General features: G+C 41.4%; 2 protein-coding genes, 1 long non-coding RNA gene and 1 other non-coding gene across 4 annotated transcripts in view; 2 read left to right on the plus strand and 2 right to left on the minus strand.

The window, feature by feature from the left end:
• LOC139663323 (uncharacterized) overlaps positions 1-413 on the plus strand; it is a 1624-nt gene extending 1211 nt beyond the window's left edge. The window contains exon 6 of the long non-coding RNA XR_011696707.1: positions 1-413. This exon is cut by the window's left edge and continues 43 nt beyond it. This is a non-coding gene — a long non-coding RNA (uncharacterized lncRNA).
• Positions 414-8116: 7703 nt separating this feature from the next.
• Positions 8117-8189, plus strand: trnat-ugu (transfer RNA threonine (anticodon UGU)). Its single transcript has one exon. It is a non-coding gene; the product is annotated as a tRNA-Thr (tRNA).
• Positions 8190-9024: 835 nt separating this feature from the next.
• cyp24a1 (cytochrome P450, family 24, subfamily A, polypeptide 1) lies at positions 9025-15401 on the minus strand. The gene is made up of 12 exons (XM_071541958.1): positions 15147-15401; positions 14790-14980; positions 14549-14642; positions 14364-14457; positions 13914-14005; positions 13389-13500; positions 12063-12208; positions 11332-11498; positions 10582-10660; positions 10006-10203; positions 9628-9739; positions 9025-9404 (listed from the first exon to the last, which is right to left on the minus strand). Exons 1-11 carry the CDS (start codon positions 15399-15401, stop codon positions 9629-9631), a joined length of 1539 nt encoding a protein of 512 aa, XP_071398059.1. The 3' UTR covers positions 9025-9404; position 9628.
• Positions 15402-41306: 25905 nt separating this feature from the next.
• Positions 41307-54086, minus strand: nat8l2 (N-acetyltransferase 8-like 2). Its single transcript, XM_071541960.1, has 3 exons — positions 53957-54086; positions 42321-42736; positions 41307-41777 (listed from the first exon to the last, which is right to left on the minus strand). Exons 2-3 carry the CDS (start codon positions 42722-42724, stop codon positions 41504-41506), a joined length of 678 nt encoding a protein of 225 aa, XP_071398061.1. The 5' UTR covers positions 42725-42736; positions 53957-54086; the 3' UTR covers positions 41307-41503.
• Positions 54087-72089: the final 18003 nt, after the last annotated feature.

Consider the following 72089-nt stretch of genomic DNA (forward strand, 5'->3'; position numbering starts at 1 on the left):
TCAGCTCAATTCATTATATCCATTTTATTATATCAATTATCATATTAATCAATCATATCGTATCATATCGGTCATTATATCAGTAATTCATTAATTCATTATTTCAAGTAATCAATAAAGTCATTTCTGCAACAGCAGTGGAGCCTCACATTTTTATCAATTTTTAGCTCATGGTAAAGCACAATGATTGGTCTTTTCTAATCACTGGATTGGTCTTCTTCAAATGTGAGACTGTCTTGTAATGCTTAATACCCCTGAGAATGTTTCACCCCTTGAAAACGGAACATGTAGAATGAAACGTATTTTGAAAGAAATGTTTACTTTACCCTACATACAGTATAACAATTTGTCTTGGATCATCTCTTAAATAAGTCTTATCTGTCATCATATTGTAGTTCATTGCCCTCAGTTACTTCTCCCTCTTACCTTGGTTATTGCATTTTATCTTCATTAATTACATGTTTTTCCAGTCACAAATATCAATATTGTGTTTTTAATTCTACAAGTCAGTCTTACAGAATATACATGATACATTTTTCAATGTCTCTTCCTTGTGAGTACTTTCTGACAACATTGACTAAAGTCCAAGTTAACCAACATGCTGTTGCCTCAGTGTAGAGATGGTATTGCTTGTAGCCATTATTTATCTGCTGCAGTACTGATTTACGACATGGGATTGAACTACACTGGATCAAAGGTGAGTCTCCTCACAACATTTGGCCATGACATAAATATTAGAGCTCTCTGATCAATTTAAATGCAAGTTTTGCTTGTGAAAAAAAATCAGTTAATCTATTATCATAAATAATATTCTGGGTTTGTTTGGTGTCACAGCAACACCAAGGTTTACTTGAGTTTGCAAGTAGTTATTAGTATCTAGACTCTTGTCATAGCAAATTTTCTATATGCTTGATCTCCCTATACAGTGCCCAGAAACACACCTGGTTGGAAATAGACTCAATGCCATTTACATAGATAATACACATTATCAGTATGTAACTCAAGCAGGTTAACTCAAGTTGGACATCTAAAGATACATTTACAGACAGTAAAATAAATTAGAACCACCAAAGCCCAAATATATTCATAACTATAATAGGATAAATAAAAGTACATAGGAATAGTCTGTAAACTGAGAATTTCAAGACAAATATAAAATAGTAAGTAGGTGCATAGAACTGCATATCTACATGTAGCTGGTTAACTACAGCAATGTTATAGTGGAGCATAGTCATCATCCCATGCATTTTTCTACTTGTGGGCAATCCTTTATCAACAAGGACAGAGAGGAGAGAGGAAAAGCAGTATAAAGTGTTTGTGCTGCCAGCACAAAGGGCCTTAAGCTGACCTTTCATCCTCATAAACTGTACAAGTTGTTCTAGTAGTATTTGATTCATATAAAAATAACAGAGGTGGCCGTATAATCAATCAAAGCTTCCCACAGTAATCCAATATCACTTTCAACTCAAACCCTAACTTCTGACATAAAATGCATCCTCTCCCAAACTCTATATTGTTCCACAATATAACTGAACTTTGCCTCAGGATGAAGTTGTGAGGCAAACTCAAACGGTTTCAAGCAAAAATGACACTGTTCTGTGATTTTATTGAAAAGGTAAAAGAATATACAACCCCATGATAGTCAAAACATGGACCTGAGTGTGGCAGATGTGGATGAAATCAGACCTGGGACAGTCAGAACGATATCTTGACCATCATGCAAAGGCAAAATGATATTGCGCTGATGATATTGCACTTTCTTGAACAATCCACCAGGGGGCAGCCAAGAGACATAGTGCGCAGCTGCCAGCATCTTCCTCAATTCTCCCTGCCTATCATTCTGCAGTCTCCTTCTCTATTAGGGAGACACCTACTGGTAAGGGAGCATAGCGACAGTGACAGTGCACAGCATCAACATCCACATTCCCTGTTACCCAAGGAAATTCTTCTTACTCAGTCAAAACTAACTTAGCACAAGCAGTAGTAAACATGTCCTTATGCTAACATAACATTACCAGGTAACTTGTGTCTCAAAGCTCAAGAACTTAATCTTCACAGTATGTTGGCACCTTCTTACAACAGTACTAACAGTATTAATGTAACTGGAACCATATTACCCTTTAAGGAACCACACTTAGAAAGTAACAAATACTGTACTTCAGAATAAGGCACATAGTGCTTTTACCAGGTACTCTCTTATGCAGGATAATAACAATAAGCAGTACCATGGCAAAATATAAAGTGTCTATTCCTGAGATTTCTAACTTAAATTACCCAACCTATTTAACGTTGGTCTTAGCAGATAAGTGCATCAATAGGTGTAACGAAAGTTTCTCTTACCAAACACAAAACACTACAGTATTTCCTACAATGTTTGTAACTGAAATTCACATTGTTTCTTTTTTTTTTCTAGGGCAGCGATCCGCCTACACCCTTTACATGTCTTCTTATCTTGTACTCAGACCTACTTCATCACATAGTCTTTAGTCTAAGCTGGTGGTTGTCTCTCTCTTTGACGCACAGCTCCTGTTGAAGTCTCTGTCGGGCTGAGGTTTTCCTCTGCTGTGTCAGCCCGTGGTGCTTCCTTAGATCTCTCTGGGCAGAGAGAGAGACGTGCTGCATTCCACCTTTTTCCATCACTGAGGATGAAGGAGCTCAGCCCAGTCTGTTGTTGCACAGACAAGGGGTCACTGTACTGTGTCTCTCCCTTTCCCACATGGAAAGGCTTGCGCACTCTGATTGTAGCACCAACAGTGACTTTGGGGGGTCTGGCACCTCTCTTGGTGCCAGTGTATTGTTTACTCTTGGCCTGCTGTAAGACAACTCTGGCTCTGACATGTTTATACTTCCCTGTGCCCTTGGGAGGCGGCAGGACATTCAGCTTTGTCCGCATCTGTCTCCCTCTCAGAAGCTGGAACGGAGATTCACCGGTTGTGGCATGGGCCATTGCACGGTAGCTGTGAAGCATCTCAGTGACCGCAGGCTTCCAGGGTTGTTGGGTTGCTTGTGCTGCTTAAATACTGCCTTTTAGCACTCTGTTGAAGCGTTCAACAGACCCGTTAGCCTGAGGGTGGTACACGCTCGTTCTGACATGCTTGATGCCTCTTTCTCTCAGAAAATCAGCAAAGGCAGAAGACTTGAACTGTGGCCCATTATCCGTTGTAATGGTACAGGGATTGCCTTCCCGTGCAAAGACAGAAGCTAGAAACGTCATGACCGAGGTAGTAGTTGCAGTGGGAGTGAAGGCTACTTCTGGCCATTTACTGAAGTAATCATTGAGGGTGATGGCAAACCTGCAGTCGTAGGCTCCACATTCAAACGGACCCACAATGTCGACAGCCACTTGTTGGAACGGGCCCCCAGGAAACTCAACAGGTTGCAATGGGGCAGGAGGTGTTTTGGCTGTCTTGTCACATGCCTGACAGGTTGTGCATGACGATAGAACTGTGTGGACAAGATCATCCATGCGTGGCCACCAGTACAGCTCTCTGAGGCGCTGCTTTGTACGAACCATGCCCTGGTGTCCTTCATGAGCCAGGTGTACTGTCCTCTCTCGTAGGGACTTTGGAACCACCAAGCATGTTCCATGGAAGATCACTGGTGACTCTGCAGCAAGCTCATGTCGCACCAGGAAGTAAGGCTGTACCTCAGTTGGAAGAGACTTTTTCACCTTAGGCCACCCTGAATGAATGACCTCTCGTAGTTGTGCAAGTTCAGGACAGTCCTCACATTCAGCTCTGAAATCTGCAAGTGGCAGTGCAGTCAGGAGTGGAGAGATCTCAGCTATCTCTGTGACCAAGTCCTGCTCAGGATCAGCGGCAGTACTGGAGTCGCTGAGGGGAACACGTGAGAGGCAGTCTGCCATGACGTTCTGACCTGGATGGTACTGCATGTCGTACTGGAAGCACATTAGCCTAGCTGACCAACGTGCAATTCTCATGCCAGCTCTGTTCATCCCTTTGGTGCTGAGTAGAGTGGTGAGAGCTTGGTCATCAGTTCTGAATGTGAATCTGTGTCCCCACACATAAGTCCTCCATCTTTCCACTGCCCTTACACAGGCAAGGGCCTCCTTTTCTATTGTGGAGTACTTCCCCTCAGGGTGCGGGAAGCGAAGGCAACAATACGTTCAGCATTGTCTGTATGCAGCTGTGTCAGGACAGCAACCTGTAGTCAGAGGCGTCTGTAGTGATGAATGTTGGCAGTTTGGGGTCATAGATGGCGAGTGCTGGGCTTTTCAGCAGCATGGTCTTGAGCTTAGCGAAGCTTTTATCTGCTGCATCAGTCCACTGTTTTCAGCCTGTGTGTTTGTTCGAAGCAGCTATCGCAGTGGCTCCACCACTAGTTTGACAGGAACTTGCTGAACCAGGAGGTTAAGCCCAGGAAGGAGCGTAGTGCTGCCATGCCTTTCGGTGCAGGAGCTTCGGCGATGGCAGGTGATCTGGGCTAGGGTGCAGGCCCTCCTTAGAGATGACATGCCCCAGGAATGGGATGCTTGTTTGACCAAACGAGCTTTTGTCGAAGTTGATCTGGAGGCCGGCTTCCTTAAGACGCTGAAGGACGGCTTGCAGGTGCTTATCATGCATTTCCTTGGAGTCTCCGTAGACTATGATGTCATCCAAGTAGTTCTGTACTCCGGGCAAATCCTTCAGGATTGTCTGCATCATTTTCTGGAAAGCAGATGGCCAGGCCAAAAGGAACTCGTGTGAATCGAAAGAGTCCCTCATGCGTTATGAAGGCGGTCAGACTGCGACTCTCAGGATGTAGAGGCAGTTGATGGTACGCTGAGCTCAAGTCAATCTGTGTGTAGCACCAGCTAGTTCTGTGAACAAGTCCTCCATATGAGGGAGAGGATGACAGTCCATGATCACACTCTTATTGGGTTCACAGAGGTCAACACAAAGCCTAAGGCCTCTTCTGCGTTTTCGTGCCACCACCAGGGGACTCACCCATTCAGATGCATCCACTCGTTCTATGATGCCTGCTTGGGGTAAGCGGTCGAGCTTCGCTGACACCTCCTTGCGTACACTCAGTGGTAGACATCTCAGCTTTTGGCGTACAGGTTGCACTGTGGTGTTAACTTGCACCTTGTGAATGAACCCTTTCACACATCCAAGGCAATGAGCTGGAGCAGAACCAATGTTGAACACCTTGGATTTTTGGGTGAAGGCAGCCAGTGCGTTTGCATTATCCTCCTTGGTGTAGCTCACTTTGCCATCGATGATACTGATCTTGAGCGCTTTATTCATATCCAGGCCCAGTAGAGGTGATCCATCTTTGACTTTGACTCGTAGGCAGCCAACGACAGGCAAGTCACCTTGCATAAGTGACTAGTTTCACTTTAGGTTCTGTGAGAGGGCAATCTGCAAAATGCTGCCTGTAAATTGTCTCTGGTAGGATAGATACAGAAGCTCCAGTATCTACAATTAGCTCAAGGACCTGAGAATTTCCTTGTGGCGCTTCAACGTTGACATTACAGGTTATCTTATCAAAAGCTGCAGCCACAAGCTTGACATCATCAACACAGAGCACAGCTAACTCTGGGACTACAACTTCTCTCACTTCACTCGCTGCTGATTTGCATACCTTGGCGAAATGTCCCGTTTTTCCGCAGTTATTGCATTTCACTCTTGCATCTGGCCATGCGTCCCCTAGCATGTATCGGTAACTGCGGCTCACCAACACGAGGTAGGAAGGGCGGTGGACTCGGTACATCCTCGTCGCCAATTTGTTATGTTGGTGAGTGAGCACAGGAGACGGCGAACTCTTGAGTATTTTATTTACGTAGCAACCGCAACACCGATGGTGAATATAACTTCATCTGCGCTCGCTCTACTCTCTGTTACACTCTTCTTCCCTGCCTATCATTCTGCAGTCTCCTTCTCTATTAGGGGGACACCTACTGGTAAGGGAGCGTATAGCGACAATGACAGTGCACAGCATCAACATCCACATTAAGTGTCCATGTGTTTGTAAACACAACAAATGTCCCTCACAATTTAGTGGGATGTTTTAATTTATAAGGGACACTGATAACATGCTTTATGCTTCCTGTGAATATAATCCAATTAATCTAATTTCCATAGGCCTATATGTTTTTTTGTATATACCCTGTGTTATCACCTTATTTTGAAAACCGGACGTAGTCACATGTGTATCCTTGCGCCAAGTGCGACGCAATTTGATAAATTGTATTGTATTTGGTGTGCTCGGGTAGAATAAAGATGTCTCTCTTCAGGTAAGAGTTTCATACTGCAACACTTGTCTTTGGAAAGTGAGAAATGACAGAATAAAGTCGCTAACTGTCCCTGTCAGCTCGCTCTGGTCCGTTTCAATGCATTTACCATAAAGATGAGAATACGGGTGCACTCCAAATTTAGGGGCGACTGGTTTGACCGCAGTTGTCAATCTGGTGACAGCAGCAACTCAAGCTCCAGTATTGCTGCACAAATATCACACCACAACTAGACTATAATCCCTTTAGGAATATTATAATGATACCAGGTCACTATAAATTTACTGTTAGACACGCTGCTTTAGGAATATTAAAGGAATATTAGCCTACGAAGATTTTTCATTAGTGTATCATGATAACGGATACCAAATGTGTAGTAGACTATTTATTAAATTGTGTTCTGTTGAAAAGCCTCGTTTGCACTCGCCTGCTGACTTACTTGCCTAAGCATCTTACGGTGTCTTTTTATGATGGAAGTTACAAAACAATCAGGAAAATCGAAGTTTCTGAGTAAGCACGTTTTGGCCACTAAGTGGCAGTATTGTCCAACCTCTATTTCCACACTTTGGTTCCTGATGATTTAATTAAAGACAAGACACATTCTTATGTAAGGACCATATTTACACAACCTTTATATTGTATAAACTATGTATAACATAAAGCAGAAATTTTGAGAATCAATCGATTGACATTTCCAATCCCCAATGAATATTTCCAATTAGTGTGGTGTTCTGTATTTTAGTCAGTTTATCAGAAGAGAATTCCACTCAATTTTAGAAATCAGATATCATATTCCCACTGCCTCTAACCAGTATTGGTGAACATTCGTGACTCTTCTTAAGGCTAAAGAACTATTTTATTTTAGTATTACTATCAGTTCTGAATCCAAAAATGTTTCCATTATTCCCGTAAAATAATCTGCTGGCTCCTGTCACCTTTCCAGTTTTTTTTTTTAGTTTTTTTTTTTAAATACTAATTCATTCTCCGTGGAGCTGTTTGGGGATGGGACAAACACGTTCCTCTCATTTATTCAAGTTCAATACAAATCAGAATGTGTAAGGGTATAGAAAAGAGATATTTGAGTGCTGAAATTCAGTGTTTTTCTGTTTTCATAACTCCCAACACACCACCTGATTCGGTACCTCGGTTTTTTCTTTTCATTCTACTTTTCATTCCAGTATAGACCTAGACACGCACCACATATAACATATAATAACTATGGATTATCTTTCCTTAACGCCAGCAACCCAATTATCCTCAATATGTGCAAACAGTAAAAACAATGTTGTGTAACATGATTTTGAGATTGTTGGATTACTACGGTATATTTACACACATAAGTACACTGACCCTTATTGGTTTCGGCTATGGATGACAGATTAGAAAAGGATTAACCCCAAATGTTTAATGTGACAGAGATTCTTTATTTAGGCTATCTGGGGCTCATGGGTTTTGGCTCGGAATAGTTCACGCATTTCAGCAAAACGTGTATAGGCCTAGGCTATTTCTCCTTATTTGCAATTTCCACTCATTGTAGAAATATGCAACTCTCGCGTGAGTAAACTACAGAATTCATAACATAACTGTGGGGATTAGGTTCTGTTTTGATCATAGCTTATATTTCCATTAGCTAAGTAGCCTATCTAAGTAGAGCCCCTTGATATTTTGGTGGGTCAAGGATCTTCTATAACGCTGCATAGTGCATTTTTAAAGTAGATTTTCCCTAGCATAGTATGGGCTCACTATTGTGAATGAAACTCACAGTGTTCTGTCATTAATGTGCGTTGAATAGAGCATCAGTCTTTTGCACATTTCAATCTCCTGATGATCTTATAACGTCAGCTTGTTGCATGGTGGATATTGAGGCTCCCATAGTCCCGTACCGGCTCTGTAGCTCAGTGGTTAGAGCACTGGTCTTGTAAACCAGGGGTCGCGAGTTCGATCCTCGCTAGGGCCTGTGCAACAATTTATGGATGACTTGGTAAATGAAGCGACTCTCCTGTAACTGGTAGGTCCCAGGTTTGATCTCCACAGCAGCCACAGTTTCCATGAATAGTCTTAGTGTCCTTATGCAATGCACAAAACCCCAACTAGACCACTTTCAAATTGCTTATTAATGACAAAAAATATCTCCTTAAAATATGTATAAAAATGTAAATGTACCTATTTATCATCCCGATTTAAACACATTTTAAACTGTAATGAATGAACACCACTAGTGAGCATTGCTGGGAATGAAATGGATACCAGCGGAGATGAAAGTTAGCGTCTTGGTTTCTGCCAAGTAATGGAGTGATCACTGCACAGTATCTGCCTATTACACTGAAATATACTGTAGTGTGAAGGTACAATTCATCACATATATAGTAATATATGCTCCTCTGAACACATGCAGCCATTCAAATTATAGTGAAAGTGTTTAGTCAAAGGGTTTTTTCATTTAAAGATGATTTAGCTTTCTTATCTTGTGCTGTACACCAGTGTAACAAAATAATGTATATGATAACTGGGTTTAATTTAAACCTGTATAAAAACAACAAAGCTTTTTGTCTAAGAAAAAAAAAAAAGCTTAGCTAGGAAAGCTAAGCTTTTTTAGATTTTGTGAGATCTGTCTCTAAACTTGTAAAAAAAAACTCAAAAAACACAGGCTGTGTGGTTGAAATACATTTATTTTATTTTTTTATTTTTATGTGAATAAAATATTCTTTCTAGGAAAAACAATATACATTATTACAATACTACAATTGCACTTTATATACACAATGAAAAATAAACATATGCCTTGACCTATGTACTGTATATAACTTATTATACAAGAAACAAAATATAGCATAAAGTAATTGTTTGACATCTATGTCTGAGGTGAGAACGTTACATTAAGATTTGAAGACAGCTGCCACATTTAATTTGTACATAACTGGTATTTTGGTCAGCAACTAACTTATGAGTAATAGTTTATATATACATATATATATATACACACACACACGCACACACACATTTATATATATATAAGGTTGAGGTATTTCTGGCATGATTACATGCATATTCATTTCTATATCTTTTTTTCTATGTACAGAGCAGCAATATAGGGAGTCACTGGACCATCGGGGCCATGGCAACAGAGGTATCATCTTTCTGTCACTATGTCCAGAAGAGTTGAATATGGAGCCTGGGCAGGGAGGGGAAAGAAGAAATAATTAAGTGCGAATGCCACATTTTCGATAACATGTGAGTGAATGAGACATAGTCAGCGATGCAAGAGCCTATTGGAAGACACTTGGTAAGTATAAACTCACATCTTTCAAGAAAGGAATATCTCAGTGACTTAGCCCAAAAAAGATCAAATCAATAGGACACATAGGAGTCTGTTCAGATCCAAGTTTTCCTCTTACCTCATCTCCTGATGAAGGCGACAGGCAGTTCCCTGTTGGGAACCAAAAGCCCGGAATGGATCACGTCGAGTGGCTCGTTATCTGTCGCCACAATCTCATAGTCTCTGACCAGCTGTCAGAAAGACAGGCAGAAAGTGAAATCTGTTAGATTAGCCACTTATAGTGTCACTTGATAGGGCAAAAATCAAAAAAGAGTAGACAGTTGGGAGCTAGAATTGTCGCTGATTTTATGAGTCTTATAGAGTCGTTATAGATCCATAATTGATAGTTAACAATCCCAATTTTAACTAATCACTTTTACACATTGGTTTGATGTTATTGGTAGTCTCATATTCTATAAATTAAAAAGAAATGATGACTTCAGGGAGTTAGTCTTACCCAGCACATGGCCAACTGTAGCTGTAGCTCTGCCAGCCGCCGGCCGATGCACATCCTCTTTCCGATGCCAAAGGGAACGTAGGCAAAGGGGTTGATGGTGCTATTCTCCCGTAGCCAGCGCTCAGGTTTGAACTGCTTCACATCGTCAAAGTACTCCTCATTGGAGCCCAGTGCATGGCTGTTAATCATTAAGACTGTCTGTAAATAGGGGGAAATAAAAATTAAACCATTAGTTTTTCTTTCACACAGTACAGCAGAGTTTTATCAACAGTATTCACGTTTCACAAGCATGCTGAGAAGAATCCCCCTACTTGCTAAAGAGAAATTAAATCAGATTATAGTACAGTAGCCTATAAGATTAAAGTCCAATACGGACCTAGTTACTGTAAATCTGATCCTTTTCATGCAGTTAGCTGCATTGTAGATGCTATTAGAGTTGCTCCATTCAGACTTTGTACAGTACTTGAGTGGGTTTTTCAAAATGCTTCATTCAGACATCAGTCAAATGTAAATTGATATGAGAATGTAATCTGCTCATGTCAGGTGTGTGGTGCGAACGAGAACTAAGCCACTTACTCCTTTGGGAATGGCATAATCTCCCAACACAGTGTCTTTGTCCAGGGTTCGACTCGTGAATGGAACTGATGGTGATAACCTGCAAGAATTTGAAAAAAAAAAACGCTTGGGAATATGGTCTCATAGAAGCAAAAGTAAAACACACATGTCTAAGCTGTTTAGCGTCAGCTAAACATACTCCAATCTTTTTCACAAAGGCAAGTGGAGGTGAGATATAATCTCCTGTCAGAGGTTATAAACATTCCCTGGGTGAGTTATGGCATTAGCCTTAGATAACATGTTAAAGCACTTGTGACTGCACGAGAAGAAAAAGGGGGACAGTGGATTATATAAGGGAGGGGAAGTGATTTGAACGTGACCATACTGCAGATTTTAAGCTGGGACCACTGGCGTTGTTGAAGCTTGTTTTTGAGTCAGTCATGTGTGTGAATTTTGCTTCTTAATCACCGTGGTACTGGGTAACTTCATGATGCAGTCCATGCCCCTGACTTCAGACTGCTGACTTTTTGGACAAATCAAACTGTTATGTAGATGGCGTGATTTCTTGGATATAGCTACACTGTAATTTTCAGTATGACTAGAGCTGTATTTAGTCCTACATCTACAGTGCGGTGTCTCAGCTATGTGTGACAGCCCTCGTTTTATTGCCTACTAATAATTTTCCGGTGTTACTGTAGTAACCAGCCAAGAGGTTCCTGCGGCTGTTGTTCACCCTATGTGGACAGAGCGGTCGGCCCTACTGTACCGTACCTCATGGATTCCTTGAGGCAGGCCTTGAGGTAGGGCATGCTCTTGATGTGCTCTCCGCACGGGTCCTGACCGGGAGGCACCACCGCTCTAATCTCCTCCAGCAGCTTCCTCTGGGCGCCAGGGTTACGTGACAAGTTGAAAATAGCCCACAGCATACTGTTGGCAGTCTAGAAAACGTAAACATAGCGAGAGAGGTGGAAAAGATGGGAAGAAGAGAGGAAGGACAGAGAGTGAGAGAGAGAGAGAGAGAGAGAGAGAGAGAGATAGAGAGAGAGAGAGAGAGAAAGAAAGGAGAGGGAAGAAGGGGGAGAGGGAGGGCAGTAGAGGGAGATGTCATTTAGCGAGGCAATTTCTCTAACTGCATTCCAGTGTGGGGTCCTAAAAGGAGCTGAGGAATGTTCTGGGGTTCCTCAAAGGCTCCTCAGTTACATCCACACCACATTCATTTTCCGCTTTTGAAGCACTGTAACTGCGGCACCTGTTTGTTTTCCTTCCTAGAGTTTAGAGAGGTTTTTTTTTTCCCCTTCTCGAAGGAATATAGGTGAAAGGTTAAACGTTTAAAGGTTAAATTATCTTAAAATAACTATATATAACTAGTGGTGTGGCGCAGCTACATACAGATAATCTGGTACTTCTTTGAGAGTGTAAGGAGTGAATAAACAAAGAGCTGGAGTAAGCAGAAGTAGGTCTAAATGAAATAGGTATCTATAGTGTAAAATGTCATTGCTCACCGTCTCTACGCCGCCTATCTGTAGCTCTGTGATGGCTGCGTACAGCTCCTTCTTAGAAAGGCAACTGTGGTGGTAGATGTCGCCGATTAAGTCATCAGGAGCTCCAGTGGCGTTCCTCTTCAACTTCTTGTCTATGTAGACTTTGGCTGAGGGAACACAAAGCAGACTGTAAGCTGTTGTATGCCGTGTAAATATACAACTTATGTGAAAAGTCCAAAACAGTGTGGGTTTTCATCACATACATTGATTTCCTTTAAAAACGCTCTAAAATGGGGCTCATATTCAGTGAGTTCGGTGAGTTTTAAGTGTGGCTAGTTAGCATGTGGACTTTTGATGTTCCTTGTTTTATTTTGAGACAAAAGATTTTATCAGGTGTACTAGTTTAAATGTTTTGTCCTTGTTTGATCCCAATCCCAAGTTGGTGCTATCACTGTAACTCGCCTCTGTGCACATGTGATTTATTGCCACTTGTTTGACTCCTGATCGTTGATGTGAGTCACAAGCTTAAGCATCATTTAAGACGCACTAAACTAACTAACTCACTGACTATTTGTCTGCTGGTACTCAAAGTACTCTCAGTAAACAAATTATAAAATGACCTCATTCACACACACTGCCTATTGGTACTTGTTAAAGCCCTCAACCTCTTTTATCTTGTGTACTTGGCCACTAGAACACCATGTGCACCTTGTGTTTATATGGGGGGGAAAGTGTGTGTTTGTGTGTGTGCTTGTGTGTGTGCTTTTGTGAGTGTGTGTATGTGTGTGTTAGGGAGAGAGGGAGAAAGAGAGAGAGAGTTTTGGGGGGTAGGGGGTAGTGGGTGATAAAAGCCACTGCCAAGTAAACAGCACAACAAACCCTTGGTAGCGAAGCCCTCAGCTGACACTCGTATTATTCCTCCCCCCATCGTTCGCTCCCTCCTCCCGCTACTACAAATATTTGGCAGCGTTCTCCCCCTTAGGTCATGCAGTTTACTACAACTCTGGCTGCCATTTGCCCAGAGTGCCAAGCACATGAAAAGCTGAGGCACCCAGTTCAAATCTCTCTTTCTCTCTCTCTCTCTCTCTCTCTCTCTCTCTCTCTCTCTCTCTCTCTCTCTCTCTCTCTCTCACCCCCTCGCTCTCTATCATCTGACTGGAAATGAGCTCAAAGTGGTTTGTGGGTCACACGTCACAGAGGAGTGGCGCACGCACTTGCTTAAGGGAAGTGGGGAGGAGGCGTAGTATAGGGCAAGTGTTTTTTTTGGGGTGTTTGTTGTGTGTGGGAGTAATGGAGGGGAGGATGGATTACCGTCAGTGAGGGAAATGGGGGGGGTTGTATTTGTACCTGTGCTGAAAATGCGGTCCCATGCTGCGGTGTGATCCTGCCAAGTTTTGGTGTTGAGGCTCTTGTGGAGCTCCACCGGTGTGACCATCATCATGCCAAATGTGCTCATCATCTAGAGAGAGAGAGAGAGAGAGACAGAGAGAGAGAGAGATAAATCTAATCATCATTACTCTCGCTGAAAATCTCTGATCCGCTGCTATCCAAGGTCTTACACTGCGAGGCCTTTGTGAGCAGATACACCTCTATTATCTCCTGACTGTGGATGATATTGGTTTGTCCCAGTAAATTTCCCCGTACTGAGAGAGCGCCCGATACAAGGATTGCTACATCACTGACTGTAGTTCAGCTGACCTCTGCTGAGGTGAACCTGTTGAACTACGCTGTTTCTATAGGCTTAGAGAGAGTGTCGGCCTGCAATCTGCCTCAGTGTCAGGGAGATCATCTCAAGTCAGACGGCTCCCCTCTGCCGCTCACTCTGCGGTGATAGTGGGGTTATTTGCGGTGCGGAGTAACAGGCATACTCACTGTTTTTACAGCTGTGATAAAGTTCATTGCTTCCTCGTTGACATTCTCTTGCAGCAGTCCAAATCTCTTGTCATAGAGAACTAAGCAAATGGCTGAAGGAAGATAAGGAAGAGCAAAGACAAGATTCAGTGCCTGAGCTACTTGTCCACACAGTTTTAGCTTGACAATGTTTCTTTATAAATAAGACATTTCGTTTGAAGTATGTATGGAGTATGGAGTGATAGCCTACATTTTCAATTCAGTATTTCATTTGAATAGAGTATGCAGTGATTCATTTTCGACTCAGTATGTAATATTAGTATCCATACATAACCTAATAAAAGTGAGACAATTAATACGATGGAATAAGATGTATATAAAATAGATAGATAGATAATTATATAAAACCCATGTCAAACGAACTGTTGCAGACAATAAAACGATCAATAAAATATCAGTTGGTAAACTTACTCTCAAACGACCATTTATTCAGTTCGAAGTACAAGTCTTCAATCTTCCCACCGACGTTCATTTTTCCAATTCTGGCAACGAAATCTGTCAACACCTATTTTTGGAAACAAAAAATGTTAAGTCTTTGACCAAAACGGCATGGTAGTACACTAACTCAGATTATCTTTCAGGTATCAGATACCTACCTCATTTATTTTGCCGTCAAGTTTCACCACCTCTGTCGGTTTCATGAGCTTCTGCTGAAACGCGCTCCTCACCCTCTGCCAGTCTTTCCCTTCCCTGCCAATCACAAAAATTGGTTGTTTTCTTCCCCTTCAGTCCGCGTTAATATTGTAAAAAATATTCAGCTCATCCACTTGCAGGCTGGATAATGCTATGAACGTTTTCGATAACAGTATCCTAGCAACATGAGAAACTAGTACTTACAGAATGAGAAGTCCGTACGCCTCGTCCCTCAGGTCTCTGTATGCTTTCCAGGGTTTGATCTCCAGTCTCTGCGGGTAACTTCCCTCCTTTCTGTACAGCGCCTCCAGCAAGCAAGGTGCGCCAATGTGGACCGATTCAAAAGAGCCAAGTTTCATTCGGAAGATTTTGCCGAATTTCTTATGATAATCAACCTGAAAGAGTATAAAAATATTAAGTAGGTTATTCAGAGGAAAATAGATTACATTAAAACGTCTAAACCATGCGCAAATACTTTTTTTGTTTGTGATTACTGCCAGATGAAATAATATTCCCCAAGAAAACTTTTTAGTGTATCTAATCTTTTATTTTTTACTGTACCAGTGCCTCGTGTTGTCTCGTCAGACCTCCTTTCCGGAGCAGTTCAATCAGACTGCCGACCAGAGGCCAGTTGGTGGGTCCAGGGATGGCGTCCAGGCTGTGCGCTCTGGCAGCGTGGGGGCACGGCGCAGCCTCCACAGCATCCTTCTCCTCCAGGACGCACACTGAGGATGTTGGCTTGAAGTGCTGCAAGCCTACGGACTTCTTTTTCAGCAGCTCCACTATCTGAGGAACTTTTTGGATCTGCGCCCTCATTCTCAAATCTGTGGAAAAAGCACTGCGGATAATCGTTGACAGCAGCTGCTCAGCACTGTTTGTTTTGTTGCGAGCGTCTATTATTATCTTTTTCAGAGGTTTCTTGTTTCTTGGAAGTGTCACACCTTGCCACAATATATATACCCTGAGAGTGTTTATTCCTGCCGTGCATCGAACCAATCAGGGATCGGTCCTGCATGGTGTGGCCGTCGAGCCCACCATTCACTTATGGATCCACGTTGAGAGGATCGCATGACCCCAGATAGACCGAGGAAGTGCCCTTGCCCCCCCCTGCTTTATAAATAAACACACAGGCCTCAGTGAAGGTGATGCGGTTCGCTTGAACCATGTTTCAGAGCGACCCGCGATTGGAGGAACCGAAACTTTGGCAAAGCAAATACTACTGCCACACTTCTGCACCGTGGGCAAATATTTGAGAGATTGCAAGTTGTGTGTGTGTGTGTGTGTGTGTGTGTGTGCTTTGTTTGTGTTTTGGTGTGTGTGTGTGTGTGTGTGTACGGGGAGGAGGGGGTGACTGGGGTGAATTTTTTTTCAGTGCAATTCTCTAATTAATTAATTTTATAATTTTATAATAAATGTGATTTTTGGCAGGCTGTGGCCTCAACCACCACATCTCTCCTGTTTTTTTTTTACTTCCCAAACGTTCTAAAAGTAGATCTAAACAGGAATATTCATGCTCAGAAAACATGTAGCTCAATTAAAAGGCTTTTGATGCCTGAAAGGAGAGCGATGATTTTTTTGATTTTCCCAAACAAGTCCACTTTGGGAGTGGACGAACCTCAATAGTGTTATTTACAAGAGCATGAAAAGCAGGCGGTGTAAAATTGGACTTGATGTCTTGATGTGTATGCTGTATTTTCACTGGAAGCTGTGAAATTTGTTACCATGACAAATCACTGTGGCATACTTTATCAATCAGCTTTGATTTTTTATCAAATGGATGGAGAGATTTACCAACGGTGATAACTATCACTATAGCCCCCCCACCCTTTTCTGTCTCCCTTCCTTCTCTTACACACACACACACACACATACACCCCCCCCCCCCCCACCTCACCCTAGTCAGAGTTGGCATGACTTAAATAACATGCGGAGGCAGCGGGGGCCCCATGTTGTCCTGTAAAAGCGCTTACTCACAGGGTCTCAGGTGGCATCAGAACAACCTTGAACTCTGACTGATGTCTTCCAGCATTCATTTTAGGGAGCAAGAGTTCTGGATTTCCCCCCTCTCCTGGTATAACACACACACACACACACACACACACACACACACAAAGCACAGACTCACACTGAGCTACACACTCACACACACTGAAATGCCTCCCCCCAACACACATACACACACTAACACACACATATTTCAGGTATAGTGGTTGCCATCATTACATGATCTCAACATAAGATGCATTTTCTGTATCACATTTTGCAATTTCTGTTCATTTATCGTTATTATTTACAGCCTGTTTCAAAAGTAGGTCTACATTTTGCTATACATTACTGATACTTACTGTATTATTAAATAGGTATACTTTAGGTCATGGCTGGAAATGTGACAATTGAGCATAAGGAAATTACTAAAATGACTTAAAATTATACAGCTTTGTGTTATTATTATCATTATTATTATTATGACTAAGAATTGTCTACCTACTTTTTATACTTAGACCTATATATTTGAAGAGTTTCATTACAAAATTCACCAGCTGAAAATAGTGTGGCACCTACAATACTTAAGAAGTACACACATGAAAAACATAGTACTGAATATTACTAAAGTTATTAGTTATCGTAACGGCTGAGTAGCGTTTTGGAATGGAAACCTCCACTGACTCAGTGTTGTCCCCGTTATTCCCCAGATGACAAAAACAAGACCAGCAGGCTGTTGAGCAAGGCTTTACCCAGGACTTCAACCTTGCAATGTCCTGGTCTGTACTGGCATATTGAACACAAGTTAATACTGGCAGATAGCTGGCACCGCAGAGGGTGCAATACTCATAGAGAAAACACTTTTTTTCATGATGTTCTTTGAGGGCAAATAGAACTACGCAACCTTAATCTTTGCCTAGCAAAGAATAAGCCACTGGAAAGGTTTTATCATATTGTGTTAGGGACAACATGTTTTTTTTTTTTTTGGGGGGGGGGGGGCATTTCTTATCAAAGGTGCTGTCGCTGCCATGCAATCCCCATTAGTCACCCTAGACTGCTCTTGGTATTAAGAAATACGTCTTTATAGATTGTGACAGTGGGATTTTCAGGAAATTTCAGTAATATTGCAGAAATGTACTTCACGGGGAGAAAGAAACTTCTACACAGTTAATTCAACTCAAATGTAATAAATTGCTTACATTCATATCTCTAGTGTTTTACAATATGTCAGAATATACTGTATTGGCCATCCAGATTTGTTGATTGATTTGTTTGAAATAAAAATTAAGCTTTCTGAATTGACTGTATGCAACTGCTAAATATCACAATCCTGATTCTTGACCCACTGAACATTTAGGCTGCATCTCGTCATCTCGACTTTCAGATAGTTTTCAAATGTGTCAACAGTCGAGCCCCAGAGCCTCTTTCCAGATATATCCAAAGACAAGACAGTAACAGAGTAACTAGGAGCATGGTGAATGGCAACTGTAAAATACCACATTGTAGATCTAAATTTGGACAATCAGCTTTCTCCATAAAGGGCTGTCAACTCTGGAACACATTACCAACTGAAATCAAATTAATTCCAGATATAAAATCTTTTACAACAAAGGTTAAGTGCTGGCTAAAAGCAAACCAGAGCTGTACTCATTTTTAGCTAAGTGTACTCTAAATTACTATTGGTGTATGGTGTATGTGTATTGATGTATTGTGGTATGTGTATTTTATTGTATTTCCATATCTGTAGTGTATTGTGGTTTTATGATACTGAAAGCTGTATATTTTAATTACACTGTACATGTAAAAGCCCAACTAGGGACAAGAGTTGAAAATTAGCAATAGCTATAAACTCTCTGTGCAGCACATCAGTTTCATGCTCTGTATTGGAACTATGTTAAATTGCATCGTCCCTATCAAATAAAATTCAAATAAAAAAAATAAATAGCACCTTGATTACTGCGCGACTCGTTTTCTTACAGTGGGGGTCCACTCCAATCAGTAGGGGCTTTGTTGTCGGGATATCAGCAGGCAGAAAGATAAGTGATGAACTGAGATAGGGGGCAGCTGACCTTCTCAGACAGCAGTGGAGTCATCAGCACACAGGGCAGGCAAACCTGATGACTCAAACTATAGCCGATGTCCAAATTGACTGACAGGTCAGTGGGTTTGAGGTGGAGGTTACACTGTACGTGCACGTGCACACACACACACCCACACACACACACGCGCGCACACAGTCACAGTCAGACAGACACACAGACACGTTTGCAGAAACACACTCACACAAAGATGCACATTCATATACTGTATGCAAGCACACCCTTGCTCACACACATTCATGTACAGTGAGAGACCACCATGCTCCTGGAAAACGGTGGAACGGGAGTCAAAGAGGAACGGTGGAAGAGGAGGGAACTGGTTTGGTTCTGAGAATGGGATCCGCAGCATGGATGTAAAAGCCTTCATACAGTCACACGGGCCTAAGTGGTCACATAACAACACTGACCTAGAATGTGAACTGCCAACCCACCCCCCACCCCCACCCTCACCTCCCCAAAGCCCCCCACCCCGCCCACTAAGAATGAAAATATTTACAACAGAGTTAGGGTGAAGTAAAGCAAGGAGCACCCCACCACCTCCATCACCACCACCCACCGACAGCATGTTTTGCCCCTTGCACTCCACTTTTCTCAATCCTTCCCACGCACAAGTTCAGCCAGAGAGAGAAACAGTTGAGTGTGACGTCCCGGAGGAGTGTGAACAGTGCAGCCAAAACTATTATATACTATATATTAACTATATTATTCTCAGCATTTAATGACTTTATTTGCTGTCGTTCAGCCTTTCATTACTGTATTTTTTGTGTCCCGATTCATTGCACATTCTGTGTGGCCTTGATTGAGCATTAAAATTCTTGACATCAAGCCAATGTTTATATCACGTGGTGGCACGAACGTTTGTGATGCTGAAAAACAAGAGTTTGAGTTGAGGAGTCTCACAATAGCCTATAGATTATTGACTTTGGCCTGAAACTAGGCCATTCCTGATAGTGATGTTGGGGAAGGGCTGGAGCTGGAGCTGGTATGGAAGGAGATCTCCGTGAACTTGCTGACCTCCTCCTATACACTGAGGTGGCTGTTGCCTCCTAGCTGCATTGAACTCTCGCCAGAAAGTGGGTCAGGATTCCCTGGATGGAGGGGGACCCACCTCCCTTCTCTGTGACAACCACAAGTTGACCGTATGGAAAGTGTAAGGGGAGTAGTGAGACCATAGGCATTTTCTTGGGGAGGGAGGGGGGGGGGGGGGGGTAATGTCAATGGGCAACTCTCCTAGCAGCAGGCAACAAAGTGATATACAGGGTCAAAAACCCATTAAAATGAAATGTTTCCCGGAAAAAAGGCACATCTGTGTGAGAACTCAGCATTGCTGCCCATTAGAGTTGCCCGGAAAATCTGCTCTGCTCTGTATATCACTGCCTTTAGTGCTGTATAGTTCATTTTTAAGAGATTAGTTAGCTGAGGCAGGGGTGACTGGGGTGAAGTACTCTTAGCGGGAACAGATGCAGAAGTCACAGAATTATTACGTAATTAAAATGCACTACTTAGGTCATGCCTCCCCATTTCCTCCCTTTTTTTGTATTGCTCTCCTATGCACAACTCTACTCCTGTAACATAGTAAGGTTTTATTCATTTGAGATTAATTTTTCTCTTTATACTCAGGGTCCAGCAGTATGCCCTCCATGTTGTGTCTGTGACTCAGGAACACTGCTATGTACTTTTTGCCAGTGACCCTTCAGGGGTTATCTAATTCATGCCCCTGGAATACTGGCTCCTTCATTTTAATTTCTTTTCCTTTCTTTTTATTGCACATAATGCACACTCTGTACACTTTGCAACAGCGTATAGGTATACTACCCACTATAACCACCCTGAATACTGATAGACCCCCCCCTTCTGCCTATTCTTCCACACACCCATCTGATATTCGGTCACCCTCCTGGTGCCTCACTTGTGATGGCCATTGCTATCTGTTTCTCTTACCTTGACCGATGGCTACCTATAATTTTTTAACATTAAATATACATGGACTCAACTCACCTGTGAAAAGGATTAAATGCTTGGAGCTGTTGAGGCAAAAAAATATTGATGTAGCACTTCTGCAAGAAACTCACCCAAAATCTAATGATATTGGCAGGTTTCAGAACAAACATTACAAGGTAATTTCCTCTTCTTGTGCCTCTAATAAATCCAAAGGTGTTTTAATTGCCGTCTGAAGAACTTTACCTGTTAAACTTGGAGTGTCTGGTGGCAACTATGAAGGTAGATTCTGCTTTGCTGTTGTATTTTTAAACAACTCCAAATTCTGCTTTTCTTCAATATATGCCCCAAACGTCTTCAGCCATCCCTTTTTTTATAAAGTGTAGACTGCTGGAATTTTCAGACTCTGTGTTGGTCATAGGTGGTGACTTTAATCTTTTAGTTGACCCTTCAATTGATAGTACCAACCCCAAGCTTGCTGTTAAAACATTTTCATCTTGTTATTTCAAATCCTTCCTTAAAGACATAAACCTTGCCGATGCCTGGCGTCTGAAAAATCCATCACATAAAGTCTTTACTTTTTACTCTTCTCACCACCAGTCATTCTCTCGCATAGATAATTTTTTTTACCTCTTCCAAACTTGTATCACACATGCTGCTATCCTTCCAATGCTTCTATCTGATCATGCCCCTGTTGTAATCTCTATTCAATCAATTGCTGGCTCTGTGGGCTATAAAAGATGGCGCTTCAATACTTCTCTTCTTCAGCACACTGTCTTCATATCCCAAATTACTAATGGTGTGGAAGATTTTTTGGATCATAACAAGCACTCTGATGTCACACCTCATGTTCTATGGGAATCACTGAAATTTTGTATCAGGGGAATGTGCATCTCCTTCTCTTCTCACATAAACAAGGAATGTAACGCCAAGTCCTCCTTCTTGGAAACCCAAATCTCTCAGCTAAAATCAGCTCAGAAAACTGCTTTATCATTGACAGACAAAAACAATTACTGGCCCTGAAATCTGAATATAATGAACTAACATCTTCTCAATCAGCTTTTGGCATGAAACTCAAACAATCAGAAAAAACTAGCTTCAATTGTCGCCATCAAAAATACTACTGCTATATTCTTCTGAGGCCCCCCAAGATAACAAGAATATGCTCTCTTTCTTTGACTCCTTAAAACTTCCTACACTCTCATGAACAGACCGTCATACTAGATAACCCAATCTCCCTATCAGAACTCAAAGAAGCCCTAGCCTCTATGCCAAAATCCAAATCTCCTGGGCCTGATGGTATTCCCCCTGAGCTGCTTTTACTTCTTTGGGATACAGAGACCAAAAATCAGCCATTATCTCTCTCCTTCTGAAAAAGGATAAATATCCCTTGGAATGCTCCAGTTACAGGCCATTATCAATTTTAAACTGTGATTTCAAACTGTTTGCTAAGGTGTTATCAAGGAGGTTGGACACCTGTATCACCTCACTCGTCCATGCAGATCAATCAGGGTTTATAAAGGGCTGACTTGCTTCCAATAACATCCACCGCTTACTTCACATCATCGATGCATCGAGTCAATCATGTGCTATCCTATCATTAGATGCAGAAAAGGCCTTTGACCGGGTGGAATGGAATTACTTATGGGAGGTCTTGAAATGCTTTGGCTTCGGCCAAACATTTATAAATATGATCCGCACTCTTTACTCGAGCCCTTCTGCCCACATCCAAACTGGCCATCCTGGTGCACCTGAGTTTTTGTTGCATCAATCGACCCGACAGGGGTGCCCTCTCTCCCCAGGCCTTTTTGCGCTGTTTCTTGAACCTCTAGCTCAGGCTGTCAGACATCATCCCAATATTTCACCCATAGTGATAAAACAAACATCCCACTGAATCTCTCTGTATGCTGACGACATTCTACTATATTTATCCAACCCATCTAGTTCACTCCCACATGTACTTAGACTACTTGGAGAATTTGGCTCCTTCTCTGGTTATAAAATCAACTTGACAAAGTCTACTCTTATGCCTTATACCAAGGTTGGAGATCGGCCGGTAGTTGTTGAGGTCATCCGGGTCCAGACCTGGCTTATTGAGGATAGGGGTGACTGAGGCCATTTTGAAGCTGGACGGTACCATGCCAGATTCCAAGGAGGAGTTGATAAAAAATTAGGTGGCCTGTCCTTCCCAAATTTCAAATTCTATTACTGGGTATTTCAGCTGAGGTCACTCAGTCTGGCTAGATCCGCTTTTAAATCCCCCCTGGTGCGCTATAGAATCCGTATTATCCCATCCAATTAGGATTCAAGACCTCCCTTTCGGAACACCCTTTCGGTTTGGCGACAAGTAGAGAAATATTTATCAGTTTCCTACAGGTTCCACAATCGGTCCCCTATATGGAATAATAATAATCTACTTTATGGCTCAACACCTCTCAAATTTCCTCAATGGTCCTCATGCGGTATCTTTAACTTAGGTGACATCTACAATATGGATGGACGTTGCTCCTTCCAAGATCTAAAAAATTCATATTCCATCCCTGGCTCTTCCTGGTTTTTCTACCTCAAACTCTGATCAGCCTTTAAAGCATATGGAGTACCGTGGAGTGCTTATCTCACACCCACTGGGTAAATTGATTACCTCTGGGAAAGCAGCAGGCCTTGTATCACTACTTTATGGAAAGCTCTCCATTCATAACTCCCCTACCCTACCCATCACTAGCAAATGGGAAACTGACCTTAGGGCTTTCAACATTACGTATGACTGGACTTCAGTATGGGACAACATCTTCTCTTCCTCCAAAAATCTTGCCCATCAACTGATCCACTATAGATTTGTGCACAGACTGTATCTCACTCCATCACGTAGATTTAAAGCAAAACTGTCTGTTTCTGATCGGTGCGACAGTTGCCCTGATTTTAAAATTGGTGACTTCATGCATATGTCTTGGTATTGCCAACCTGTTAATGCACTATGGCACTGTGTTGCTGTATTGCCACATTGAGTAGACTATTACAAAGGCCCATACCAAACTCTCCAGGTCTCTTGTTCTTTGGTCACACCTCAAGCATTCCCCTGTCTTTTCAAGAGAAGCGCATAATACTTGCGGCTTCGACAGCTGCAAAAAAAAAAAAAACATCCTTAAAAGTTGGTTTGACTCTGTGATTGTTATGAATAATATTTGGCTGCCACTATTTCACAATATCTGTCTCCTTGAAAGGTCAACTGCAAAAATCAACGGTGCAAAAACAACAATTGATAATTGGTCACAGGTGATCATGTCCACACAAGATCTTATTCAGAACCCTCTTTAACTCAGTAACGCTCAGTAAAATCATTCTAGAAATAGGTCAGTAATTCCGAAGGCTAGATTTAGGTTAGTCTTCGCACTCTAATTTTCTTCACATGTTTTGGTCAGTCTTCATAGACATATGTCCATATGCTTATGCTCTTGCACACATTCTATGTGTACTAAGTATGTAATACTGTGTATTTATGCATGTATGTGTACATATGTACTTGTAGGTTTGCACACATGTTGTTAGTATGTATATATGCATGTGTATGTAGGTATGTATGTATCCATATGTAAGTGTAATCGTACATATGTATACATTGCCAAATCCCTACCTCCCCCACCCCTTTTCCTCTTACTCAGGAAATACAACATTTCCTAATCCACACTGTTGCAAGATGTACTATTGTAAATACACCCAATAAAAAATTGATCACAAAAAAAAAATAATCTACGTTTGGCCAGTTATCTGCAAGAATAACAATCAAACAAGAAAATTATCAAAATTAAAATTGTTTTAGGGTGATTTTTTCCTTTAATATCTCATGTCAATTTTTTTGCAATGTATTTATTCTTATTTAATTGCTATTTTCATTGTGTGTTCTTCTTTTGGGTGTATGTTGTTTTCCATATGGGTAGTACTTTCAGAAGATAAAAGGAGCTGGATCTATTTGACATTGTTCTTAACTGTATTGTATTTGCTCAGCTGGTTAAAACGCTGAAGCACCTTGAATGAACAAAGAATATCCGACCAAAGGTAGCCTGCAAACCTGTTTGCCAGCACGATCTGATATGAAGCTGAAGTCACTCCTGATTATACAAGACAATGACTTAAGTGCTGCCCTACTTTTTACATACCTAGCTACATGGAGCCGATAGGTTAACAGGTATGACTGTCTGTAGAATTTGAAGGCCATTTACTAAAGGAGTGCAACAAGTGCAGTAGTATTTGACTAGATCAGTGTCACTGGTTATTATGAAACACTTGTTTTGTGATGTTGATTGTTGCCCGTGTTTTCCGTTAGTATGTTAGTGTCAACTGAGTTCATTACTACACATTCTCCAATAACCTATTATAAATTCAGATTATGAGGATACTGTAAAATCATGTCAATATGGGGTTTATTTAATAGCTTATTCAGAAAAGAAAACAGATTTTTGGCTGATTATAAAATATGTTTGGAATGATTTATTTTTAGAATGGCTTTCACAATGATGATAATGATATTCTGTAAGTGATCTACATAAATATCACATCATGATCATACCACCTCTATCACACCAGCTCTGTCAGCCCCAATCAGCCGGTTGATTACATCGCTGGCACACTTTGACCCCCTCCACCACTCTGAGCCTCAGAGGAAAATCTGTCAAAGTTCTTGACCCTCAGATACAGTGTACCCCCATGGCCCCATCAACTCATCGCCCTGCCTCCGTTATCTTATCATTATAAACAGAGGCTCAGGGATGTCATCATGCACCAATGTCCTGTCAGGCTGCCTGCTGTTGGGCACTCGCTGGAGTCCTTGCTTGGCACAACCTAGTATGGTTCACAGATGAGTTCACACAACCAAATTTGATGTTTATCTTAGCTTCCAGTGGACAGAAATTACGATATTTAAGCCTCAGTATACAACTCGGGTTCAAGCCTCCATGTCGGCAAACATCTGCTGTGCTTATGTGCCCTTTGGCAAGACACTGAACCCCTACCAGCTTCAGGGTTTTGTTCTGTAAATTGAATTTGTGCATTATACTGTGCTCTTGTCATTGCAGCTCCTTGTTACCAGGGCAACATGCTAGCTTAGGCACAAGCTTCAGACTGAATGAACTGTACCTCAAACAGTTTAAGTTAAACAACATTTTTCACAGGTCCTGAGTCATAAGTCATATGTAATGTTTATTTCTTGAAGAGCAGTAACACCTCACGTTACCTCATAGTACTGACAGAAACCCATGACCCCCCAGCCCCCCCCTCCCAGCGTGACCCCTGACTGAACCCTTGACCTCTAGGTATTACTGTAAGTCTCCTACGGCACGGCTCTCACCATGACCCTTTTAGGTTTGGTGTGTGTGTGAGTGTGTACACGTGACATGCTTTTGTGTATGTGTGTGTGTGTGTGTAGCTCCGGCTGCTACTGTCTCTCCTCTGTCTCATTTGTGCCTTGAAAATTATCAGTAAAATGTTAAAATCAATTCTATCAGGCAATCAGGCAACCAGTGTAGAGCTGCTAAAACGGCAGTGACATGATCCTGTTTTCTTGATTTGGTTAAGAGCCTTGCTGCTGCATTTTGCACTAGTTGCAACCAGGAGAGAGAACTCTGACTCAAGAAGTGCCCCTAAAGTCTTATACATCTTATACATTGAGCGTACATGGTAGTAGAGATCTCAGCACATGACAAAGTACTGCAGATCGACGGCTGTCCCCTGTGTCCTGGATCTCGCCTCTTTAAAGAGTTAGGGTTTGGCGATGTGCGCCACATGTTTGGTAAGCACTGCCAGTTCCTGGTGTTCTTGTTATTATCATTTGGGTCACTCTGGGCGCTGTGTGCCACTAAACAGAGCATCACGTTGCAACACAAACAAGATATAGCTGCAACTTTAAAGTTAGTGAGAAAGGGAGGGAGAGACACATGGCCATAGGATATTCTTGTGAAGGTTCCTTGAAAGCCATGTCTTATAAACTGATGGGAACTCTCCTTGCTGTACCAATTCATAACCCCCCTCCACCCCTTCCCACCCACAGAGAGTGATAGTAACCACTTCTGTCAGGCGCCCCTCTTTATTTAGAGTGGCTGTATTAAGAGATGAAAGGGTGTCAAGTATAGGACCATAACACTGCCTTGTTGGAGGACAATGTTGTTTACTACGACATGACGGACAGCTCTGGGCTCATATAACAGCTGTTACTACAATAACTGGAGCACTGGGTTACAGCGAAGCGCCTCACACACACTTCTCAGAAAAGTTGTGCTCTCATTTTTACATGACATGTGGCATGTGTTACTTCTCATTCATAAAGAGATGGAGCAAATAGTGGAGCCTCACCAGGGGGCTTTTCAGGAATGGACAAATAGATCTGAACAAAGCCTGCCACTCAACGGGTGAAAAACATTCCTGAGTGTACAGTAACAATCTCAGGTTTCATTGGGAAAAGAACTACATTGCTCAATGAGGTAGTAAACACAAGCAGAGGAACTCAGAAACCAGGATAAAAACTATCAAAACAAGCATGTTGAGACAGTACTGTAGCTCAACCACATCTCCCACTTACATCCAGAGGCACACCAAGGAAGTGTGTGTGTGTGTGTGTGGGGATGGGTGGTATTGAGAGAGGTGTTAACATGTGGGCATAGACAATTATAATTACTCTTATTACCTGAGAAGATTTGTTGAGGAAGGCTTCTTGACAACTCGTCATGTTTGCACTTTTACTTCTATTTCTTTTGCTATATCATCTGTTTCTATTTATTTTACTTCTATTCTATTTTTTAAGGTTTTTACTCCTACTTTTACTTCAGCAAATTCCATTTTAAGCCATATGTCTAGAGAGTACAATGAGATCTGCCACAGTCATTTTGGACTTTACAGAGCAAATTTTCTTGCATCAATGACTGTTGATTTTTCTGCGACAGCTATGTGGAGTTCACAAGTGTGGATTGGAGAGTTGTTTATCCCTTCATGGAGCTGATGTGGCTCTGGGGCGGCTGTTCAAAACTATCAAAAGTGTTAAACTAACTCTGATGGGTGTGGACTCTGATTTTTACACTCTCAGAGTTAAATTAACACTGCGGATTTTGCACTTGCCATAATTGATCCTAGCTTCATGAAGGAAACATCCTCAAACCTTGAACTGATAATGGCAATCAATTTATCTGCAAGACCACAACAAAAAGTGTAATCAGTTAATTTTTCAGCAGACCACTTTGGAACAAGCACATGATTTTTATTTGAATGCACAGTACTTGAGTAACGCTGAAGCTGTTTTACTCTTTCACATATACTCTAGTAATTTTCCAGGCAAGTACTATCACTGTAGTAACAACACTGCAGTACAATCTGAGCAGCAGTACTTGTTCTTTAATAAAACAATTTTAGTCGTCTTATCGCGTGTGCAATACTCATACACAAACAAGCACACACACACACAGACACACACGAGTGAAAGGATGTGGAAGATCCGCGCGTGACGGTCCGTGTGTGTCTGTGTGTGCCATCGTGTCCCATTCCCAGGCCTTTTTTTCTTCCTGTTTTTCCTGGCCCTGTTTTTCTATCATCTTCCATTCGTGTTTACAAGTTCTTATGTGGTTTCTACCGCTGCATCACTCAGGGCAGTCGTTACAACATCTGTCTGGGTTTGGTGCCAGGGTGCAGGCCGTGCCGAGGCTGCGTGTTGATGTGGCAGGGAGACGAAGCCCCGAGGTCATTCAGCTTGATCAAAAGGGGTTTTTAAATGCTGTTTAGTACACCGGGGCCGGGCTCCCTTGCTTGTTTTGGAAAGCACAGGCAGTAGATTACTTTATGTGTTTCCGTGTGTTTTCGTGCATGTGTGCGTGTGTGTGTGTGTGTGTGCAGAAGGTAAGGAGGGCACGGAGACCCTGCTCTGTTATGAGCTCTACAACTGAGGTGAGATATTCGTTGGATAGGAGCCAACTTGTTGAGTTCAGAGGGGTCCTTGTGTACCCTGCTCTGAACTCCTGCAACCTCAGAGTGTGTGAGTGTGTCTGTGTGTGTGTGTGTGTGAAAGAGAGAGAGAGTGAGAGAGGGCGGCGGGGGGGGGGTTGTAGGTGAGTGAGTGAATGAGCAAAAAAACATGCACTGTTTGACCTCGCCTGTGCCAGCAGGGTGGAACGCAGTGCCCCCCTCACACACACACACATACACACACACACACACCACACACTTGTTTGCCTCAACACTTATTTGCGTGGATGTGACGATGATAACATGCAGTACCTCCCGTCATGAATCACCCCACTCACACTCACACAGTAGCCTATCTACCAGGGGACAACACACTGCCAGCACCAGGATTATTCCAGTGTGCGTGTGTGTGTGTGTGTGCGTGTGTGGTACTTTCCCATAGATCTCAATACAGGAATGGAAGCCAACAGCCAGCTATCTATCTGTCACACAGAACCAGAGCATAACAAACAATGTCAGTTGAACATACAACACATACAACTGCTAATTTAATTTAGCTTGCTCTTACAGTACTGATATTTGTAACAATTGAGTTGCGCAATATTTCATAACCATGTGGTCACTCATAAGTCTCCAATTTTTGAGTCTAAGTCGAGTCCCTCAATGTTCGAATCCGAACATTGAGTCACCAAGTCAAGTTACAGTTTTTCACAATTGTTTACACACTAAAACTGGAACTTCAGACACAATCACTTAAACCTGAAACTCACGTATCAAATCCCTAAACCAAGTCTGCAAACCTACAAGCGCATTTTCTGCTTTTCGCTCAGTTTGCAATTCTCAGTCACACTTTTTGCAAAACACTACACACAGTAATGTGTAGTTTTCTCTCATTCTCTACATTAGGCACAACATTCAAAAACTAAAATCACATGTGTTCATTTGGAAGCACTGCCATCCCAAATGCTTAACTTCATTTACCAATTGGCAACATCCACTCATCACACATATACACACTAATATCTGAATTGTTCACTCAGAAATCAGAGCTTTAGCACTATAAAAAAAAAAAGGCCGCAGGTGAGCTCTCCTGTTTTTGAGAACAATGTTGCAGTGAGAGGAAGAGGAGTGACAGTAAGAGGAGGAAGAGGATGACGAGGACAAAGAAGAGCAAGGAGAACAGTTATCTTAGATGAGATCCGGGTCACTTTGGTTCACCATGTGGTCGACATGGGTTGAGCATGAGGGAGGCTGGGCAGAGTCCAGTCCAACCTGAGCTTCACTGCTGCTTCCATCATCCAGATATTCAGAAGAACAGGCAAGTAGCCTAATCTCTACACCATGCTGCTGTTCTTTATAGTATACTGTAGTAGTAGTAGTAGTAGTAGTAGTCCTACACATCAGTAGGTCTGTGCTACTCAGTGATGGTTTGCCTAACCCTAACCAATCACATCATGTTTTTAGATCTTCTGCAGAACTGAGACGAACAGTCTGTGTGAACATGGCTTGTGATGTAGATAAGCTGCTGTCCAACACAAGGAAGCAGGATGCAGTCTCATTTTTTTTCTGTTTTTCTCCTACTGCATTGTGTTTTGTATGTAAAGCACTTCACATATTCAACACATATTCAAGTGTTGAAATAAAGTATTTATGATTGAAATAGCGTAACAACATTTGTGTATGCATAACTGTAACAGCCTACGTAACAGGGCTCCTGCGCATACGTCTAACTCTCAAAAGATGTATTCATATGATGGTTGTGTGTGTCATTTTACAGTAATGTCTGAGTCGAGTCTCAAGTCCTCAGTACTCGAGTCCGAGACCGAGTAACAAGTTTGAGTTCCAGTAATCCATGCTAGAACAAATTAAAAAGAATAGATACAAATTTATATGTCACATTAGAATGGGGATTTCAGACATTTCATTAGTTTTTTGTTTTATGTTTTGTAATAGACCAAAAATGAACAGTTCTCACTCACCGATATGCTATCCTATCAGTGTCTGTGTTGTAAGATACATTTTTATAGCCCATGTCTACATGTAGGCCTGTTGTTAATTGGGAAAAATGTGTTGCTGATGTCTAAGATGATCAAGTCCCAAGTTCAGCCCCAGTCATCTATATTCAAGTCCCAGTCGACTCAAGTCCAACAACCCTGTCACTCATAATGGTTTAGCTGATAAAATGTTCTTACAGTAACATGGAAAAGAGGTTGATGAATTCACACTGGAACACATTCATCAAACTCAAACTCAGTATTTCAAACTGAGCAGGATTTCTGACATCAAATGACTGACCATGTCCTGTAGATTAGTGTCTTTCACCGTCTGGGTAAGGACCAAAGGAAGGTTAAAGGTCCCACAAAGTCCCTTAAATTATTCTGTAGCAGCTGGTGACTTCAAGAACTGAGCATGTTTGACCGAGCAAAGACTTTGAATGATTTGATGTTGTCATATTCTTCCCAAATCCCTGCATTTTAAGGTGAGGTGGATACAACACTGCAGGTTAGTAGATTGTTAGATTAGTCTGCACAGTACCTCATAAAATACATTTGGGTTGTAAGAAAAATAAAATGTGAGTCCCAGACAGGAAAAAAATTGACTTATGGACTCTTTCATTCACTATTATCTGGATAAGTAAAACTATAAATCAGTACTGTTACTCTAAACAACTTGACAAATATGGACCAGCATGATAAGATGTTAGCTTCCAGTAGTGAGTAAGTAAGTAAGTAGTAAGTACTGTAAGCTCCATCAATTGTGGGGAAAACCATTACGTGAAGTTCATCATTCAATATCTCTAAAATATAGACAACTCAGTCTAAAATCATTGTGAATTTGTCAACAAAATGTCTCAAGTCACAAAAACAGTTTTTGTGCTATAAATCATAATCTGAGAGGAGCCGACACTCTTTCCAAAGTGCAGATATCTCAATTTATAACAAGACTCTTAGAATATGTGATATGAAAAGGGATGATTTTTCAAACATAGTCATAATGGAAAGACAACTTTAGTAATTACTGTAATTTCACACCATGACTTTCATGTGTAGTCTACATGTAGAAAGTTGACAGTTTAAAAATAGAGTAGATTTAGTTAAATTAGATGCTCTAGCGTGCAATTTAGTTTGGGTCATGAGAACAAACGAAGAGTCTATTTCCAGAATGCTATATATATTATTCATTATCTCTAAAATATAGCACAATGATCTGTTCTCATTTCAAGTGTTATTTTGTCAACCAAGGATTTAAATGATCTACTATCCTTTAAAAGGTGTCACAGCTTGTATTCATTTTGTGCTTTTAATCATTTTCTAATAATTGGTGTCGTTTTTTTCAAATGGCTTCTCTTTCAGAATGAAACTTAAACTATTTTGAAAATGAAAATACAAGAAAATGTTTGAAAATCCTTCCTGCTGAGTATATGCACATCAATTTTTGTGATCTTTAAGCCTTGTATCTCTTTGGTCCCTGTTAGGGTGACTGGGTACAGTGTGTGTGTGTGTGTGCACTGTATGTATGAACCACATGTGTACAGTATCTGTGGTGTTTGCATGTACAGGAGATCATGCATGGCCGCTCTGCGTCCATGTCGGCAGATTGTCCGAGGCCAGTGGGGCCACAGAGTGACTGACCTCTCCAGAGATGTTATTACACATCGATGGGGCCGCTCATCTGATCGTTAACCCCTCCACTGCGTAACCACACAACCATGTGCGTGCGTGTGTGCCCCTCTCTCTCCTTCTCTTTCTCTCTGTCCCCCCTCTCTCTTGTGCCCCCTATTTCCAAACTGTGTTTTAGCCACTGTATTTCATCCAACGTGATCGATTTCTCTCTGAACTGCCTCCTCAAGGCCTTCCACTGCGGGACTCTGATCCACAGAGAGGGACTTTGGAGCCACAAACTTGTTGTGCACTTTTAAACCATGGACAACAAGTTGAAAAACAGGCTGCGGGTGGGAAGGAGGAGTTTCACATCTCCGCAGCTCATAAGAATATTCAGAACAATTTAATTGCTGGTGAAGATTCGGCCCCACTGTAAAAGCTCCTTGTAAAAGTTATGGGGTGCAGTGACTGTTAATTATGCAACGGTGACAGTTTATCAGGTGATAAATATCATTGCACCCCAACGGAAGTCGTGTTCTCCAAAGAAGAACATTGTAAAAATTTAATTACCTCTGTTCAGCATTAAGTTACTCTGGGGGTCAACTGCTGTCATTTGTGTTGAGTTATAGTGTGTAGCTGACAGTATATTGTTGACATTAATTGAGGATTAACATACACAAAAAAATGACAACAAAACCTAGAAACGAGAGGACATTTCCACAAAAAGAGTTGATTTTTTTCAACAGAAAAGGAAATTGTGGGATTTTAGAATAGAATAGAATATAACAGAATAGAATAGAGGGTTAAATGGTAAAACCTTTCTTTTTTATGAAAAATATCCATGCTATACTGCTCAAAGTGGGAATGGAGTTCATTATTTAACTGATAATCCTTTCAGTTTTCTTCAGAATTTCTCATTTAATGAATTGACAAACCTTGTTAGACTTCATTAATAATATTCAACCAGTCCATCAAACCTTATTTATTTATTCTGTTTTCTTCCTCTTTCAGTGAGACAGGATGTAAGGAATCGAGATAAAAGAATTGTAATTGGCATGATCAATATATATGTATATATATAGAGAGAGAGAATTGGCATGATCAATATCATGCTCTGAATATACTTCTATACAGTATATCTTGTGTTCAAATGGGGTCCTCTTTCATTTCCAGCTGGTTTAATCACCTCCGCATAGATGAAAATCATACAATTACCATCAAAAGCTATGCCTTCATGCCTTCGTTATTAATGTCCTATCAACTGAGTAAAACTGGTTGAATTCCCTTTTTATTGTCATTTTCCAAAGCTTTCCAAAGCTTATCAAGGGTTTGACTCATACACACAGAAAAACAAAAGTGCAAACTGGAACCGAAAAGTTCTTCGGAGTGATGCCACAGAAGAACCATTTCTGGTTCCACAAAGAACCTTTCAAGAACCCTTTAAGAAATATATGGTTTCAAAGAACCATATAAGGTTCTTTGGGATAGGCTATTAAAAAGTTCTTAATTCTTAGTTAGGCTATTGGATGGTGGGTGATGGTGTAAATGTGGAAAATAACCAAACCTCTCTATATTGTGCAATTGCAAATGAGGCTATAGAAGGACAGATAAAAACACAACGCAGGAGTCTAGTGCAGAAATGGTTCTTTAAAGAACCTTGGTCTGAAAGGTTCTTTGTTGAACCAGAAATGGTTCTTCTATGGCAGCACTCCCAAGAACCATTTTCAGCACCTTTATTTTTCTGTGTGTAAGGTCCCAGGGTCAAAAAAACACCATGAACAGTCCATGTGGGCGGCAATGCTGGCTGTCATTTACGGTCAAAAAAAAAAAAAAAAAGAAGGTCAAAATTGGAGATGCATGGTTTGTGCAGGCGGCAGCAGTGTGTTTACTTGTTTGGCATAAACTGTGTTCCCTATTAAGGGCCTGTGGAGGAAATCAAGGCCCTGCGGTGAGGCGGGTCTGGAGGGAGAGATGCTGTCTGTTTATCATTAAAGGGTCGATCTGTCAACACGACCTGATCAAATAGCTCTTACACACTTTGGCAGCTGTGTGTTTGAGTGTGTGTGTGTGCGTGTGTGTACGCGTGCATGTGTTCTCTCTCTTTGTGTCATTAGAGGACTTCTGCCAGGGCATTGCGTCTAGTAGCTTGTTGTGAAACCGTTGTTCCACTTGTTGGAAAAAATGGCAAACTGATGATGCTTCTTTTGCTGAGAAACGCAACTTATTCTTTCTCAATTTACAATTTTCGTTCTCCTCCTTTCTGTCTGGTGTCAGATGATGACCCACCTATGCCACCCTCTGGTTGGGTTGAGGGATTAATCTCCTCATACGTTTAATTAAAATGCCAAAAATGTAAACCCAGAGGAAGGCAATATCCTGAATGAGATCTCCTCTTCCTCTCATTTATTTCTTCTGGACATAGATGAGTTTAATTTAAAGTCAGTGTGAGATTTTGACCATTTTCTCATACTTCTGAAATGCTGCTCCTGAGAACTCATTCTCTTCTAAGTCTCTAATGGATCAGTGAGGAGAAACATCTCAGAAATCTATCAATAGTCTATGAGTGTGGCCATCTGCAAAAGAGATATCATGCTTTTCTTATTTATCCATATATCAAATCTATATATATAATCTATATACATCTATTTATCAAATGATCTTAAATTAATACAGTATTGAGATATGCTGCATTTCTCCAGAGAAAAGGTGATGTTGGGCAACAGATCTTTCCTATGGGAATGTAGGTGTTGGTTGTGTTTATAGGATGGAGCAACTATAAGTACTACTCAGTTTAATGGAGAGATATTAAAATGATGTTGTGCCTTCATGATGAGGCAACTCAAACCAAATTTATGGAAGGAAAGACTCTTGCTTTAAGAACAGAAATTGTAAGACAAAGCAGATTACATGGACAAAATCTTCTGCCGTAGTGTTGGGGCCATTCAGAATTTTCACATTAACATTGCAGCAAATGTACACATTCAAATATCAAATCCAGCGAATTGAAAGTGCGTTTGAATTGATAAAAAAAATAAAAAAAATAGGAGCTTGATTTGAAAGTAGACATGAATAGAGAATGAACATTTTTGTATCCATCTTACGCAGGTCCAGACTTCTTGGAGGTCAATGGTGCATCTCAGAATCACAAAATGACACTCAGAAAAAATATTTGGTCCCCGGCAAACACAGGATTAAGGTAAAGTTTCCACTGTTTCTATTCCCGACTTTCTTGAATCAAATTATCGTCTTCTTAAATGACAAAACAAACAAACAAAAACAAGTCTGAATAGAGCAAATATGACATCACACGCCATAAGTTTTCCTTATTCAATTCAATTTCTTTCCTGTGTTGCCTTAAAACTTCAAAATTCAAGAACTGCACTGAAACTCAGCAGCTTTTCAAAATTCAGTTCTGAATTTACCCAAACCCCGTTTTACAGAACAGAGCAAGCAGAGGCGCCCGGTTGGATAAATAGTTAAGACCGACAGGCTGGTGGCCTTCATGAAACAGATACACTGGCCAGACTGTGGTGATGATGCTTCATATTTGAACAAACATCAGAAATCATTTTGATGTCTGATTTTATAAAATTTTAAATTACAAGCCAATCATCTTCTCCCAAGCGCTTCATTATTTTCTGTTCATTTTACATTTGTGAGATTGTGCAGAATCTCAAATAATAATGTGAGTCTGAAAAACTTGTGTAGCATGTAGTAAATGTAATGTGTGGTAAAACATGGTATTGAAAAAGTACAATATTCATCCAGATAAATTTGTTTTGAATAATAATTTGCCCATTTTGAAATGATAGGATTGTGGTGTGAGTGTAAAGGTGCAGTATGAAAACAGCTTCCCCCTCCTTGGATAATATCACGCGTGCTGACTTTCATACAAGGCCTTTAACAGTACCAACCTTGATGTGTTTGTCCCTTCAGCTGCTTCAGCACCGACACAGATTCAATATTGCCACCATGTTTGGCTTTTTCACAAGTTTTGAACTCAAAGCCTTTGACGGACAGATAGAGCACACAAAAACACTGCCAAGTGTTATAACACAGGCAGGAGTAACTTTACCCTTGGTTTCTCAACCGCACTCTTTGCTTTGGAAAGCTGCCAAGTGTCATTCACCTAAAATGTGTGTAGAGATGAACTCAAAACAAGTGTCATGTGTTGGTTTTGTGGGCACAGGGATGTGAAGAGTGTGCTTTGAAGGATCAGAGAGATGTACTGGAGATGCTCTGAGGGAGAAAGTGGCACTTAAGAACCAATAAACTGTTATCAAGGTAATTGTCTTCTGCCCGTGTCTCTGAGTGGAAGAAGCTCCGCCATCAATTCATTCATGTATTCAGTCATAATCTACATGTAAACTGGGAAATCACGTTGACAGCAAGGCTCTCATGCACAGGTGGATCCTGTGTACACAACAAGAAACAAATGAAAGTGCTGATGCTGAGAACTTAAAATTAGGGCATTAGAAAAACAAAACATTCAACCAGTGTCTCTGCCAAATGTTTGGAACTAAAGTAGGAAAATGGGATGAAAACATCAAATATGAGATTTCTTATAGTATACTTCTTAACAGGCTTAGTGAGAAGGTAAATGCTCATCAAGTGTTACATGAACTTACCAACCAGATACAGAGGTTTTAGGCTGATAATGAATAGGGTGAATATAATGCAGTTGTGTTGGTTCAACAGAGCCAATATATTTTTGAAAGGGAGACAACAGACTTCTATCCTGTTGGGAGAGTTGTTGACTGGTCTTTTTTGCCATTTGTATTAATCAGCACAAAAAACACATGGCATGGGTATGTGTGTGTAAATGTTTTATTTTCCCAGCTGGCATCTGTTGGGCACATCGGGAGGTAGCTAGGTCACTTGTTTTGTTCATAATGTTAATTGTTCAGGATCATGCACACTGCAAAAAAATGAGTATCGAGCCTCAGCATCTTATTTTTCTTAAAACAAGGGGACAAAAATCTATGGGCTTAGATAATTCCAATTGTTTCAAATGCAAACTAATTACATTTTTTGAGGTTTTTTTCTGGAATCAAGTGACATGTTCTTGGTAATCTATCTCATTTCAAGAAAGAAGAAATAGGTGAAACTGTATTGAAATCAAGTAAAACTATCTTTTTCACACTTGTTTTACCAGAAATACAACTTTAAGAGTCAATACAAGTGTACATTACATGCTAGGTTGTGTATTTTTTTTGCAGTGTAGCTACTAGATACGTATAACTTACAGTATGAGCTGCCTGCTTCCTAAGGGAATGTAATAGTCGGATGTTTAGAAGAAATTTTTTATTACACCCTTAAGTGATACTTGGTACCCTTTGGTAGCTTTCCAACAATGACAAATATTTATTGTAATGCGTGTAGGGTTCTCACTGAAGGAGAGAGGCTACGCACACAGACGAGCAGAATGATAGAAGTAAAAAGGGATTTTGATGAAATGAACTTTTAGGTTGTTATTTTGCTAAAGTAGACATCTTCCAAAAATTCTTCCAAAAAAGTTGTTTCATAACTTTTGACTTATGAGCATTCAAGAGCAAGGAAAATGCACTCTTATAACATCTTTTTATTTAATGTTCCCCTACTTATATTAACCATCTATTTTTCCATAAATCTAAATATTTAACATGAGTACAACTCAGGAAAATACCTGTGAAATGTTCTTTCAACTCAGGCAATGCAGTTGATTTTAGGAACATATTACTATCATAGACTGACCTGTTTAGAATAGAATAGAATAGAGTAGCATAGAATAGAATAGAATAGAATAGAATAGAATAGAATAGAATAGATACATTAAACACATGCTGCTACACTACACTCTGATTGAACTTAGAAGTCAATTTTAAGTGAAATTCCCCATTCAGTTTTGATGCTGGAAGAAAAGGACTTCACTAAGCGAAAAGCAATGAGACAAATTGTTTCAGAAAAGGTTATGTGTGTCTTGACAAATTAATACTGAGGGGAAATGAATAATTTAAGTGGACAGACATTATGACATTATGAGGATTTTAGGACAATTGCATAACAATGAATAATGCATAACAATGCATAACAATCAATTGCATTACGGATGCAGTCTTTGCTCTCTCTGGAACACAATGTAATGTACAGTTTCACACTGTCTACATTAAAAACATGAACTGGTGAGGCCTTAAAAAGTCTATAACCACAGTGCAGATTCTGTAAAAGCTACAATATCCAAGACATAGTTAAGTTTGTTACAGGTGTCCCACTGGGCAGGATTTCACAAAGTGCAAGGGCATGTAGTGAACTCTAAGGCACAAACCCTAAGATTTTTTTTTTTACATACTTCAGTTACATTTATTTCATTTTATTGAAAGAAAATCATATCATAGCCTTACATTGGTCTATCTTTCCACATCTAAAGTATCTATTAAGTCTCAAACGAATGCTCATTTTACTGTAAATCGTATCAATTCAATCTTATCACTGTCTGTGTCTGTGTTCAGTTTTTATGGTTATGTTACCTAACTAGTCATCTTATACAAGAGCATAGCCACCCAAAGTTTTTGAGGGGTCACACATTGCAACAAACAAAAAACAAAGCTAAAAGTCTTTACATAGAGAACAAAGATATTTAAATAGTTATTGCCAGCTCAGTGATTGCTGCATTTCCATGGTGTTTTCTTGTGCTTATACTGTATGTGGAAGGAACTAAAATCATGAGGATTGAGGTTTGATGAGGGTGGACTACATATGACGATCTGCTATATAATTAGCAACCACATGAATAAATATTGGAGATACAAAAAGGAGTAAAAACCCTACAAATTGTGTATGCGAGAGATGTTATGTGTAACTCCTATATGAGCTGTCCTATCCTGTTCTCAAGAGCCTTTTTTTTTAGATGATAATGCATCAGGTAGTCAAGTGAACCTGATGATTGAGCATCACACCCTAGCCAGTGCCTTGAGTTTATAGTGCCACTAGAGGGCACTCAGACACAACTAAGGCTGCATTCAGATTCTCTAGAAAAGAAAAAAAAAAAAAGATTTCCTTCCCTTGTAACATTCCCTTGATTTCCCTTTAGACTTTTGGTGGGGGAAAAAGGAAAAGCTACAGGGATAGGTAGGATTTCTGCTAGTTTGAACACAGTCTGTTCAAACTAAAACTAAGATGTTTGTCTGTCCTTCCTTTGTTCTTTCAGGAACTCTGAAGCAGAATGAGTGGTGGAAATCTAGCATTGTCACTGTGATGACTGATAAGGGGAGAAAACCATTATATACTATTCTGTAATAATAAAATAGCAAAAGGAACCCAGCATATTTGGTCTGTGCATCACTGCAACTTCTGTAGAAGCTTTCTGTGGGATATGCTACATAATATTTTTTTTAACCTTTTATATTCACCTCTTTGTGTAGTTAAACTATCAGGATAACACAATAAATTTGCACCATTATTTCCATTGTGTCATCTGTACTTGGTACATCAGACAGGATTTTGGACTGGTCCACTTTCACCACATCCAGGTGCACCTTGGTACTTGTAATGTTTCCATATACTTTAATAATTTCACAATTCTGATTTTTGCAATCCAGCAAATACCAACTTCTATCAGTTGGCCTAACAGAGTTTCTTTCAGTGTTTCTCTGTTACTTAGATCAATGGTGCCCTCTGCTGTTTATCAATTAGAATAGGCTACAGTTTGTACTAGTCTGATAACACTTCCTGGTTACAGCAGTATTACCTGAAATAACATCTTGGCCATGTTTCACCAGAGGTTGGGACGCGAGTCACATGACTTGGACTTGAGTCAGACTTGAGTCACAATTTTAATTGCTTGAGACTTGACTCAATGTATGAAGAGAATACTTGAGACTTGACTTGGGTTCTGGTGACTTGGGACTTGACTTTGACTTGAACTTTGATGACTTGAAAAGGTTTCTAAAGTCTTGACAAAAGATCTTGTGTTTGTGTAAATGATTTAGACTGAAAGTGATGAGATTTGTTCCACCAGACGACTGAATTTAAATTCTGTTTTCTGAATTTGTATGGAATGATTGAACTTATTGAAGCTGAAACTGATTATATAAATCAAACTCAAAGTTTTTATCCTATTAAAACCATATTGCATTGAAAATTCCTAGATATTTTGTTTTCTTTAACAAATTAAATTGATACTGGACTCTTGATTTGTTCTGACTTGACTTGGTGTTCTATAGACTTGGGACTGGACTTGTGCCTCAAAACGTGAGACTGACTCGAGCTAAGTTGACTTGGTCATACCTCTGGTTTTCACAGTCAAAATACTGAATCGATGCTTCTACATTTTTTGTTACTTTTTCATAAATTTTAGCTCAGAATCTTGAACACAGAACATGCGATAAGATGTGACTCTCCTGGTGTGGTGACAGAGACATTTCCATCAACATGATAGTCAACATCTGGTATTATGTGCTCAGTGTCAAAACAACAGACTTGTTTAAGATTCCCATAACACATTCTACCAAAGCTGCATGAGAACAAACTGATTTTTATGAGACTATTACATGTGCTATGGCTTCCATTAGAGTCTGGAGATATCTATATATAGCGATGAGAGTACTGATGCACTATTGCCATGACTACCCTTTAAACCATGGTTTCTCTTTATGCAAGATGAAGAAGGGCTGCTGGGTTGCTGCATGTTCACTGGTGGATTTTAGAAAGTGAAACATGTTAACTGTTGCAATTCTTTGTGTCTTTTTCGCTTTCTATTGAGCAGATAGTATAAGCACATGCAATGATGATCAAAGCAAAATTCCCTGTGTTTTACTGTTATAGTACAATATTATTCATTATTAGCCACAAGGCTGAGAGAGTACATTAATTTGAATTTAAGTATTTATTTTGACAATGATAATACATGATTAAATACCATCTTTAATGTGGATGAAGGAGAGGGAAAATGTGCAAAAACAATACAGACCGCTATTATACAACTTTTAGGAGTGTTTTTATTTCTTACATCTTTTTGCATCTTTTAATGTGAAAAAATAATGAAATGTAAATAATATTTGTATTGACAGTATGATTGATGATGAAAGATTTACTGATGTGAAATAAAATCACAGTACAGGTGAAATAATTCCTATTTTCTCACAAACATTACATTTATGCAGTAAAGAGCATCTTGGTCGTTTCACACAGTGTCATGTTTACAACATTATGATCAATCAACTGACATCACATCTCAGTGTACTGGACTATTATCTGTTCATTTCTAAAGGAGCAAGCTTGTTTGAACATAGCCTATAGCCTCACGCATTAACCATTCACATGCTTAAACCACTGACAAGGAGTGTGTAGGGGGAAACAAGAGCACCTGATCAGGGTTATTTTAGGCCTGTATGCGTTTTTCCATTTTCAGAACCATGACTCTGGCCAACATTATCATCCAAAGAGGAGCCTCCGTTGTGGTGTGTGATTGGACGAGGGAGAATCCCATCTTCTCATAGAGCGCCACAGCGGCAGTCTGTGTGGAGCTGGTCTCCAGGATCACACTGGAGAAGCCTCGCTCTCTAGAGAAGTCAACCACCATCTGGGCCAGCCTGGAGCCCAGGCCTGTCCGTCGGCACGACGACGAGATGATCATCCTGAACAGTTCCCCGTACCTTTCCCAAGGGTAGAAGTAACTAATTACATTTAATCACATTGCTGTCATTCAGTAGCTTTTTAGTGTACTTGTACTTTTTTGAGTGTTTTTTAAAGTCAGTGATTTTACTTTTACTTTGTTACGTTTTTACTGAAGTATTGTACTTCACTATGACTCTACACAAGCAGCAGAAACTGGACCAACATAAATACCTATATCACCTACTATGGAGCCATGCACAGTGAGAAGAGCAATCTGGCTTTACTTTGTTTATGCACTTTATTTTGTAATTTCCAAATTTTCCAACTAAAAATTCAAGTGTGTCTGCCATCTCATCCTTTTAGAATTGCATGGAAAAGATCACATAAAAACAGCATTCTTTTTTCTAAAAAAGTAACTCAGTAACTTTTACTCTGAGTACATTTGACCTATACTTACACCTACTTTTACTACTAAAGTAGATTTTTACACTGGTACTTTTACTTCTACTTAAGTAAAATATCAGCAAAGTAACAGTACTTCTACTTGAGTAGGACATTCTAGTAGTCCTTCCACTACTGACCTTTCCTTCCCGTTCTGTTTGGCCACTACGGCCACCATACCCACGACCCGGGACTTCCCGTTGACCTCGGCCTCGGCCACCCAGAAGCAGTCGTCTGGTCTGCTCAGGTAGTTCCCAGGGATGTCCTGCATGTCTGTCCGAAGTCTGGCCCTGACAAAGCTGGTGTACAGCTCGTGGCAGCAGTAGTAGACCAGGCCCACCCAGCCTCCTGCTGACACCAAGGCCCCCAGCACCGAGCCCAGGAAGTAGCCAGCAGCACACAGACCCAGGGTGATGCTGAGGTAGAGAGGGCTGGTCATGGCGTTGTGAAAACATGGGCCGATGTGCTCCAGAATGCCATCGCTGAACAGGGTCAGCACTGTGTCCTTGTCCGAGGGACGGTACCGACGGATCACCAGCTGCATGACCAGAAGGAACTGCAAAGCAACAAAATAAAACATGTGAAATATCTCAATGAAATGTTGCATAATGTATGGCTTTATTATTTTAGTCACTTTATTGTAAAACCTCTCAATTGTTTGAACAGCTGTTTATTGAAGATGGAGAATGGGCTAATAACATGTGTATTATGTAAAATGTACATTAAGTTACCTTTCAAATACATATCAATCACAAAGGACTGTAGTTTGTTGGAAACACGCAGCAATCTTATTTGGACAGTGACATTTTTGGTGACATAATTACAGAGAAACAACTATTTAAACACAGTTTAAATAGTTAAACTCCCAAGTGCAGTTCAGCTTTTAGTTAATATTCTACTGTCCCCTACAGCCATGAACAAACAGCTAAGACTATTTGCCACACCCCCTGATCTTTGATATCATACTGTCGCAGATCTACAGTTTGTTTGAGAACCAACTGAGAAAGATAGAAAATGTGTGAATACCCAGGGCAATCTTCTGGAGATATGGAGATTTTCTACAAGACGTAAACTGAATTCTCAACTTAGATTGTTTGTTGGGTATACTAATTAAGGTTGCATAGCCTTAACATTTTCACTGTTGAATGAGAGGTTAATTTATATTCCAAAAGTAGGGCTACTGCCTGTTTTCCAATTTTTTGTAAAAGGTCAAATAAAGACCCTTATCATCAGTCCTCCTCAGGTGTCATTTGAGCAGTTCTGGCCTTTAGATCATGATATTACAGATTAGAATCTTGGTTCTCTTAATACTGGAGAGTTGCCTACTACACAGTATGGGTGTGCACAGTATGTGTATGTATGTGTGTGTGTACATATATACATATATATTTGTGTATGGGTATGTGTTGCGGCTAACTGGTGACCACCAATAAAAAACAATAAGCCGCGGGAGGCTAAGCACGGGAGAAAACTGGTGACGCGCATACCAAAAGATTCACGTCCACTTCCGAGGTTGTTTACCACTCTTTATTTCCATATCACAACGCTGCACAACCGATTCCACCTAACAGCTGCTTACATGCGCCCGTGCAAAGAAGAAAGAGGCCAAGACACAGGTAAAACTCAAAATACGCAATCCAGTGCCATAATGCGGTCAACAGAAAATTTCACTCCCGATGCTCACCCTACCCCATGCCCAAAAACCAGCCCAGGTGAACAGGTGAGTGCAATTACTAGTAACCACCGAGTACACACCCACAGTGACACTCCCACCACCCAGGTGCCAATGCAGTGTGCACACACAAACCAAGCACATGAATATGCAAGAAACTTACATATATGGCTCCTACATTCCGGCCCCTAATTATTCTAAAGCAATAATTACACAACTGCTAACATGTAGGAGACAAAACTTAAAATATTAGCAAGATAGCAACATTACATTCAAGTATTCTCTACCCATAACCCAAGAAAACTCTGTCACCTAGCCTAAATGGGTCATTCAGACCTGGAAAAAATGGAAAAAAAGTCCATTTATATGTATAAGTGTCCATGTCAATACAAAACGTCCATATCTGCAAAAGAGTCAAGAGGTCAATGCAGGTCCGCATGGCTCCTCTGCTTCTTGAAGAAGGCACACCTTGGTGATGGGCCTGTCCAGGTAGCTGGTCCTTGTCTTGATGCGAATCTGACGTACAAGTCCTCTTTTATCAGGAACTGCTTGCACAACCCTTCCAGTGACCCACGAGTTGCGAGGTGCAGAGTCATCCACGATGATAACAACATCTCCAGAAACGAAGTTCCGTCTGGTGCTCTGCCACTTCTGGCACTCCTGAAGTTGAGGCAAGTACTCCTTGACCCAGCGCTTCCAGAACAAGTCGGACATATACTGTACTTGTCTCCATCGACGACGAGCATATATGTCCTCTCTTTGAAACACTCCTGGTGGTAACGATGGCTTGGACTTAAGAAGCAGAAGATGATTAGGGGTCAATGCTTCTAAGTCATTTGGATCGGTGGATGCCTTAGTTGATGATAGCCTCAGCTTCACAAAGGACTGTATGGAGACCTTCTTCATCAAGATTCTGTGTTTTCAAGATAGAGTTCAGCACTTTTCGTACAGACCTTATCAACCGCTCCCACACTCCGCCATGATGTGACCCCGAGGGGGGATTGAAAATCCACTTGACTCCCTTCTGAAGTAGTGTGTCATTGATCTGAGCATGATTCCATCTTCCTATTGCCTCCCTCAATTCGCGTTCAGCGCCGACAAAGTTCGTGCCATTGTCTGAACGCAACTCCAACACCTGACCACGTCTTGCCACGAAGCGTCTAAGGGCGTTAACAAAGGAATCAGTGTCTAGAGATGACACTACTTCAAGATGTACAGCTCTTACTGCCAGACATGTAAAGATAACTCCATACCTTTTTACTGTGCCCCTTCCTCGCTTAACCTCAAAAGGCCCAAAGCAATCCACTCCAACTCGGGTGAATGGAGGTTCATCAGGAGAAACTCTGTCCCGAGGAAGATCTGCCATCCGTTGATGTCCCGGTGCTGCATGTAGTCTATGACAGACAACACATTTTGACAAAGTCTTCCTTATAGCAACGCTAGCACCTGGAATCCAATACCTCTGGCGTAGCTTTGAAAGCATGTGGTTACGTCCACCATGTCCTGTGGCTTGATGTATATGACGAAGAACAAGGTCAGAAACGTGAAGATCCTTAGCCAATATAGCAGGATGTCTAGCCTCATCTGGCATAGATGCTCTACTAAGCCTACCCCCAACTCTTAGAACGCCTTCTTCAAGTATGGGATCAAGCTTGTAGAGGTGACTAGTCCTCTTCACACCTTCCCCTTTCTGCAGACTGGCTATCTCATCTGGAAACCTCTTCCCTTGACAAAAGCAGACAATTGCAGTTTCTGCCTTGTCAAACTCTTCAACTGAAAGAGAACCTCTTGCAGCCTGAGCCTTGACACTCTGCATCTCTTCCTGTAGCCTTTCTTCAAGCTGCTCTTTATCCAGGCCAGACTGAGCGAGAACTGCTTTCAATTGCTTCCTCTTTTGGCCAAGATCCAACAATAAACTCTTGAACCTGAGAAGCCAAGCAACCATCCTTTTCAAACGTATCCAAGAGGAGAAATGACTGATGAAACGCATAACTGAGTCCGTCTGCTCATCAGCTTGGACTGCATTCACTGACACAACTGTCTTGATCTCGGGATCTTCTGGAGAAACCTTTCCGGAGACATCAGGGTTTGCTGGCCACTTTATTTCAGTCTCCACAAGGAACCTAGGTCCTAATACCCAAGTGTCAGCTTTCAAGAAAGATTTCACTGTAGCTCCTCTGGAAGCCATATCTGCAGGATTACTTGACGTATTTACATATCTCCATTGAGACGAGTTGGACAATGTGAGTATCTCTGACACCCGATTTGCCACGAATGTTTTGAACCTTGAAGTTTCGTTTCTGATGTACTTCAATACAGAAGTACTATCGGTCCAGAAAACCGACTCCCGCAGTGGCATTCGCAACTCCTTCCTCCACAACTTGTCCATTCTGCTCGCAACCACTGCAGCTGTCAGCTCCATGCGAGGAATGGTGATGGATTTCAACGGAGCCACACGTGCCTTTCCCATTACAAATGCACAGTGGACCTGTCTGTGTAAGTTATGCAGTAACAGGTAAGTCACCGTTCCATACCCATCCTCACTTGCGTCTGCAAAGTGGTGCAGCTGGGAAGAAGCTACTTCTCCAAAGTTGAGAGGTTTCAAGCACCTGTCAACCTTAACATCCTCAAGCTGATGGAGCTCCTCTAGCCAGACTGTCCACTCTTGGGCAGCAGTGACTGGCAAAGCATCATTCCAACCCAGCTGACTTCTGCACAAGTTTTGAAGGATTCTTTTGGCAGAAAGCACAACAGGCGCCAGGAATCCTAAGGGATCATAGATGGAGCTGATAGAAGATAAGATCCCTCTCCTTGTCAGAGGTCTGTCCCTGAGCGTGATCTTAAACTTGAATGAATCTGACTGGACACACCACTGCACACCCAAAGCTCTTTCCACAGGCAAAGTGTCGCTGTCCAAGTCCAGATCCTTAACCTCCATGGATCTTTCCTGTTGAGGTATGGCAGCAAGCACAGTGTGTCTGTTGCTAATCCATTTGGTGAGCTGAAAGCCTCCTTTAGCACAAAGAGCACGAAGTTCTTGATAAAGTGATACTGCCTCCTCTTCAGAACTAACTGATACAAGGCAATCATCCACATAGAAATTATGCAGAACAGTGTCAACTAACTTTGGACTGAACTGCTCCTGGTTATCTTCTGCACATTTCCTCAGGGCAAAACTTGCACAACTTGGAGAAGATGTGGCTCCAAACAGATGTGCAACCATTCTATGCTCCACCAGGTCCTGACCGTGGTCTCCATCCGGCCACCAAAGAAACCTTAACAGGTCTGAGTCTAAACTTGGTACTCTGACCTGATGGAACATAGCTTCAATGTCCGCCATAAGTACAACAGGCTCTTTTCGGAACCTGGTTATGACTCCAACCAGCAAGCTAGTAAGATCTGGGCCTTGAAGAAGTTGGGCATTTAGAGATGTTCCTTGGAATATAGCTGCACAGTCAAAAACAACCCTTATCTTTTTCTTCTGTGGGTGATACACCCCATGGTGTGGTATATACCATACCCTACCATCACAGCGACCCAGATCCTCGGTTGGCACCCTCTCAGCATAGCTCTTGGAGATGATATCACTCATGAACTTGGTGTAGTCAGCATGGAACAAACCGTCCTTGTTGAACCTCCTTTTGAGATTCAGAGTGCGCTGTTCTGCAACCTTCTTATTGTTGGGCATTTTCACATCATTTTGTCTCAAAGGTAAACCAATGCTGTAATGACCGTCAACCAACTTAGCTGACTCGGTAACAGACTCCATGAAGTGAAGATCTTCTCTAGACAAACCAAGCTGCTCATCCTGAGTGCATTCAGGGAAGTCAGCCTTTGTCTGCTGCTCCCACAGTTCATCAAGTCTTGCGACGGAAATCCTGTTGACGGTGACATCACGCTTTACACAAGTAGCGTCACTACCGCAGTCTCCTCTGAGAGGGCCGTTCACAGTCCAACCTAGCATAGTTTTAACTGCATAAGGACCGTCATCCACACTTCGAATAACTTCCCATGGCTCCAGGGCCTTGGGAACATTGGTTCCAATAAGTAGGTCCACCCCTGAGTCAATCTCTGTTATCTTCACATGTTTAAGGTGTGGCCATCTTAGAAGATCTTCCTGTCTAGGAATGTTGCCTCCGAGCTACCTCCAAGTCTGACACGATGTGACTGCCAACAACTTTCTCCTGACCCATTGTCCGTAGGAGAATGCCTGTTCTTCTCCCTGTGAGATTCAGCCTGTTCATGAGCCCTTCTGTACAGAATGACGCCGAGCTCCCAGGATCCAGGAAGGCATAAGTAACCAGCGTTTCATGCCCTCTCTTAGACTTCACTTGAACTGGTAGTATGGAGAGCGTACAGTCACGCTCACCGGCCCCAGTAAGTCCACTGGATTGTACAGAGATTAAAGCACTTCCACCCGCTGTCTCTCCTTCCCTTTTAGCTTGCACTGAACCAGTTGCTCTTTCCTTGGAGTTGATATGCAACATGGTGGGATGCTTCAGACTGCATACTTTACATGAAAGACGTTTTCGACAGTCTTTGCTCCTATGCCCAATGCACAAACAGCCGAAACACAACCCATTTTCATTCAAGAAGGACATCTTTTCACTGTGTGTCTTCCTTTCCAATAGAAGGAACAGATCCAAGGTATGTCCAGCTCCACAAAACAAGCAAACTTTTACAACAGGTGAGCCCTTTTCTCTCTTTATTCCAGATTCAACCTTCTTGTCCACCGTAGCGACAGTGGTGGCAAAGCTACTTCCCTTTGCCTTAGAACAAGGTTGAGATTTAATGTGTCTAACATCCTTTCTTGCTGCTGCCGGAGAATCCTGTAGATCTCCAAACAGTGGGTCACTTGCGATTTTTACTTGCTTTTCGATAAACTCAACAATGTCACAAAAGGTAGCTCTGTGATGAAACCTCTCCTGTAAATCACAGGCAACATCTCTCCATCTATCCCTGAGTTTATAAGGCAATTTTTTTATGACTGTTTGCATATTAGCAGGGACATTCAACTCATGTGTGGACTCAACCTCTCCCATTGCATTGCAGCATCCCCGCAACAAGAAGCTATATGCCTGCAGGGCTTTCACGTCCTCAGATTTTATTACTGGCCACGTGAAAACTTTCTCCATATAGGCAGAAGCGATTTTCAGTGAATTGCCAAAGTGTTCTTGCAACAAAGATTTGGCCTTGGTATATCCACTACCATGGGGCATGTGCTGACAGCTTCTGACCATCTCCCTAGGCTGCCCTCTGGTGTATTGCTCAAGAAAGTATAAGCAATCTTTAGCACTGTGAGTCTTTTCTTCAATGCTATGTTCAAAGGCCTTCATGAAGGTTTGATACTGTAAAGGGTCCCCATCAAAAATTTGAATGTCTCGTCTTGGAAGAAAAAAGAGAGACTGTTGCTCAACCAGCAAGGATGTAATTTCATTTTGTTTCTCCAAGACTGTTATTAGATGACGATGATCAGTTCTGCTTTGCATTGGAGGTGCAGGATGATCCGGTCGTAACTGAAACTGAGGACATGCTTGAATACTCTGTATTCCACTTTGTTGCATCTTTGGCTCCAGCTTGTTTGACAATGTGGCTTGAGGCTGCAGCTCCACATTTCTCACTTTAGGTCTCACATCCAACAAATGTGGATGTAGCTGGTCACCTGGCGAAATATACTGAGATGGCTGCCCTGCTGCCACAGGCACAAATGTTTCAGCATCAGCATTCAATGTTTGAACTTTCCTTTGTTCTCTCTCCACATACAAGTTCATTCCATCTGATTTACCAAGCACAGCACTCAACACTCGAGAGCGGTCAGAGGCCTTTAACACATTTATTTTAGCTATTGATGCAGCTATTTCCATCTCCAAGTCAAGCTGCTCCTTCCTTTTCCTGAGCTGCTCCTCTTGCTCTTCCAAAGCATGTTTGTCCTTTAACAGCCTTTGACGAGCAATGAGTGCAGCCATGTCTGCCTCAGCTTTAATACGTGCCGACGAGGTAGATGAAACAGTGGACTTACTTCCTGCTGAGCTCCTTTTCCTTGACGATCTGCTTGCGACATTAGAGACACTGTCACTCGGTTTAACATCATCTACTGCAGCAGCATTTCCCAAGCTATTCTCCGAATGTTCAGAAACACAAGACTCATTTTCATTGTTTTGTGCATCAAGTGGTTCAACACAATGTGGGTGTAACTGAGGTAAGATGAAAATACCATCTGTGTTTATCTGGGCTGTAGTTTGGTTAACCTGCCCGTTTGCATCAGAAAGCCATTTCTTTACCTCTTCAACAAATTCAATGTTATGATCTCGTACACTTGAAATCCAAGCATTTTGTTTTTCTTGTTCTTCCTGAGGAAGCAACGGAATCACAGAATCATGGAGCTGACTTGCATCCTCAAACAGAACAGATAAGTTTTCAAGATGAGATTGGATACTTGGAGCATTATCTTCAGTTTGCATAAGCTCTTTAATTACTTTTACAGCACCTTTAATCTTGTGAACTTTTGCTTGTCGTTCTGTTTGGAGCCTTTCAATTTTATTTACCAATGCTTTGGCAGTGAGTTTCGTTTGTCTTCTCATTTCACCTTTAGCACTGACATCAGAACACGGCTTTGATCCACTCGGCTCCATTTTGCATTTATGAATGATCAGAAATCATGCAAAATCCATCCACACCCAAATACCATAATCAGTTCACATAGCCTTTTAACAGCGTCACTTGAGGAGAAAAAATGACATGCACTACAACAGGCTTGGGACAAAATTATCAAATCAACAGGCAAATAGGTCAAATTTATTCCCCCCTAAACTGCCTATGGAAAACTAAACTATCCGACTCACCCTAGTCTTCTGTGCATACTAGCGGTGGGTACTTATGTACCTGATGCCGTTAGTCTTGAACCAGACAGTCTGTCTTAGAACAAGAACTACGGCGGTACTCCCGAGCCGAAGGCTCCACCCGCCTGATGACACGAAAACAACAAACGGCTTAAAAACAAAAAACAATACAACCACCTAACGTGGCAATACTGCTAAAGCCTAACAGGGGAATAGTTTAATCCACAAAAAGAACCTGTTGTGTTTGTGTGTGTGTGTGGCGATAGCCATACCCCAATTCCAGCGGCTGTGATGAATGAACCGTAGTAGCAGGCTGGGAATGAATGAATGAAAGTAGACTGGCGGTAAATGAATTGTTGCGCAATCGCGTCGATCCACGCGCTCCAGTTTCCTTGTTTGAAGCGTTCCAAAAGGATCCCAGGAATCCGGCATCAACGAAACTTTTCCGTGGATCAACTCTTCAGATACTTTTCTGTTGACTATGTTGCGGCTAACTGGTGACCACCAATAAAAAACAATAAGCCGCGGGAGGCTAAGCACGGGAGAAAACTGGTGACGCGCATACCAAAAGATTCACGTCCACTTCCGAGGTTGTTTACCCCTCTTTATTTCCATATCACAACGCTGCACAACCGATTCCACCTAACAGCTGCTTACATGTGCCCATGCAAAGAAGAAAGAGGCCAAGACACAGGTAAAACTCAAAATACGCAATCCAGTGCCATAATGCGGTCAACAGAAAATTTCACTCCCGATGCTCACCCTACCCCATGCCCAAAAACCAGCCCAGGTGAACAGGTGAGTGCAATTACAAGTAACCACCGAGTACACACCCACAGTGACACTCCCACCACCCAGGTGCCAATGCAGTGTGCACACACAAACCAAGCACATGAATATGCAAGAAACTTACATATATGGCTCCTACAGTATGTATGCATGGATATGTTTATATGCATGTATGTATGTAGTCGATTTGAGGGGGGATGCGAGGGGATGCTATCCCCCTTGAAATAGCCTAACAATTGTCAAAAACCATCCCCTTTGTAAGGGGATCCCCCATCCCCCATTTCATCCCTCTTCATGGCACTAAGATATCATTTAGCCTAATCAAGAAATGTGTAAGCCATTTATTATTGATATTTAATCATTTTAGAGTGAATGAATATGTAGCTATCTATTGTTGTTTGATTAACTGTAACTAAATATTAGCTTTAGCTAAATAATTTGTAGTGGTACAGCCTATCATATATTATCTTTGAGTTAAACTGAATATAGTCAAAGTCTCCTATAGACAGCCATCAGTCCTGTAACTTCTGAATACATGCACTGATCTGTTTAACAGAGGGAGTCAGGGTCAGGGAGACAGCAAAGAGCAGCCACACCAACCAAACCCCAAATCCAGACAGGACACTGCACCACCCATGGCTTCACTACTGATTTTTTTTTTTTTTTTTTTTTTTTTTTTTTTTTTAATGTTTGCAGCTGTTAGTGCTCAGAGTGATGAAAACATTCCATCAAATTATAATAAGTATATAAAAAAATTCCATTCAAACATACAGAGGTAGGCTACGTTATAAAATCTTTAATTTTATCAATTTAACATTCATGGGTTAACAACTGTAGGCTATAGTGATATGTACAGTACATTACAGGATTCATCGATGTGAATCATCCTAATAGCATAGAGCAATAACGTTAAGTTACGTTAAGTTGTCCTCTGTCTTTGACCCATCCTAACTACTTAGGAGCAGTGGGCAGCCACAAAGCAGTGCCCAGGGACCAACTCCAATTCTGAGGCCAGTGCCTTGGTTAAGGGCAATGGCAGGAGTATCTGATATCTAACATCCGTAACATGCGTGTCTTTTGAGTGTATAATTATCTTTGTGCTGTTACAATATAAACAGAATGGTAAACAGCTGGTCCCCCACCCTCCATGCTGTCTTCCCCACTATCAAATTGTTTGTCCCCATAAGACCCCACCATCCCCCCTGAAATTTTTGTACAAATCGACTATATCTGTGTGCATGTATATGTTTATATGCATATATGTATGTATGTATGTATGTATGTATGTATATCTGTGTGCATGTATGTAGGCTGTATGTGTATGTGTATGTATTTTGTATATGTGCATGTATACTTATAGTTATTTTTTATTCTATGTTTTCTTTCTTGTACAGCACTTTGTAACTACGGTTTTGAAAGGTGTTATATAAATAAAGATTACTTACTTACCTACTTATTATAGGGCTAGCCGTCTGCTGTTGTCTCATTAGATATCCAAATAACCAAATAAATAGCCTATGTCATTGTCACGTTTTATCAGACACTTCAACAGCAGTAGCCTAGTTGCAATCACACTAAGCAAAATAAATTTTAGGTTAGAACCTAAAGGCCTGGCAGCAGGCGAGATTTGTCATTATTCCCAAAACCAGATGCTAAAATCATGATTATAAACCTCAGTTCCGTTCCTCAGCTCTGATTGGCTCATACCCAATAACGTGACCACATAACTCGAGTCTCGAAATCACTCATACAGCTACTGACGTGTTGCTTAGCAACCACTTTGTTCAGCTCAATTCAAATTCTATAGAAGGTTTGGCTACTTTTCTACATGAACTAGGACTATATTGCTTGGCGGAAGAATATATTATTATGATGAAGATGCATTGCACAGTTTCATATAAGCCAATGGACTACCGCTGAGCCTATAGTAAACAACGTAGGCTGACTTACTGTAACTGTCTGTAAAGCACAGCGTGGATTGGAGAAGCTTAATTATCGCTTAATTTGTCTCCATCATATAGGCTATTATTAAAGATGATGAGTGCGAGTAGGCCAATAGGCTACTGCAAGCGCTAGTTCGCCGAGGGCAATAAAATTACAGACCGACAAGAAGCTCGACTAAACCAGCCTGTATGGACCATAGATAGGCTATATAAACGTTTATATATCTATGGTATGGACCCCATTTCTAAGTTTACCTTAGTCGCATGGAAACACGGCGACGACTACCCTGAAAACGAGGGCTACCTTTAAAACCACAGCACCAAGAAGTTATTTCGGCTCCTCGTATGTCGGTTCAAAGTGCAGGGAACTGCTTCATGTCATATAGCGTAACAGTTAACTAGCCTATGTCTCACAGTCTGTGCAAAAAACAAGGTCTTTGCATGTTAAGAAAAGTGTAAATGCAAATAGCTTCGGCCTCCCCAGCATATCGTTGTAATCTGGGTTGAATCCTTAATTTTACTTTGCAACATACCGCTTCACCGAAAATCCAATCCCGTGATCACCGTGTTGGCTGACAACCAAGGAAGGAAGTTCATTCATCAGCTATACACACCCAGCATATGGGCCATAGGAGGTGTCTTCATGGTTGACGGGAGTGGGCTAGGCTAGGCGGGAGTAGAGTAAATGGATGAAAACTGCATGTAGCCTACATGCATTTTACATATGCCCTGTAAATCCCACATAATATGTTCCTGACACTATTTTGGAGTTTACAGGTGCTACAAGGTAGCCTTCTTGTGAGTTTCCATTTTCTAAATTTTTAAATTCGCCTGTCATTAAACTCCATTAATCATTTAATTGCCCCCTCTACACACACAAACACACGCACACACGCAAGCACACACACATACACGCACACACACACATACACCTGGAGAGAGAGAGAGAGGCAGAGAGAGACAGTAACTTTGTATGAACTTTGAGTCTTATTGCATCAATCCAACTAACATTGCTGATCCAACATTAAAAATGAATTGACACACACAAAAATCATTATTAAGGCATGTTGTGGTGTCTAAATGTTTCCATTTTTTCATTTTTTAATGTATTGTAGGCTACTATACATGTAGTACAACTGCATTGTTAATAAAATTATATTTTAAAGAAATGTCTGTCTGAATCAGGTTTTATTTCCTTTTTTGAGTTGGTGACTCAAAAAAGTATGTATGGGATTATCATTTATTTATTTAGCATTAGATTGCATAACATCTTCTCAGATAGTGTTTCATGGGCCAAAATCTTTTGACGTGTTTTTATACATATATATACGTATATGTGTATACTGTATATATATATATAAAATTCATATCCATTTGGGTGTCCTTGACATGAAAAAGTTTGGGAGCCCCTGTGGTAGACGTCCCCACCTACTCTAAAAAAAACTATTCCTTATATTGCTGGGAACCGCTGGCCCACACAAACACAGTTGTCCTTTTTTTCTGCCTTTTTTGTTTGATAAGTAAACATCATGGCTTACTGAAACTGTTTGTATTCAGAGTTAATATTCACTTATTGCTGCACGAACTCTGACTGGGGTGGATGGGTGAACGACCAAAATAATTGGCCAGTGATACAAATATAAGATGGACAGAAACTGAGAGAGACTAAGAGGGATCACAGAACATACTGAGCCACGATGAAGACGGTGTGTGTTGCTGTTGTTGTGCTGAGTCTCCTCACAGTGGGCCAGCCTGCCCCGCTGGCCTGTGAGAAGCTGCTGGAACCAGTGGACAAAGGCCCAGATGTAAGTCTCTGTCTCTTTTAAACGCTTGTAAACTGTTGTTTGACTGCAGAGCAGCCTGAAACTCTCCCTATTATCAAAAAACTAGGTATTTACCATGTGGAAATTGGACACCTCCACTTACAAAATTGTTACTTGCTAGAAAATAAATTTCACTATGGAATATGATTGAAGTTACCTATCTTAATGCCCTTAGTAATAATATTAGTAGTATTTGAGAGAGAGCAATTATCTGCATTTTTTAAATATTGCAAGATGAGCATCGGCTAAAAAAAAATGTTTTCCTACAATGCAAATATAGTGTTTTGGAATTAAACCATTCACATGAAAGTGTTCCAGAGCATTGCCAAAAACCTAGAAAGTAAAACAAACAAAAAACACTCTTCTTTTTATATTTCAGATATCTGGGCACTGGTACCTTATAGCCATGACCTCGGAGACCTGTTGGTATTCACTGTTACTTAATATGTTTGGGCCAAGCATTTCATTTGATATTACCGCGAAGGACACACAGAACTTCTACAATGGCATTGTAAACATGAAAATGTAAGTACCATTTGTCAGAGTGAATCTGTAATATTAAGACATATCGCACAGTCAAAGTATCTGTGCATCATTTCTTTGGTTTGGTAAATCTCTGCTAAATCCTTGGCAGGTATGGATATTGTTTTAATGAATCTGAAACGTTCCACTTTGAGAACAACGCCGCGATGGATGTTGAAAACATCAACGGCAAGGGTTTGTATTAAAATACTGTGTGCATTGGTGTGTGTTTCTGTGTGTGTGTGTTTGTGTGTGTGTGTGTGTGTGTGTGTATGTATGTGTGTGTCTTTTTCTCATATAGTAAATAATGTGCATATGAGAGTTTTTCTGAGTTATTGAGTTATTATTATTTTTGAGCTATTATGATTTATTACTATCCACATTATCCTTATGTTACCATCAGATGTCCCTTCTGGTGTGCCGGATTTACTGCTGCAAACTGACTGTCCTGACTGCATCGTGATAAAGGAAGGAAAGAGTGACATGAAGAGGTCGCTTATGCTCTTGAGTAAGGAAAACAGAAGGAAAAAATAGGGAAATATGTTGAAGAATTACAATCATCATTGTGAAATATAGCCTAATATGAAACTGATGCACTCACTGAAGGCAGGTTTTTCAGAATGCACTGATTAGTAATATTAGTAGTGATTAATAATGGACAGTCTTAGCTTTCCACTCCAGTCCACCTTGAGACAGATAAAGCTGAGGACTCAGTTCAATGGAGAAGTCTGTTTTCCACAGTGTTGTTACTTCAATCTTCAATCTTCAGTCTCTGACTGGCCTTCTGGAAACGATAGTCTGTGTGATTGCAGTGGTGAGGGGCAAACTGATAGAGCGGAGGTGTGACCAAGTCAACTTTGCTCGAGTTGCAAGTCAGTCTCAAGTCTTGAGGCACAAGTCTCAAGTCAAGTCTCAAATGTAAATGTAGATTACCAAGTCAAGTCCAAGTCAAGTCCATGTCATTAATGTCAAATCTCAAGTCTAAATGGAGACGACCAAGTCAAGTCAGAACAAATCGAGAGTCCAGTATCAATTTAATACCTTCAAGAAAACTTTTTAATGCAATATTGTTTTAATAGTATAAAAACTTTTGAGTTTGATTTCAATAATCAGTTTCAGTAAATTCACAGTAAATTCAATCATTCCATACAAATTCAGAAAACAGAATTTAAATTCAGTTCTCTGGTGGAACAAATCTCATACCATTCAGTCTATGTCCTTTACACAAAAACAAGATCTTTTGTCAAGACTTTAGAAACCTTTTCAAGTCATCAGAGTACAAGTCAAAGTCAAGTCCCAAGTTAGCAGAGCCCAAGTCAAGCCAGGTCTGAAGTATTCTCTTCATCCATCAAGTCAAGTCTCTAGCAATTAAAATTGTGACATGAGTCTGACTCGAGTCCAAGTCACGTGACTTGAGTCCCAACTTCTGATATAAAGCTATGTATAAATAATTTTGCACTGATTGAGAGACAGAATATCACAACGTTTTCACCAGTGCCATATCTTAGATGTATTACTTACCTTAATTAATACATCTAATTATTAATTACCTTCAACAGGTAGGAGAAAGACTGTCACTGAGGCTGAGCTGAAGGAGTTTGAGACACGGGCAAAGTGTCTTGCCTGGTCAAAACCACAAGTCTTTAACACAGATCACGGTGAGACATTCGTTTTTCTACCTGCAGCACTAGCAACAACAACACATACTGTATTGTAAATATGAAATATGTAGGTGGTCAGTATTGATGAAACGACTGGGATTTTGTCCATTATTTTCTAAAAATAGAAATCTTATTGATTGGATAAGGACTCTCTTACCCGGCCAACCAGCTTTTTTAAATTCCTACCTTTGTTTAAAAGACTTAATAGCATGAGGACCAGAACTTCCAAGTTCTGAAATAGCACTTATCCATAGGCTGTCTGCCTCCTTAACTCTTCTACTGAGGCACTACAGACTATTGGTGAGATCTAAGTGAGTGTGCAATATGGCATGTATATGTCACGGGTTTGAGGTTGGCGGACTCTTAAGGCAGAGACACAACACGAAGAGGCAGCAGGATAGTTCAAATAATGGTTTAATGGAGGGTCGGGTAAGGGGACGTGGAGGAAGGAAAGGGGAGGCCAGGCTGGGCGGACTGTGGAGGGGGAGGATGAGTCCGGGCTTGATAACTGGCCTGGGGAGTGGAGGAGTCCGGGCTTGACAGCTGGCTGGAGAGAGGGCAGGCTGGATGAAGGACTGAGTTTTCCAGAGCTGGAGCAGGCGGCAGGAGTCAGGACAGGATAGCGTGAACTGCGTCGACAATCTGGCGGAGTCTGGAGGTTTGAGCCGGGCTTATGTAGTTGAGGGATGATTGGTGATGAGTTGCAGCTTGAGCAGACCGGCTCCTGACTCCGCACACCTGACTCCAGCTCTGTAATCAGACCACACACACAAAGAGAGAGAGACTTGGAGGTAGAGGACATGACATAGAATATAGTGGTTGACTTAATACAGTTTTTATCCCTATGGTACATACAGTATATCTTAGTTTATGGTATTTTATTGCTTCTGTCTTATGCCTTACCTTGGGTTCCATGTGTAATGGAGGGGAGAGGGGAAAAATGGAGCGGATAGGTTCTTTTTTGATCAGGTAGGGAGCAATGTCTATCAATTTGAGAGCTTGACCAGGTGCAGGTAATTGTTAATCAAGTGCCAGCAGCAGGAAGTTAAACAAGCGTCACACATTGAACAACAACAGCTTTCAAACTAAAAGCATGCAAATAAAACCAAGCACTGCAATAAACTATTAAAAACACAAATGTATAAAACCATGCAGTATAAAATAACCACCACAAACAAATATAAGAGAATAAATAACAGCGATACTTCCACCATGTGACACATGCTTGCAGTGTTTTACATATTGTGGTTCATTTTAACCATTCTTTGTCCCTCTCTGTCTGTTTTAAGAGTGCTTGCCAAAACAAATCCCAGTCAACCATGCTGAGATGGCAAAAAACGTATTGAACCTAGAATCTTAAGATATTTAACCATCCTCAGAGTCAAGATATGAACACAAGTAGATGTTGGTGATTCCAAAATCACAACTACTGTGGAGTATGCAACACACATACTGTAAAGAGCAAATTCCTGTGCTTAGTAAATCATTTATTCTACCCAGGCCAGCACAGCACTTGATATTTCAGCTCTAGGTCATCTTCAGGGGTGAACACTAGAATGCTAATAAATCTTTCTGTAAATGAGAGAAATGCTTGTCCATGTCAATATATCATTATCTGTTTTTTTTTTTTTTTTACTGTTAATACTGTTTTTGTCAATCTGCCGATCTGCTCCTCTGCACAGACACAGAAAACTGCAAGATTCTTGACATGGATTCCACCACTGACATCAGTGACACTGAAATATATGAGATATGGACCTTATTCATTCAAAGGATGTGTAAGATGTCCTCATATCTTCTCAAGTGTATTTTTAGTTATGTTTATTAAAAGTGAAGCTATATCATTCCACTGGTACACATTATGGTATGTGAGAAGATTTGTTTTACGTGATCCTATGTCACACACTATTCTGCTGTGACCCTCTATATATGTTGTTCAAACTCAAAGTCATTAGAGTGCACATAGGTTGACTAAACAATAAATTGAATAAACAATCCTATCATACTGGGGAAGTCATTGTTGTTTATCATTTGAATTGCTCAGTGATGTTTTTCCTCAGTCTGTTGCCATGTCAATGAACTTAAGCCTCTCAGTGAAAGGCAAGTATGGTGAGTGAACTGGATGGCTTCCTTGCAGGCTTCCAGTGTCAGCATCTAAGGGTAAGATGGGGACACACAGGCATAATTGCCCAACTTTATCGTTTTTTTGATTTGTAAACTGCCCAGCTTTTTGTGTTTACCAGGATCAATGAATAAGTAATTGGTCACTTATGCAATGCAGACAGAAATGTTGAGAGAGGCACACAGCAGTATAGAGACAGAGAGAGAGCAAGCAGAGAGAGAAACAGGTGCAGACACACTGAGCCGGGATGAAGGCGGTTTGTTGTTGCTGTTGTGTTGAATCTTCTTGCAGTAGGTCAGCCTGCTCCTGTATCTTGTGAAGAGTTGGTGAAGCCAGTAGAAAAAGTCCAGACTTTCTCAGTTGTGGTGACACAGCACTGTAAGCTCAGCAATCTGGTCTGTCTCATTATCTTTTTTTGGTCCAAATAACCCCATAAGAATAGAGAATCCAGAAATGAGGAAACTTGTTTAGGTTAGATAGTTTTTGGGGTTTTTTTTGGTGGGGGGTTAGAGTTAAAGTAAGGGTCGATTAGAAATGGAGTTAAGTTAGGGTCAAGGTTATGTAAAGGTAGTGAATGAAAATATGTTATTAGAATGTCCTCACAAGTATAACAACATGCAAATGTCCGTGTGAATGCATCTATGTGTGTTCATGTTTTTGAAAGTTTGGATGGATATCATATACCATGAAAAATGGACATAACATCTATGTTTTGTGTTTGTGTTGAATGAGAACTTGAAAGCTTTAGCTCAATGCTTGCATCATTTCAAAAGAAACAGTCTATTTTTTTAAAGATTATTTTTATTGAATTTCTGCTTTATTGGATAGTACAGTGGCGAGAGACAGGGGGATGACATGACAAAGGTCCCAGGCCGGATTCAAACCAAAGACGTTGTGTGTTACATGGCACCCCCCTTATCCAACCGAGCACCTGAAAAATAAACCTTCTTACCCCTCCAAAAATGGCTAAGCCATATTTTGTGATACACTGGTGAAGCTGTCAGGTCAGGTGTAGAAAGCCAGAAAAGACAGAATGCGCTTTTGGAAGTGCTTGTGTATTTATACCTCTTTATATCTATCTGACTCTGCACTCACATGCTGTTGACACTGCACACAGCTAAAAAAAATACGTCACTGTACCCACCAATGAATTAGTGGGTGTTTTCCAAAAGTGCTTCGAAAATAAACCATATCAACGGCAACAACTATATTGAGTTTATATTATTTCATTTGTTGAAGTCATGAATGTACGGGCTAAGAATAAAAAAAAAAAAGCCAAAGTTTGGAGTGGCAAAAAAGGTTGATTTTCTCACTTTTGAGATGATGCTAACTTGTATCATGCTCAAAGCAAAAAGTATTAGTTTAAAAGTGTAGTTAAAAGTGTTTGCTCATGCATCAATTTTATATCGCAAGTTGAAATTGATAATCTTTCATCAAACAAAAGGTAAGTTTATTGGAGAACATATTTACCAAATTTTCACTATTCCTTTAGTGACAGGGATAACAGTTTGACATTGAGCCTAATCCTACCTGCATTGATGATTTATGTAAAGATTTTTTTCAAAAAAGGTGTTTTATAGTGTAGAAGTGCAGGGAATGGGCAAAATTATGAGTATCTGCAATATTTGCAGGGAATTATTAATTTTGCAAAAATTGTTGGGATAAAAAGAGTTTAAAAAAAAAATCCTGAAGGGAGTGATTATACCATCCGAACGAACAGTTTTAATTTGTTCTAATCATCTCATTAATCAACTGCGATATTTTCTTCACAGCTGGATCATACAATTAACTTTCAAGTCAATTTTGGTGAGAAAATTAATTGACCTTGGAAGAGATGTGCATGTGTTTGTGTGTATGTCTGTAAGAGAGAGAGAGAGAGAGAGAGAGAGAGAGAGAGGGAGAGGGAGAGAGCAAGTTGCATTCATGTTGCATTTCATTTAGTCTGATGTCTTGCTGATACTCATTTTGTAAAGAGTCTACACCACAGATCCATAGCTGGTTCATAGCACGATTCATCACATAGCAACATTTTCAACAGGTTAATTAGACTTTTATTCATATTTAAATACATAACTGCATGGTGGATTTCATTGTGATTGCTGCCAGTATGAAGGAGTTTTATAAATAGACAGTGTCTCAGCTGGTGAAAGTCACAGATCCTCAGCACATATCATGGTGAGAGATGGTATCAGGGCTGTGGGATATTATAACTAGCTGTACAGCATTGCCAGATAAGGGCTTGATGTTTTAGTCTGCATGCTCATTAGCTCAATAATGTCTGTCTGCTGTGAGAAAATGCAAAAACAAACAACACCATGAAAAATGTGTGAAATATAAGGGGCAGAAAAGGGGAGATAGCATACAATACCTGCCACTAATGCATGTTATCACACGCTTCACAGCAGCAGATATTCAAATAAATCAATATGAGACATCTTCCCTCCAAGTCATATCAACAAAATGTGCTTCAAGAGGGCATGGCTCATACATTGATGTAAATGTTGAGGTCCTTTGGGCAAGAAACTGTTGATTATATTTATACCTTGGTTTAGTTTAGTCAGATTTGGCAGGGTGATCTAGTTAGAAAGATCTCTGGTAACTGAAATGCACTGGTTTGATCCCCAGCCAATATATGTCCATCAACAACAATGAGTCCTGACAGAGTGCCGTTGAGCAAGACACTGCTCACTTGGAAGTGCAAGTTGGTCTGCACAAGAGTGCATTCAGCATCTATATGCCTAAAATGTAATGTGAAGATCCAGGGATACAGTGAAACTCAAACACAAGGTAATATACTCAAAGTATGTTACAAAGGTGAGCCCCTTAATAATAATAAAAAAATCCTTTGGCCATCATAATGTAGGCTTTCTTGGTAGGAACAACACTGGCGTCATTGAATATCTGAATCTACTGTGTGAATCTACTGTGTGATCTCACATCACTGATGAAACCACAGTGATGCATAAAAGTTCAAACTATGCCACTTCTCCTCTGCACAGATAAAGGAAACTGCAAACAAATAAAACCTATAATGTCTTCTTTCATAATTACCTCCGCCAAGGAGGTTATGTTTTCGGTGCCGTTTGTTTGTCTGTTTGTCTGTTAGCAGGATTACGGAAAAACTACTGGCCCGATTTTCATGAAACTTCGTGGAAGGGTGTAACATGAGTCAAGGAAGAACCCATTAAATTTTGGAGCGGATCCAGATCCAACTCACAAACAAGCAATAATAGCGCAAACCTTGGCGGAGGTCTGCGCTCTCCGAGTGCCCTTCTAGTTATTACATGTACTGCTTTCCAAGTGACTCATCTTGACAGTGTCTAACTGAGATCTACATGTTATACAACCTCTTATTCAACTTATGAGTTCACAAGGACCCCCGCAAGGACCCAACATTGGGAAACAGTGATTTTGGCCACCATGTGATGAACCTGGGTGTGGACTAATCCTAGTCTATGTTGACTGTTGGATGCAGGAGTGTAGCTAAATTATGGGCCCTATATGCACAGGAGGTGAATCTAGGCCCCCCTCGACTTTCCTCTCATCCCCACATCATCAAATTCCATCTGACAAACAAACAGCAATGTCTGCCCATCTGCAACTCAAACACACCTCCACACATTAATTTACTGATCAATTATCAGACACATCCCTAAATTAGCATCTATATGCCTAAAATGTAATGTGGTGGCCTAAAGGTTAGAGAAGCGAGCTTGTGACCGGAAGGTCGTCGTTTCAATCCCCTGGACCGGCAGGATAATTCTGGGTGGGGAAAGTGAAAAAGCAGTGCTTGCCCCTCCCTCATTACCACCACTGAGGTGCCCTTAAGCAAGGCCCTTAACCCCAACCGCTCCGGTGGAGCTGCTCAGTGGCCAGCAGATCAGACTGTGGTTGTACTGGTCAGCTTCCAGGTGTGAATGTGTGTGTGAATGTGATTAGGGCGTTCCTGAAAAAGAGAGCATTGCTCTCAGTGAAACTCCCCCTGAATAAATAAAGGTGAAAAAAAAAAAATTTAATTATGGGTTTTCGACACTACCCTGATGACAGCTAATCAGCTGTCATAACCATACTTTTCACCAGTAGTCCACTGTTCAAAATCTGTCTATAGGGAGGACAACTTTATTTTCATCTGCACAGGAAAAACCTAACCAGATTTTATTCCTGCTTGTTCCAGATTATCTCATGATAACACAACACAACACAGCAGTTGCTGAAATGTTTTATTTGTTCACAGTTTTGTATATTTCACCCATATTTTACCCAAACCCTGTTATTTGTAACCCTGTTTATTGTTGGCAATAAACATGGAGGGCAGACTAGTGCTGTTGTTGTTTCACTAACCGGAGTCACCATGATCTAAACAGACAACAGCAGGCCTGGAGGCTAATGAGTGCTGACCTTGACATTTGTGGTAACTTTTTATCATGGATTTGTTTTTATTTATTTCTTTAGCAAATGCGCTTTGCCGGTCCCTGTTAAAACTTAATGTTAGCACCTTACTCTAGCTACTGGTTAGGTGAATGACAGTTGATCTTTAGCTGAAAGCTTTGCTTCAACAAAAAAGGCAGTGTAGTTATTCAGCCTCAAAACGCATCCTGTGTTATGGGCCCGTTCCTCCTCCTACGGCGCCACAGACCGTAACACATCGGCGTTAGGACCCAGCTGCTCAGCCACCACCAGACACCGGTTGATGAGACGGTCTACTCGGCATCACACATCTACCGAACAAAAAGCCGCAGTTCCTTCAGGACAGAGTAGTCGGGAGAAAACTTACCGGACGTGCAGGAACAGGTGGGCCGCCGTGCGAGAGAAGTGAGAAGCTCTTTCGCTGTCGTTGTCCGTCCGCGTCATCCTGCACCGAGGCCAAGCCAAGGTAGCCCAGAGGAGACCCGCCGCTCGTCTCACCGGCGACACCATGAGCCAGAGGTTCACCGTCTCCAAGAGCGACGGCGACCGGTGCGCCTCCGACATCCAGGGTGAGGTGAACCAGCTGTTTGAAGGAGATGAGCCCACGACCAGCGGCGGCGCGGACGGGGAGGATGCTGCCAATGCCGAGGTGGTGGTGGTGCTGAAAGGTAGGGAGACATGCTCACGCCTGGGCGCTTTTATTCTGGACGCGGGTTGTTAGCTACAGGCTACATGATGCTAACAGCCCTGATGCTTGCCTGCTGCTGGGTGCCACCACACTGTGTCTATAGACAGATGTGTGTGACTTGAATTTTTAATGGCTCCAGCAGGGCACTGTCTGGTCAACAACATCGGCATTTGCCAAGCGCAAAATGTCCCTTTTTCTACCTTTTTCTTGTTGTTACAGGTGCATTGCGAAAAATAACTCAGTTACATGCGTGGTCATGTCCCTCTGTTCAGTGACAAAGAATGGGGTAGATGTTTTATGTGTTTATATATTTTTTTTCTTGTAGCCTATTAAAGTGTCTATTCATGTGGCACCACTCAAACATGCTCCCACTGTTGCATACATTCAAACACGTGTTTCAGATCCTTATAACACATGCTTGTCAGATCAGTGGTCGCTCTGACTGGCATCAGATATTTCCATAACCTGACAGTTACAAGATAGTCTATTATGTCCATTTCCCCCCTACAGCATAGGCATTCGGTACACTTTTTTCAAATTCAGGCTGCCAAGATTTCATGTTCCACACATTTTTTGACATTCCAGTTGCAACCGAAGTATGTGAGTAGGAAGGAGACTTTTCTGCTGTCTGTCACATTAAGCAGGGAAACTACTAGCTTTCCCGGGGCCAGAATGATGTGTCATTATGTGCAATGTCTAGTTCCAGTGCTTGTGTGGCTTAGTTTGGAAATACCTCACCTGCATAAGATTTTATAAGACGACTGCCTAGTGGGTTTCTCTTTCTGCAGAGTTTGAAGAGAAGGTGGAAAGCCTGGGTACTCCTGGTTAGTGCACAATTACTTAATGAGGTGATGCTCAGCAACGGGAGGGAATTTCACCAGGGGAATTAAAAAAAATCATGTAGTCAGTCAAACCTTTATACTGTCAATTTTACAAGTTCTCTCCATTTCCTCCAGTGTCCTTCTGAATAGTCCCAGCCGTGTCTCCTGGGAACACGTGCCATTGTGGTTCAATCCCATCACAAACTCACCTGATTGAACTAATCAAGGCCTTGCCAATGACTGGCCGAATCGAGTGCAGTGGCGCAGAACAAATGTGGAGTGGCTGAAGTTCCCATAGGACCAGGAATGGAAGCATTTACCATAGCGGCCTGATGATTAGCACTAGAAGGAGTGCAATCATTCAGGTCCAGTCAAGTGCAAATAAAGCTTTCTCTGCAAATGGATCAATATATTCATACTGTGCTCAACTTATCTTGAAGGCTGATAAGTTAATGACATTTCAGTTTAATTGGCGGGGGGGCTCCCCAGATTCCCATAAATGCTTTTAGGTGGACTCTAGATTTGCTGCACCTTAATTTCAGTGCTTTGCTATGTTGTCTACGAAGCATTGTAGCTGTAGGCAGGCAGTTTTATCCTGTATTAATTTGTCAAAGCTGTGCCCAGCTTTTTTGAAAACATTATACACACGATAAAAATATGTTAATAAAAGCATATATTGACACAATATATCGTTATTAATGTATGTTCGGTTGAAAAGTGAAATGAGTTGTCCAAAACGATGTGCTGGATGTGTTGAATTGACACAACACCCTTTTTAAGACTGTAAGCTCTGTGTAATAAATAACACCTAAGTATGTAACCACTATTTTAGTTTTCCACTATTTAGTAATGGAAAACAGGTCTGTATCTGAAGTTTAGTCAGTAGCAGTAAGACCACTACCTTCAGTCCTTTCAGTTTGGGGTATATACATGCCCATCTCATGGCATGTGCATTAGACGTCACCAGTTGTCCCTGGTGTTGGCATCAGCTCTGCTTCCTGCTGCCTGTCAGCAGCTTTTAGAGATGGCAGGGCCGGAGCACCAAGGTTAAATGTGAAACACTGCTGACAGATTGCCACTATTAACCGGCCGGCTACTGGGGTGAGGAATGGAAGTTGTTCATTACCAGTCCAGCCTCCACTTCATTGCTGCATGTGGCCTCCCAGGGTCAATACATCCCACCAGTTCCTCCCGTGCAGGAGAATTAGCATGCAAAATGCCTCCTCAGCACTTCTTAGCGTTCACGTTGCAGAATATATACTCTAGTGTGTGTCAATCATTCTTTTGGACAGAGATAGATTGCTGCGTGGGTTGGTAGGAACAAATCTCACCATCTCCTTGTGTTCCCCTTAAGAGATGGGGCGCTCTTTGCGGAAGGACTTCCCCTCATACATGGTATGCTCTTGCTCAGCTGCAGCCTTGTGGAGACTGTTGTCTCTACATCGGCTCTGCTGGTTGCCATAGTGACACAGTACATTTTCACCAACGTTGTGTCACAAATGGTCTTGCAGTGAGATGAAAACGCTTCAGATCAAGCAAATACCATTATGAAATCAATCTCTCGCTAATATGGTGTGATATTTTCTCTCACGGCGATTTGTTCAGCTGGTCTTTAATAGAAGGAAAAAGACTAAACCAGCATTTTAACTGAGTGAGGTGTGAGGCTGATAATCTAGTAAACCCTATATGCCCAATTTCTGAGTAGTACTATAAATCTAATAGAGATTAATGGATGTGGCGTTCATATAGACAATAATGTATGGTTATGGATTTGCATAATATGTCCATATTGTACGTGTGTGTGTGTTTTGTTTGTGTGCATACGCATGCAGGTGCATGTTTGTTTGTGTGCATGCAAGGGTGTGTAAGGGAATAAGCTTGCGTGTGTGTGTGTGTGTGTGCGTGTACACGTATGAATCTGTCAATGTAATCACCCTGCTGTTGGCATTTTCCTGCTGTGCAATTACCCCAGTGTCTATCCAAGCCCCCTTCAATCTTATTCTTATTTTAGCAGGCGCACCAGTGCAATATCTAAATTCTTCCCCCTTGGCCCGGACCAGTGATCCAGTTTCTATTGATCCAGAGGGAGGTGTGAGCTCAGCCGGCTCAGCCAGCCAGCGGGCTTGATGATAACGGGCTGCAGGAGGAAGAGCCTCCGGTCTGCCTGCTGAGTGCCCTCTCTGCCCTTGACCTTGCAGAGGTGTAGAGAGATATGTCTTTATTAGATTGACTGGGCTCAGTGGGATGGGCTGCGGATGGGCTCGGAATGGGCTGGGTGTCTCTCGCCCCACAGTTGGCGGAGCAGGGAGGCTTTCAAGCATTCAGAAACCTCATATCTCCAGTTAAGACCTGTTTTTATTCAACCACAGTTGACAGCTGACATTGCTTCTCATTTGGAACAAGTGTTTTTGCTAACCTTGGACCAAATCCAAACCTTGACAATGCATTGCCGAAATACATGGGCATCAATGGGAAATGCATGGGCATGACAATGGAAGTGGGCAAATCAACTGTGTTTTTCTCAATTATTTTTGGCGGTACAAGGTTATGGTTCTCTACTGTGGAGAGGAGCTGCATTGCCATTATTCCTCTGAACTAGAACCTGACAACAAGGAGGTATTTTGTGTTTGCTCTAAGCATTATTGATATTGCTATAATAGCAAGTTTTAAGGGAAGAGTTTGTGCTGCTCAAATCCTTTGACTCACTCACTGTGGCTGCTTAAATTAAAAGTGATGTTGACTTCAGTGAGCGGGTCTCCTGTCTGAAATATTTCAGGCAGATTTGGGTGGTTCCTTTTTATAACACGATCCATTATTAATGCACTCCTCAGCCTTGACTCTTGCGGTTATCCAGCCAAGCTGTGATTGCGCGCAAGTTCCAATTTTGTGTGCGAGTGTGTGTGCGTTTGTGGGTTTGCGCGCACGTGTGCATGTACGTGCGTGTGTGTGCTTCCTTGTGGGTGAGTTTTGGTAATGTAGCAGCAGTAACTGTCAGGCTTCCCTTTTGCTTTCTTCTGAGTAGTTCTGCTTCTATATTTCCTCGTTGTTTTGGTTGAAGAGCAGGGAGGCCAACTTGGCCGAGGTTTAATCTGTGTCATGATGTTCTTCTTCCCTCTAGTGAAATACAGTCCAGAACAGAATGACCCAGCATGGGGGTGCCACAACAACAACCACAATAACAACAACGTAATGACCTCATGACAGCAGCAAAAAAGGAGGATTGGCTGTAGTATTCTTCCTCTTCCTGGATCCCTGGCCCCCTTAATCAGGAATGTGTTTGTGTGTGTTTGCATGTGTTTGTACACACGCGCCTTTACTGTTCAGTGTGTGTGGATCTCTCTCTGAAATGTGTTTTCCATCCATATACTATATGCTTGTCTGGTGAGCAGGGAACAAATGGAATTATACCATAACAACAATGTGCAATTACCCAAGCTCTTCCATCCACTCTAATTTGAACAGTGTATTAGTCTCTGTTCAGCCTGTTGGGGTGTCACCTTGTTTATGCTGTTATGCTTGTTGATGCCTATCTCCATCTAATGCAGGGCAGAGCATAGCAGACCTGGCCTGCATGGTTAACGGTGTGTGTCCCTGTTGGAGTAAGAAATGTAGAACTATGTGTTGTCATCCTCGTTGTTAATATTATTGTTTTTTTTGGTTTTTTTTTTTACAATTTATTTATTGTCTTTGCTCAGACACAGAGCAGTTTACAGGAGAAAACACAGAACTGAGTTAATATTATTGTTGTTTTTACCTATATCAGACCGAGACCATTATCCTGCTGGTGACAATGGGCTGTTGACTGGCTCTCTGTCACCAGACCAGGAGAGGTTTTGTGTTTGTTTGTGTGTGTGTGTGTGTGTTTGTGTGTGTGTGTGTGTGTGTGCGTGCGCACGTCTGTATTCAGGCCTTTCTGCGCCACGATTGATGCCTTGTGAATAGAAGAGAAGCTCTTTGATTTTTGCTGTTCTGGTCAGGTGGTGAACACAGATATCGCTCTACTGGCTCCATGGGAGTTGGGGCTCTCCACATGAGTCGCCTAGGCCTAATATGAATGGCTCCCAGCAGGCGACTAATGCAGCAGAACAGTTATTAAGTCCACTCCTGGGAAGAGGGCAGTGCAGCCTACAGAATAGGATTTTTCAAAATTTGTTAGCACCCTCAAGAAGCCTTGTGTATTCACAGCTCATCTTATCATGAAAGGAGATGGTTGATTTTCCCATTGATACCCATGTATTTTTAAAATTTTACGTTGTATTTGTAGTTGGTTGGCTCTATCACAGTTTTACAGTACCAATAACAGCTATCCGTTACAACAACAACAAAAAAAAGAGATAGGAGATTTCTTCTGGATACCAACAAAATTCTGTCTTTGATTTAGATCTCTGTGTGCACAGATAACATAAACACACCTCTGGGATGAAAAGGAAGTATCAAGATTATAGTGATAGGCTGTTATAAACTACGAGGTAGTTAGTCATAGTCCCTGGGCTCGTAGCACTGTTTAGTATAATTTAAATTGTATGTGGGAAGATGTTTTTTGGAACGTTTTGTTTATCCAAGGGAGAAGGGTTTTGCTGAGTGTGCATACTCTTTTTCAGCACTGCCCTGCTTCACATTCATAAGGTTATACACATTCACACCTGGGAACTACCCAGTACAACCTTCACAACAAAACAGTCTTCTACTGTTGGCTACTGAGCAGTTGGGGTTTCAGTGACTTGCTCAATGGCACATCTTTCCCCAAACAAATTTTCAAAGATGGTCTGGGAATTTGAACCAGTAACTTTTCAGTCGCAAGCCTGATTCTCTAACCTTTAGGCTACAGCTGGCCATACCATCCCTGCACATTAGTGTTAACCCTAAAAACATCCATCACTTTGTATAAACTAAATGACAAGACAAACCCATAAAGAACTAACAAGTATACAACATTTAATTGAAACACTTTCTCTTGTAGAGGAGAAATGAAGGTTGCAAATTGTGCAGATCTGGTTTTGCCACACAGCACCTGGTCCCTGTTTCTGTCAGGTGTTCCTATTGCTCTTCCGTCGTTGTCTAACATCCAGTATAACCTTCCATTTACCCTGCTCTGTCTTGCTGTCCATCTGCCCGCCTCCTACTGTAATGTCATTAAATGGCTGCATTTTGCTCCCTCACAAGAGCCATTGATTTCTAATGTAGCTAGCCATTAAATGCCATAGCTCCTCCGCCATCACTCACACTGTTATTCCTTTTCCCGTCAAAGGGGAACCATCAATACAGTTTAGATCAATACAGCTCATACACCATTACCTGTGGATGTCCAATCCCTATCTATTTTTCATAAGAGCCGTTTAAATTGAATCAAATGATCAGGAGCTGCTCCATGGGTGGGTCTCTGCATGGTTGAGTGGAGAGGTGTGATGACATTGACAGGACACCAGAGGGCAGTCGATTTAATGTTTTTATGGCAGACACACATAAGACTGATACGTGCGCTCGAGGTATCTTACTCACAACAGATATTTAAAAAAAGGTTTTAAGTGTTGCTACATTCATATGAAATCTAGTTGAAGCAAATGGGATTCTGTCATGTAGTCTCGCCTCCTCTGGATTTGCTAGGCTGAATGTGAGAAATCAATTGCTCTGCAGCTACCCAGACTCCTGCATTTCTCTGCTGAGACAACAGGGGGCAGTTGTGACCTTTCTCTTTATCGAAACCGCTAGTCTCTATGGTCCCTTCAGTCAGAATCATGTGGTAGAAAAACCTGATATGAGAGCGGGACGAGGAACCCAGTGAATTACACAACACTACCCAACTCCAACTGTGTTGTGTGTGTGTGTGTGTGTGTGTGTGTGTGTGTGTCTGTGTTTAACGAAAGGTGTGTGTTTAGCACATGGTATGATAGCGCAAGGTGAGGATAGGGTTCATGCGTGTTCTTCTGAAATTACATGCATTTGTGTATGGGAGAGAAAGAACGAGAGAGAGAGAGAGAGCGGGCAAGAGACAGAGAGAGGGAAAGAAAAAGAGAGAAAGGTGGCAGCAGCGGGCACAACGGGGGGAGACGTGCAGTGCAGTCGTCACTTAGCCCAGAACTCCTAGTGTGGTTATGTAACCCTGTCTGCTTGGCAAGCGCAGAGAGGAGGGGTGGGGGTGGGGGGTGGTGGGGGTGGCGGGTTGGGGGGGGAGGATGAGACCAATTGATGGAAAGTGACAAAATCCTCCTCACATGCAGGAAGGCTGCAGGGCAGACCTCAGTGACACTAACACGGAACGAACGGGGGAGCGGAGGGGAGGAAACATCAGCAGGGAGAGGTAGAACATTTCCCTTCCTCCACGTAGCTCTGATGATGACACATCCATCACAGGAGCGGAGCCTGAGGTCCGGTGACTTGGACGGCCGAGGGTCACTCTGCAGCATACTGGCCGATAACGCAGTTGGGATTCGCCATGGACCTGCACCCTCTATACGCCAGATTATCTGCACAGCACCCACAGTAGAATCTTGCATCAGTTCAGCACAACAGGCTGGTTTAGTCTCCCGTGTTTGGGGAGTTGGGGTATAGCTTTGCATACTGCAACAAATAATGAAGTTTTACCATGAAAGACTGGATACAGCAGGATACAGACACTGCATGT

The sequence above is a fragment of the Centroberyx affinis genome, unplaced genomic scaffold (genome assembly GCF_046629955.1).
Source record: "Centroberyx affinis isolate AG114_WGS23_722 - 3 ecotype Tasmania unplaced genomic scaffold, CSIRO-AGI_Caff_v1 ptg003980l_1, whole genome shotgun sequence".
In the NCBI taxonomy this organism is placed as follows: Eukaryota; Metazoa; Chordata; class Actinopteri; order Beryciformes; family Berycidae; genus Centroberyx; species Centroberyx affinis.

What these genes read in the sequence shown, in the direction of transcription:
- nat8l2 (XM_071541960.1), bottom strand. Translation starts at nt 42,724, where the DNA reads ATGCAGCTGGTGATCCGTCGGTACCGTCCCTCGGACAAGGACACAGTG. An exon ending in AAACAGAACGGGAAGGAAAG is followed by an intron (nt 41,778 to 42,320) that starts GTCAGTAGTGGA and finishes CCCTTGGGAAAG; the next exon opens with GTACGGGGAACTGTTCAGGA.
- cyp24a1 (XM_071541958.1), bottom strand. Translation starts at nt 15,401, where the DNA reads ATGAGGGCGCAGATCCAAAAAGTTCCTCAGATAGTGGAGCTGCTGAAA. An exon ending in GAATAAATGGTCGTTTGAGA is followed by an intron (nt 14,006 to 14,363) that starts GTAAGTTTACCA and finishes ATCTTCCTTCAG; the next exon opens with CCATTTGCTTAGTTCTCTAT. An exon ending in GGACCGCATTTTCAGCACAG is followed by an intron (nt 12,209 to 13,388) that starts GTACAAATACAA and finishes GTGTTCCCTCAG; the next exon opens with CCAAAGTCTACATAGACAAG.